This window comes from Osmerus mordax, chromosome 3 (genome assembly GCF_038355195.1).
Source record: "Osmerus mordax isolate fOsmMor3 chromosome 3, fOsmMor3.pri, whole genome shotgun sequence".
Taxonomy (NCBI): domain Eukaryota; kingdom Metazoa; phylum Chordata; class Actinopteri; order Osmeriformes; family Osmeridae; genus Osmerus; species Osmerus mordax.
Genome location: NC_090052.1, coordinates 6,005,694 through 6,077,782, shown reverse-complemented (window position 1 = coordinate 6,077,782; position 72,089 = coordinate 6,005,694). Strand labels below are relative to the sequence as shown.

Below are 72,089 nucleotides of genomic sequence, written 5' to 3'. Positions count from 1 at the left end.
TTCCCCTTGCTCTGACACTATCGTATCAGTTAGCTCAAGGGGTGGCGTAGTCAGCTGTACTGTAGGGGGCACCACACTTATATAGTGATAGTGTTTGGATTGGATTGTTTATATTTGTAAGGAGCCCCTAAAGGGACATGAAAAAAAAAAGAAATCTGGGGTCTCATTTATAAAGCTTGCTGAAAATGTGCGTATGCCACTTTCCACGCAAAGGTTGTGATTTATAAAAAACAAACTTGACGGGAGAATGTGCGGTCCTCCACGCAAACTCTGACCCTCCCGTAGGCCTACGCACATTTTGGAAACAGTTGGAATTGGCGACGCAGATGACCGCACTGTAGTCAGACTGCAGAAAGTAAATGTGGGAAGAACGATTACTCGTAATATTTATATATTTTGTTTTCCTCACACACGTTTTTTTCACTCGATTTGATCATTATCATGAAGATTTAATCCAGCAGTATTATTTTAGCTTGTACTGAGTGATAATTGTTCCATAAACACCTTGTACAATCAACTACAATTTTAAAATCAAAATTCAGCGCTGTCTCACTATCATATTGTCCACTACCGGAGTGCAGGAGGGGGAAATGCCCGACTGCATGGAATGCAGATAACATCACATATCCTACCTTTAAATAACTGCAGAATACAGTGTATAACTAAATATATTTATTTAATACTGTGCATATATCATCATATGTCAAAAACTGGAAATACAGTCGTTAAGCTCCCGCGCAATCGCTACACTCCACGTCATCGTTATCAGTCCAGACTTTAATATATTACTGTTCATAACAAAACGCTTTTGTCTTCAAATTGTATCTCAACTCGCGGTATCACTGGCACAGTTGACGCCACTCGCAGTTTTTTTTAATTGGTGATCTACTGGCCACCAAATTTTCGGAGTTTTCGGGCTCCACCAATAGGCTAACAGTGTCTGAGAAGTTGTCATGTGCTATGATTCACCTTAAAGAACAATCGCATCCCAGGGTCATGATGAGATACTAGATTAGCATTCATGAGGTGCTTTGCATTGACTATGGTTAAATTATGGTTAAAAATGGGCGTGTTCAGGGCGGGGTACAATGCTGATTCACGTACGCACACTTGTGGGTAATCTGTGATTTATGAAGGGAACATTGCGTACAGGTGTGCGTACGCACGGTTTTATAAATCCGAATTTTTGTGTGCGTACGCCATTTTAGGCTTTTGGGCGTACGTACACTTTTAGTAAGAATTCTACGCACAGTTTTATAAATGAGACCCCTGGTGAGCACGAGAAAGTTTCTTGTGCGCACGAAACTTGTCGTCGTCTTGTGTCGTGTGGTAAAGCAGACAAGGAGTCAGCGTCTTTGGGACGAAAGTGCACGAGGTCTTTACTTGGAATAAACAAGGTTTAACAAAAACAAAGGTCAGGAAACAAAGGTCCGACGCCACACGGCCATAACATGAAAGAATAAGACTCCACAACGAAGTGGGAAACATCTCGGCTTATATAGCCGTCCTAATTAGTCCCAACATAAAACAGGTGCGCACTAGAACTCCGGTGACGCAGACCGGCGCACCGTCGCCGTGCGCCGGTCATCCAATATCCAAGTTTTTAAAACAGCACGGAAAAGGCAGCAAAGTATGATGCAAAGTGTTTATTAGAATCCAACACAGAGGAACGATTCCAACAAACGTGAGTGTGGTCTCGAGATCAGACTGACTTTTTCTCCGGACATTTGTCTATATATCTGCTTTCCATTATTTTGAGATCTTTTGTCATTGGTACATTATCTCTGGTCACAGATGCATTTATGTATTTCACGCCTGGTTGGTCAAAGGTCACAAAATTTACATTGCCCGTACTTTCCCCCTACTTTCTCTTTCCAAGGCCCACGTGGGGCCATGCAGCCCAGCTGCACAGGGACACTGAGTCTAAGGACATAAATCTGTCCCCTGACATCAGGCAGTTGTAGTTCTCAATATCTGGGCTATGTAGTCCTTCATGGGAGAGGCCTACACACATTCTTTTCTCTCTGGCACTCAAACCCCATGTATCTGGACTTCCACATTTGGCCATGTTTTAGTGGCAATTCTAATCCATCCACAGCTTTGCATCTGGTTTTCAAGTATATAGCGTATACAAGTAAAAAAGGTGATTAAGTGGTTCTATATCAATCATATAAACCATGATCATTTCTCCATCGTCATAATTACAACAGTGTGCTGATAATTTCTTCATCAGAAGTTGTAGCTTTATATCCCTGGTGGAGAGCCATACTCTCTGTCCAGGATGATAGACGGGTGCCGCCCGGCGATGTCTGTCTGCCTGAGCCTTTTGCCTCTCCTTGGCCCGTTCCAAATGGCGACGAGTCTCAGTCCAGACGCGACCACTTCTCTCGAACCACTCGTGCGTGCGGGGACGTTCTCGAGTTCCTCGTTCCAGGGAAACAGGGGGGGTTGGTAACCGAGAACACACTGAAAAGGCGTGAGACCAGAGGACGAGTGCCTTAAGGAGTTTTGAGCGTACTCCGCCCATGGTAGAAACTGACAACAGTCCCCTTGGCGGTCTCGGCAGTAGCTGCGGAGATGACGCCCAACTCTTGGTTAAGCCTTTCGACCTGCCCGTTGGCTTGTGGATGGTAGCCTGAAGTCAGACTCACTGTGACCCCGAGCCTCTCCATGAATGCTCTCTATACCTGAGAGGTGAATTGTGGTCCTCGGTCTGTCACTATATCCTCTGGTAAGCCGTAATGTCGGAACACATGCTTGAACAGCGCCTCCGCTGTCTGGAAAGCAGTGGGGATGCCAGGTAGGGGCACAAGACAACAAGACTTGTAAAACCGATCCACTATAACCAAGATGGTAGTATTACCTTCAGATATGGGGAGGTCCGTGACAAAGTCCACAGAGAGGTGAGATCAGGGACGTTGCGGCACAGGCAGTGGTTCGAGAGTCCCTGTGGGTAGATGGCGTGGTACCTTGGCCTGCGCACACACAGGAAATGACGAAACAACCTCCTGGACCTCCCGATGGAGGGACAGCCACCAATAGCGGGAGGACAAGAGCTGTTGGGTCCGGGTGACACCCGGATGGCCCGTAGCGGGAGCGGAATGGGCCCAATTAACAATCTTGGTGCGCACTGACCTGGGGACATAGGTTCTTCCTGGTGGGCACCCCTCTGGTTCGGGGTCTTGCCCTGCTGCCTCTTCTATCTCCCGGTCTAGATCCCAACGAATGGGAGCGACCAAACAGGTCGGTGGAATGATGGTCACTGGTGAAACAGGAGCCTCTCCATCGTAGATCCTCGACAGCGCATCAGCCTTGATGTTCTTCGACCCTGGGCGATAGGTAATGATGAAGCGAAATCGAGTAAAAAACATCGCCCACCTGGCCTGACGTGGGTTGAGGCGTCGTGCTTTCTTGATGTACTCCAGGTTCAGATGATCCGTATAAACCACGAAGGGCTGTGCTGCTCCCTCTAGCCAGTGGCGCCACTCCTCCAGAGCCAACTTTATGGCCAGTAACTCCTTGTTTCCAACATCGTAATTGCATTCCGCCTGGTTGAGCTTACGAGAAAAAAAGCACATAGATGTAACTTCGTGGGTTACCTTGTCGTTGGGAAAGGATGGCACCCACCCCCACCCCGGACGCGTCCACCTCCACCACGAACGGCAACGTGGGATCAGGGTGCTTCAACAGGGGTGCGGAGGTGAACCGTTCCTTGAGGACACCAAAGGCCCTCCCTGCCCGAGCCGACCAAAGCAGATGTCGAGGCGCCCCCTTCAGTAAGCCGGTCAAGGGTGCTGCAACGGTGCTAAAGTTCCTGATGAACCGCCTGTAAAAATTAGCAAACCCCAGGAACCGCTGCAACTCCATGATCATCTTGGGAGTGGGCCACCCCAGTACAGCTTGTATCTTGCCCTCCTCCATCTGTGCACCGTCGGGGCTCAAGACATGCCCTAGGAAAGACACTGAATCCTGGTGGAAAACACATTTCTCGGCCTTAACAAAAAGACGGTGGGACAACAACCGAGATAACACCGCCCGAACGTGACCAACGTGTTCCTCAAAGCTGGCAGAGTAGACCAGGATTTCATCGATGTAAACCACAACGAACCGATGGAGCATGTCACGCAGAACCTCGTTCACGAATGCTTGGAAGACTGATGGGGCATTGGCCAACCCAAACGGCATGACCAGATACTCGTAGTGACCAGTAGTGGTGGAAAATGCAGTCTTCCATTCGTCGCCCTCCCGGATCCGTATCAGGTTGTAGGCACTGCGTAAATCCAATTTTGTGTAGCACCGGGCTCCTCGTAGCTGTTCCAGGGCCGCCGGCACCAACGGCAAAGGATAGCGATACTTTACGGTGACCTCGTTCAGTCCCCTGTAATCGATGCAGGGGCGTAATCCACCATCCTTCTCCACAAAGAAGAACCCTGCGGACGCGGGGGAGGTGGAAGGCCTAATGAACCCCTGTCGTGTAGCCTCCTCAATGTACTCCTCCATGGCTGCAGTCTCGGGTAAGGAGAGAGGGTACACACGGGAATAGGGAGGCATGGTTCCTGTCAGCAAGTCGAGTGCACAGTCACAAGACCTATGTCAGGTGGCAGGGAGTCAGGTGGCTGAGCGGTGAGGGAGTCGGGCTAGTAATCCAAAGGTCGCCAGTTCGATTCCCGGTCATGCCAACTGACGTTGTGTCCTTGGGCAAGGCACTTCACCCTACTTGCCTCGGGGGAATGTCCCTGTACTTACTGTAAGTCGCTCTGGATAAGAGCGTCTGCTAAATGACTAAATGTAAATGTAAATGTGGAGGAAGCTCAGCAGCTTTGTCCCTGCTAAAGACCTCTGCGAGATCCTGGTATTGGGGTGGCACAGATGACGGAAGCTGGGCCGGGGGTTTAGCAAGTGCTGTTACGCTACACTGCATCGGAACACATCTCTTGGTGCATGTACCCACATGCACCAAGACCACGACAACACCCTCTGGCTCGACCACGACAGAAGGGGGTCATGTTTGCGTAACCAGGGAAGCCCAAGAATGAGTTGATGACTTGGTGCGTTGATCACAAAGAGAGACAAGCGTTCTGTATGTGTTCCACCACACGTCATGGTGAGCATGTTGATTTCTCCGTTACCTGTCCGGAACCTAATGGTTGACCATCGAGAGTGCTCACCAACAGTGGCGGTACACAGGCTGTGGTGGGTATATTCAGGGCTTTAACTAACCTAACATCAATAAAACTCCCTGCGGCACCAGAATCTATCATGGCTACCACGGAACATGACGACTGTTCCCACCTCAGTTCGACAGTTAATGAGAAGGATTCAAAAGGTAAGTTCTGTAAAGAGGTACTCACAGAGGGCACGACAGGCTCCCCACCTCTATTCGGCCGGAGTTGACACTGGGATCTGTAGTGGCCCGCCTCGCCACAGTACAGGCACAGTCCCCTCCTCATCCTGTGTTGCCTCTCCTGGGGAGTGATGTGGGTCTCACTGACCTCCATGGGCTCAGGAGCCGATGTTGGAAAGGGAGACGGGAATTGCTGCCTGGGCGTTAAATGGGATGAGAGACGCTGCTTAGGCCCTCTCTCTCTGAGCAAGTTTTCCAGCCGTATGGCAAGCGCGATGAGCTGGTCCAGAGTGAGGTCATCGTCTCTGCAGGCCAGCTCAACTTTAAGGTCCTCCCTTAATCCCTGTCGGAAAACCACCAACAACTAGCCCTCGTTCCACCCGCTGCTGGCTGCGACAGTCCGAAAAGACAACGCGTACTCCGCAGCCGTCTTGTCTCCCTGCCGTAGTTTCAGCAAACGTTCGCCGGCCCCATGGCCCTCCTGAGGGTGATTAAACACTGCCCGAAACCGTTCCGTGAACAGGGCATAGTCATCTGTCTCCGGACCCTGTTGTTCCCATACTGCCGTTGCCCACTCAAGCGCTTTGCCAGTCAGTAAAGAAATGAGGAAAGCCACCCTTGCTGTCTCGGAACAAGACTGACCGGAGTCCTGTGAGAGGTATAACGCACATTGCAGGAGGAAACCTCTACATCCCTCCGGTGAGCCGCCATATCTCTCCGGTACAGCTATTCGGTGCTCCCTGTGTAAGGGTGGCGCCGGCCGTTCCTCCTCAAGAAATCCCGCGTCGGGCTGCGCTGGCGTATCGAGTTGCTGGAGCAGCGTCCCCATAGCTGTGTTCAGCTGGTTAATCTGTTCCTGCTGTTGACCTAACAGCTGTCCATGTGACCTGATAGCATGGCCCATGTCGAGATCCTCGGCTTCATCCATCCTTAGTGGTGGAGTCTTCTGTGGTAAAGCAGACAAGGAGTCAGCGTCTTTGGGACGAAAGTGCACAAGGTCTTTACTTGGAATAAACAAGGTTTAACAAAAACAAAGGTCAGGAAACAAAGGTCCGACGCCACACGGCCATAACATGAAAGAATAAGACTCCACAACGAAGTGGGAAACATCTCGGCTTATATAGCCGTCCTAATTAGTCCCAACATAAAACAGGTGCGCACTAGAACTCCGGTGACGCAGACCGGCGCAATGTCGCCGTGCGCTCCGTGACATGTCGTCTGTTTTGGCTCAAGGGATACACCCGTCTTGACCAGGGGTCTCATTTATAAACGTGGCATACGCACAAAACGGGGCTGAAAATGTGCGTACCACTTCCCACTCAAAGGTTGTGATTTATAAGAAACAAACTTGACGGGAGAATGTGCGGCCCCCCACACTTACGCACATTTTGGAGACAGTGAGAATTGGCAACACAGATGACCATACTGTAGTCAGTCTGCAGAAAGTAAATGTGGGAAGAACGATTACTCATAATATTTGTATGTTTTGTTTTCATCACACACGTTTTTTTTCACTCCATATCATCATTATCATGAAGATTAAATCCAGCAGTGTTATTTGCGCTTCTACTGAGTGATAATTGTTCCACAAACACCTTGTAAAATCCAACTCAAATCTTAACTCAAAATTCAGCGCTGTCTCAACATCACATTGTCCACTATGGGTGCAGGAGGAGATGCCTACTGCATGGAATACAGGATAACATCATATATCCTACTTATAGATAACTGCAGAACACAGTGTATAACCAAATATATTTCTTTAATAATGTGCATATATCATCATACGTCAAAAACTGGAAATACAGTTATAAACTCCGGCGCAATTGCTACTCTACGTCCTCGTTATCAGTCCAAACTTTAATACTATTCATAACAAAACGCTTTTTCTAATTGTATCTCGACTCCGGGGTATCACTGGCACAGTTGATGGCAGCAGCAATATGCTGCAACTCGCTGTTTTTATTGGTGATCCACCGCGGCCACCAAATAATGTGGTTTTCGAGCCTCCACCTCGCGTACAAGTAGGCCTAAGAGTGTCTGAGAGGATACTTTCTCGTGCGCACCAGATTTTTTCTTTTTTTCATGTCCCTTTAGGGGCTCCGTATATTTGCACTGGGTGAAATGTGCTGTACATTTTAATCTTGTAACTACATATTGTAAATATTAATATAGGTAAAACCAATAAATACCGATGGTGCAGTTTACACGAGATGCGCCGCAGCGCGTTTCAGAAGCGTCCCAGACGCGGGTCTGAGCATTTGTCTGCGCAGATTTACTGAAAGGTTCCAGACTAAAAATAGTGTAGGCCTACGTATTTGCGAATTAGATTGGCGATTACAGAGTAGGAAAATCTGACAAGCCACTGCAAATCGACAGAACCCTGGTGTAGGCATTACTTTACAAGAACGTACAGATCTTATTCGTTGACCTACATCCTATTTATCGATCTGAGGAGTCCTATTGGTCGAAAGACGTCTGTTGTGCCGACTTCCTAGGCTGTCTTTGATAAACAAACCTAAAATTAGTTAGCTAAGTAGGCTACTCCCGTAGCTAGCTCGTCCTTAAATCCATCTGCTGAGTAAAACGGCTAGAGTTAAACGTATTCTACGTCAAGTGTGAGAGAAAGAACCCGCGTGCGGACAACCAGGCATTGAAAAACTGCTGCTACAGCTGCGTGCAACCACGATTCTTTGGATCTTTGCTACGTAGGTGGATGGCCACGAACCTCAACATTATTGTTTTTTTTTGTGACAGCGAACTTATGCATCTTAGTTGACCTGCCAAATGGTTGCTTGCTGGTCATAGCTCCGATATTAAAAGGTCCTTGTATCGAAAATCTTTTCCCATAGGTAAGTGGATTTGACACCGAACGCTACAGTAATCTGCCAGCTAGCTAAACTAGCCAGCCTCGACACGTTAGCTAGTTGTTTAAGATTGATAGCTGCATATAAAGAGATAGCTAACGTTATCTAACGATATCATCAATCAGGTATGTAGTGCAGGCCTACTTGAAATGCGTTGTGAAAGGGACTATGCTGAGAAATGGTGTCACGAGCCAAATCCTTTTGCTGAATGTTGATGTGATGTACGCGCACACCATGTTTGTTTTTTTGTTGTTATTTTTACACACCATGTCTGTTGTCATCAAATAGTTGATGTTGACGACAAACATGGTCGTTGTTGATTGTTCATTTGAGTCCAATCCATTATTTAACATGTCCAGCTATGTTGCAAATGTACAAGGAGGCACACACTATACTACACAATACAATATCGTTTGCATACGATCTTTCTAGCTCATGTGGATGTTACGTAGTTTTATTTTGTGTAGACTATAAACTCCGCTTCGATCCCACTGTCTCTGAAAAGAGGCATGAAGTGCCCCAGGAATTTTCTAGTACCTGAGTTTAGACCCAATTGGGTCAGTGTACAGTCTTTTCGAACTTGCAACGTGTGCATGCTAATTTGGCCCCAGATCAAATCTCAAATGTTCGCTTCGACCTGTTTTTTAAATGTATTGTTTTGCCACTCCCAGTTAATAATAGTTTTTCTGCCAACGACTCATCTCGGCTTTACTCGCCTAAACTGTGTGCCAGATTGAAAACAAAATCGAACATCAGTTCAAAGCATTACATCTGCAATGCCTCGTTTTTTTTCATTCTCCCCACAGACATGGTGAAACTCACTAAGGCAAAGACGTTCCAGGCTTACCTAGACTCCTGTCATCGAAGGTACAGCTGCGTCCACTGTCGCGCACATCTGGCCAACCACGATGACCTCATCTCTAAAGTGAGCTGGAGTTTATTGGATAGTAGAGCCGAATCAAAAAGTGAAATCATTGACACAATTTCACTCAAGCCAACATGTTTGGATTGGGATGGCCTTTAATATCCAACTGAGATTGCCTGAGTTATCATTGCCTAGCTTTAAATGACCATGTCTGTTGTGCACCAACAGTCCCTCCATCTCTTACTTGTTTACATATATCCCTCTTCCATCAAGATATATTTTATTTTATTTTGTACACTTGGTTGTGAGGTGCACAAGCTTGTTGGTGGTCTAGTTGCTTAAATTGTCCTGTGCTAGTCTTTCCAGGGTAGCCAGGGGCGAGCTTACCTCTTCAACTCTGTGTGAGTATCTTATCTTGTATATTCCCTTTACGCTCCCTCTGCATCCATATGGCTAACATTCAAGATGGCTATCACAATACTCCTCATTGAAGCTTCAATGCAATATACACCTTATGTTCTGCCAGGGTATAAAAAAGGTAATCAAGTCCTTATCAGGGTTCTACAGTGCGAGTATTTTTAACTAAAAATAGATTTGTGCAAACAAATTATTTTACAAGCACAGTGTCCGACTAAAGATGAAAAACTACAGTAATCTATTTACCCCCCGTTTAAAAACTACAAGTCCCACATTTCACAAGCGGTATGCGCCAACACAGTAGAGTTTTATGTGATCATGCAGTTCAGTCAGAAAGAGAAAGGTGAACAACCTGTGAACAAAGCTGGAAAAAAGTATCGGTATAGGCCATTGGCGGAGCAGGGGGGTGGCTTCTAGGTCTTAAGTCCCGAATGTTTTCTCAAAAGCACCAAATCTGTTAGATTAAAATAACTTTGGGTTGTCATTTTCGGCGCGCGCAGTCTACACACCCTCATGGTCACTGTAATTTTAGTGTTATAGTTCACAACATTGCAATAATTTTTTGGGGAAATATAATTCACAATTTATGAAACAGAGCAGGCTATCTGGATATTATAATAGTTAATAGGGCTGTCCCCACTCAGTCGACTAGTTGATTTTCTGGTCGATATGCTCTTGGTCAACTAAGTTTTTGTTTTTTTGTCAAGCTGCCATATGGCAGTGTGAGATACGATTCCCGCTTGTGTCACCATTGCTGAATTAAAGAAATGTTCTACAGAAATTGTAGATTATATTATTCAAGACAATTAAAGCAACTCTACAAATATATAATTTCAAATAAAAGGTGTTACTGTTTTCCCTTTTGTTTAATCTGCGCTTTGTTTGGATTTTTTTTGCACACGGCACAAGCACAATTGGCTGCCGAACTACTAACTCTGCCATAGCCTACTTTGTCGGTTTTATTTGGCAAAATGGCAAAGAAATCTGTGGTATGGCAGCATTTCATTAAAGTACATTTACAAAGTACCGGGTGACTCGAAAAACGTTGAAAGCAAACTCTGCCAACAACGGTTTATTTTTCATAGTTCGACGTGAATATGGTGTAGCCTACCAACTGAAAAACGTAAGTTGGCCTACCTCGCTCATGCTAACGCGCTGGGTTGAAAAATGAATATGCCTATTATAAGAATCAGATCCAAATCGAATGACATTATCTTCTCCGGCCAAGACAACAAAATATTTCTCTGTTGCACCGTTCCCCACTCTGCTTCTACGTAAGTTCGCATGCTGCACATTTTCAGGCAGTGATCAGCGCGCTCGGATGATTTGCATGTTAAAGATCCTGTAAAGTGGAATTGAAAACACGTTTTAAGTTCACCACACCACAGAAGAATGTGTTATTAACTACCCATCCAAATTCGAATAAAAAAAACTGACAAGTATGTTAAATTAGGCATTGAAATCGTGAGAAAATCGGCACTCTTCTCTGCTTGAGACTGGGGGGGCGTGTCGCCTGAAGGAGCTGAAGCTCCGCTCCTCGCTGCCTACCTACGACCCAGATAATGGACGTTACGTCAAGCCGAACAAAACAGTATAGAATTATAATGTATTTGTTCAATGAGTGAAACATACAGATGCATATAAATGATCCCCTGAGCTGTAACACAGGAGTAAAATTGGACACCAGAGACAGCAGACAGTGAGCTCTCCAACTACTTGTAGCACATTAGCTACCATTTCACCAAAATACCATCATTCTACATCTAGGAGCCTAATATCAAGTTAGCGGTTTGCGCTAACTCATAGCAGATATACCTCTGGAAAAGTTATCTAGTATAATTATAACAAGCACACAGAACTGAGTTATGAACTGCTGGCGGCGGGGGATGGTCCAGGTGCGACCGGAGGAGGAACGGCCGGGAGGACGATGCTCGGTACGGCTCCGAGCTGCAAGAGAAGCTCATTTCACACGTATATAATGTACTGAGAAGCAAATCATGGAATTTGCTTTACAGGATCTTTAAACAAACAATATTTTTAATTTGTAGTACATTGGTTATAATTTATTATCTTTTACAATCAGGCATTTTGTATTATATCGGCATTCGGTAACAACAGGAATGGTGACAAAAGGCTTATTATTAGTAATAGCTTTTTTTATAGCGGCTGAATCTGGAATGTCCAGCAGCTACATTGAGTCAGATCGGGAAAATGTTTGTACCTTTATGTTTGTCTAGTTGTCAATCTCCCTTCTTACGTATGTATTTCTTTCATATTATCTCCTAAAACAGTGAGGTAAAACATTGCACAAAATGGTTTGATGAAAAACGTTTCAAATTTCGATTACTCGATTTTCAGAAGTGTTAAGTCGAGTCTTTGTCGACCAAAGAAAATCTTAGTTGGGGATAGCCATAATAGTTAATATTAAATGCCACACTGTAGGTAAGTGTAAACTGTAGCTGGTGTTTTAGTCAGAGCTAGCTTGCTAGCTAACCATTGCAAAGTTGGCTAGGTTTGAGCCATGACTCCCCCACTGAATTGCATAGTAAACAAACCAGACATTTAACAAACTTACAAATTCATGTCTGACTGCACAGAATAACAATATTAGTCCAATGTAATGTTTGTTAAATAAAGCAAACAAAACTAATGCCAAACTAAATTCTAAAGTTGGCATGGGTTAATGTGTGATTTTGGTGGTAGGTTATGTGCTGTTCCACAAAGCCATATGCCAAAACCTGTAATTTAGCAATTGCGGTAAGACGATTTAGGATGAGCGTAGAACCCTGCCTATCCTGACTAGGCCATTGTTTACATCAGTAAAACAAAAATCACATGTCTATAAAAAAATCATATTTATGGTTACATTAAAGAATGCTTGATTTATAGGGGTGGGAATTTTGGTACCTCACGATTCGATTGTTGGGGTCACAGTTCGATTAAAAATCGATTCATGATTTTTCATTTAATTTTTAATCAAATTTCGATTCAATATATACTTACATTTGACTCCAGTTTGCTGTTTAGTGTTACTTGTTTCTATTTGACTGTGATAGGCAGTTAAGCGTTCCCACTGCATCAAAACCTTGAAATGTATAATTTTTCTTGCAGTTTAGTAAACTCATTGTAAAAAAAACAATTGTGAATCAATATGAATCGCTAGAAGACTGAATCGCGATTCAAATTCGAATCGATTTTCCCCCCCACCCCTATTGATTTAGTATGTCAGTGATCTATGTGGGGTAAAGTTCACTTCTCTGACTAGATGAAACATGAGCCTATGCCTATGTTGTTTTTTCAGGGTGAACGTGGGCTGTGGCCCTGCCGAGGAGAGGCTGCTGCTCACAGGGCTCCATGCGGTGGCAGACATCTATTGCGAGAACTGCCACACCACCCTTGGCTGGAAATACGTATGCCTGACCACACATACTTTTGTACACTGTTATTGTCCATTAAGCAGCTTGCACACTGCCCCAACAAACTCCAACAAATCCCAACATTCTAAAGTTGGCAGTTGTTGGTGACTGTCTTTAGAATGTCCAGAAAACCAATGCCAGCTCCACACTGCTCAGACAGTAACACACTTTTTTCAGCGAGCTAATTACTTTTTCTGTGTGTTGTAGTATCATTTTAAGATCAACGTCATTCTGCGTTATTTATTGTGTGATAATAATATTTAACTCACAAAATACAATTATAACTATTGAAATTAACAGATTGTTTTAGACACAGAGCAATCATTCTGTCATACCCTATGACCCGATTTTCACGTTGCACGCGTAAACGTTGACGTTACCAGACGGTTGAAGGAGAAAGCGAGCTAGTGCATGATAGTTTCAAGTTAATATCAACAATGCATCGGTTTTTGCTACCTAAATGTCCACGTTTTGGAAGAACGATTAAGAAATGAGAGTGACGTAGAAGAAGAAGAAATGGCAGGGGTATCTGGTGTGGATTTTTGAGAGGAACGTTGTGGTCAAGGAGGTCAACCCTCCACTACTGAGGGTGCATGGTGCTATAGCAGCATCAATGACATTAGCATGGACGCTCAGGATGGTCCGAGAAGACCAAAGCTCCAGAAATATCCACCTTGCATGTTTGGAGTCCAACAAAGGAGTTTTTGTAAAAGCTAGTTGGAACAGTTTGCGTGGTAACAGTTAGCTGTGTAACATTAATGAATGCTGTCTGATTTGTTGCGTGCATTGATTGCAGTGTCGCTGAAGCCTAGTTTTGGTTGATTAGCAACGAAGAGTTCCTTTTTTGCTGAAGATGTTAACTTTTTTCCTTAAATTTGTTTTGGAGCCGCCAAAATTCTGAAACTCTTTAGCCTAGGACAAGCAGTCTGTCTGTGTGCTAGGTATACATAAGGTTCAATGTGATTATTGATGATTGTGAACTGAAATAATATACCTTTTTAACGCATTTCTGACTGTGTTAGTTAATGCTATCTGCTATTCATTTCACTCTGTCTGACATGGTAAGCTAGTGGTCACCTGCAGACTCTAATGCATGTATGCATTTTGTCAGTGACCGTCACAGACCGTGGAAGTAGCCTAGATAATGATGCTAATAATAATACAATCGTTTTGTTTAGCACTTTTCATGGACCCCCAAGATGCTTCAGAGAGCAAACATGTAAACAGATGATAGACATATGGTGGGGAGGTGTAGTAGAGAACCATGTGACACATAGGCTATCACCCTCATTTCATAGCACCCTCGCTAAAACGCCGAGCTCCCCAGAAAAAAATGTCTGGCACTGCCACTGCAATACACTGATACTTGTAGCCTACTAGATCAGGGAGCAGTGACCATAGTCTACTAATGAAACAACCGTGTTAACAACTAGTTAGGTTAGGTTATCTCTCCCTTGTACGTCATTTTGGATAAAAGCGTCTGCTAAATGACTAAATGTAAATAGGTTATCTTGTTAACAGATTAACATGGTAGAACTAGTTAGCTAGCTAGTCGCAATGTTTCTCATTGCGGCACTTTTGCTATCTCGGTTGGAGTATGCTGGGTTCTCTCTTCCCATCACTCCAGGAGTACATCTTCGTGTTCTTGGGTCCAGACACCAGCCTTTGTTGAGCCTAGTTGTCAAGGTAACGAGCTGTCAGAATGTTGGAGTTCATTGGAAATCGCTCTACATTGGTCAGACATTCAGCAACTTCACCCGATCCGACTGAACTCTTCCGACAGTACCCGACAATGACCAACAAACACAAACTTACATTTTACATTTACATTTATTCATTTAGCAGACACTTTTATCCAAAGCGACTTCCAAGAGAGCTTTACAAAGTGCATAGGTCACTGATCATAACAACAAGATAGCCAAAAAACATCGCGAGTAGCCAAAACATGAAGCACACATTGTGAACAACCAAAGTAAGTGCCAAAGGGAAGAACCATAAGAGCATGTAGTTAAACAAGTTACAATTAAACAACATGAACCGCTATAAGTGCAGGTGTAACTGGAAAAAGCAAGCAACAATAATAAAAACTATATATCACAGCGAGTACAAAAATTTAAATCAGTTACCACTAACCACAAGAGCAACAAGTCTCTAAGCAAGACTCCCAGAACAAGTGCGTCTTGAGCCTTTTCTTGAAGGTGGAGAGACAGTCAGTGTCTCTGATGGAGGTGGGGAGTTGATTCCACCACTTCTGGCCCACACTGACCCGACTGTTGGCGTTTGTTGTAGAATGTTGGCGTTTGTCGGGGCAGTGTGCAAGCTGCTTTAGACTGCAGATTTGACAATAATAAAGGTCACAAAAGCATTTGTAAATGTTTAACCTTATAGTATTGGCTTTTAAACACTACATGCCTTCACACACTCTCTTTCCATCCTTTTCTTTCTGTCCCTTTGCAGGAGCAGGCATTTGAGTTGAGTCAGAAATACAAGGAGGGAAAGTTCATCATTGAGCTGTCCCACATGATCAAGGACAATGGGTGGGATTGAGAGGGGAGGGGGGCGGATACTGTTTTTATGCACCCTCTGCTCTCCTCTCACCCCACAACTCCTCCCTTCTCAACCACCTCGCCTAAAGGGGTTTAACTGTAACCTTTTCACCTCACGTAAGCACCACCAGCGTGCTGCCCTGCCACTTCATACAGCTTTGCCAAGAATAGCATGTGGTGCGTGTATTTTAAATATAGCTTGTATACATACACACACATTTATAAAAACAAAAACAAATCCCCCCCACTATTATAAGAGCACCGTATAATATTCCTCTGTTAGGAATAGAGTGTACAAGAACTGTTTTTTTGTTGTGTGTGTGTGTATGACCAAGAGAGAAAGGATTAGCATGTATACACAGGCGAGGGTGAGAGACTGTGTTGTGTAGCTTTTTCCAGCAGTCTCACTAAATAGTACTCGCTTCAGCTATAGTTTGTGGGGGATTTTAGTCGATTTCTCTCAAAAGGATATGCATTAAGTGTTGTCCCCCAGGGTAAAGACAAAAACATTATTTTTTTAAACTTCTAATCAGGTACGCCTTTTTAGGTTTTAGGGGAAGATGGCAGCGTGTCTTAAGCGTTTCATCCATACAAGGAATGCAAGTTCATTTTAAATGGTGTATCAAGTGCAATATGTATGAATGTGTGTCACTTTACAATGTCAGAAATAATGTTGGTCATAATCCTCAAAATGGTTAATTAGTTAGTTGTAAACATAAAAGCCTCCAATTCAAGTCTGCAAGTATGTGAGTACCATGCATGTCTGGGTGTATTCTGTGAATGCTGCCTGAGGGTATATGTTTTACCATGTGTGAGAGTGCACATTTGTGAGCTTACTGAGTGTATGTGTATGAAAAGATTATTATACTATTATCATTAGCGTGATAGTTATAATCAATGTGTTATTGAGATTTTCTTTCTATTTTCTTTGCTTTGGAAATGAATTCTATAGCCTAACATTGAACAGAATGTACAGAAACATTTATTGGATCATGTTAGAGCATTGTGTAATATCAAGTTGATGGAAAATATCAATACTGTGTAGCAGATGATGATGACTTTATGTAAGCTTTTTTCATTAAAGTGTACTATTTTAACATGAACACGTACATTAAAGTGTGTGGTAAATGTATTCCAGATTCTACAAAAGTATTTATTTCTGGTAGAGTATGACATCAGTGTTTCCCACACATAGACTAATTTGGTGCGCCACAGACAGAATCAACACCGTCCGACACACAGTGTGTTTAGTTATTCTTTTTAAAATTTTGTTTACGCTATTTAAAACACGCAGCGTATTCGTTCAGCTGCATTTCCTTTCCCTGCTCTCCCTCCGTCTTTTGGTCACTCACACGTCTCTCACTTACAGACACACAGTCACATATGGAACGCCGATTGTGCCAAAACGTCTGAATTCTCGTTCGTGTACAGACGTCAATTTTTGACGTCTGTACACGGCCGTTTTTGACGTCTGTACACGTTTAAAATTGGGTGCTACCACTTCATTTGTTTCTGAGGGGAAACCAGATAACGATCATTGCAAGAGAGAAAACCTGTCCACACTCAACCAATCTTGATTGAATTAAGGTTAAGAAATAGGCTAATATAAATTGGCAGTGACATTATCAACAACTGTAGGCTATTTTGTAAGCTACTGAAAAAATAATTAAGTTTGTATACTATATAGGGATGCGTATTGATAAGATTTTAACGATTCTGACTCCTTATCAATTCCTGCTTATCAATTCGATTCCTTATCGATGTTCCCCTCTACAGCCAACTAGGTCTGTGCGTTCTGCACCCCCCCCCCACACACACACTCGTTCTAAACGAATTTCTCAAACTGGCTTTGACTGGCTCTGAAATGAGCGAATACCTACCACCTCTAGGCCTCTTCAGGCCTCTGTTTTCAAAACAAAATCTAGTCGGAGATAGAAACTTTCAGTTTCCTTGTGTTCAAGCTTCTATTACTCAACACCAGTAGGACTTACAGGGGTCCTAACAACAGGGGAAATAACTTCAGTGTCCCCTTTCAAAAGAGACCATTTACATGCATGTACTCCAAATGGTTCAACAACAGCTTTCAATGTACTTTGGGTATGTTGTTTAGGCGTTTTCAGGCACATTTAACAGGACTATTAAAAGGTTAAACAATTAAAATGCTAAGTTTAATAATGGATTAAAAATCGATATGCTCAGTTTAATAATGCAACACGCAACCGTTTGGTGATAACACACGCCGCCCGATAACGTGAAATGATCAATAAGATCAATACTAATGGGAGACGAATGCCGGAGCTAAAATGTATGCCAGAAGATAACTAGATCGACTACACACAATAAAGGCAAATTGCTTTACACAGTAACAAGTGGTTGTGATCACTTTTGAGCAGTTTAGTTCTACCTTAGATAGTTAGAGATGAAGCTAGCTGCGCTGTTGCATGCATCGAACACATGACGTTCCAGTAACTTCATTCCATGCTGTGTGTTCAAATGCTTCTTCATACGAAATAGACTTTTTACACGCGTTACAAGTGGCGTTGTTGTCATTTTGTCGTGTGAAATACAACCAAACTTTAGAACGCTTCTTCGTAGTTGCCATGTTTGCTGCAGTCTGTCTTCGCGCATGCATGCGCAAACTTTTATAGTTTATTCAGACAGACGTTCGCGTGTCCCATTATTAAACTGTGCATATCGATTTTTAATCCATTATTAAACTTTGCATTTCAGAATCAGAATGGGATTTATTCGCCATGAAAGTTTGCACAGACAAGGAATTTGCTTTGGCAGGAAGGTGCAAACAATAAACATATAGGGACCTAAAATTTAAATATGTGGACTATCTATACTAATTACACACACACATACTAATTTTAATTGTTTAACGGCACAGAGAATCGTTAACAGAATCATTAAGGAATTTTGCTAACGATTCCAAGGAATCGATTCACTTTTAGAACCGGTTCACGATACCCATCCCTAATACTATATCATATTCACATTTCGAAAAAGGTATACATTTAAGTTTGTTAAAATGCCCACTAGATGGCAGTGTGAGTGCACAAATAGTAAGGGCAGAGCCTCTGGTCAATGTGATGGGTATACCCAAGGATAAATTGTGGCGCAACAGCAAGCAAAATAACATTACTATAAAACAGGTTGGGAATACACAGGGTTGAAGACAGCTGGACAGTACACAGAGTAGCCGTATTCAAGAAATAAAACACGTAATACCCATGGCAATATACAAGTAATATCCAACACAGGGAATGTACAAAATACTGTTAATGTAACTGAGAGTAAATGAAAATGTACAGGGTCTGGTTTTTTCCCCCAGGATAGGGATGGGAACCTATCAGTAGTAGTGGTTCCCAACCCTGGTCCTCAGGGCATCCCTGTCCTGCATGTTTGAGATGTTTCCCTGCTCCAACACACCTGATTCAAATGAATGGTTATAAGCAGGCTTCTGCAGAGATGGATAACGACCCATTCATTTGAATCAGGTGTGTTGGAGCAGGGAAACATCTCAAACATGCAGGACAGGTCTATAGAGGATAGAGACCTGTGTTATGCTGGATACACACAAAAATATTTTTTTAATGTTTAAACCTGGAGTCCTAGTCCAAAAGTAAGAGAAAAATGCCTAGGCTTAATCCATGTCTGGGAAACTGGGCCATATCGGCTGTAAGAACAAATACATTATGTAACAAATGTGATCAGATTTAATCTCCATGCCGTTATGTTGCATTGCCTGAGCAGCACATCTCCTTGCATGCTCTGCGCTTAGAGTCATTATAGGCTTATGGTTGCATTCATCCCTGTTCCCCAGTCGAGGTGCATCATTTTCGTAAAATGAATGACACTGAATAGTTTGCCATGAAATGCTTGTCTTGTTGACTAGAAAAACTAATTGTAGGCTTATGTGTAGGCTACAGAGTCACATGTATTTATGCATAAAGTTCAACACGTTGTTTATGAAATGTCTAAAGTTGGCCAATTTAGATTATGTAGGCCTACCTTAATATTCTAACCCAAGGGGGTTAGTATATTATGCAGTGTACATAATGCACTGTATATTTAAACATCAGTTCTCTGCTTTTTTTTTTTTACTGTCGGAGGCCGAACACACCACAAAACAAGGCTACAGTAAAATATATTGACTTGACTAGGAATTAATTAGCCGACGCACTATAGAGGCTTAATTATTATTATCATTATAACATGTATATATTACATATTTCCGGTACAGCCAGAGCTCGCCTTTCTCTACCCAGAAGATGGACTGGCCAGGTTCCCAAAGGCAAACACGTGCGTGCTGGTGCTATACTTACCTGTGGGCCAGACTTATGACAACTTTAAAAGGTGTAGCTTGGAATAGGTTAGAATAGGTTCTGCAGATCAGTTTGGGGAGGGCTAAATGTAGTCATAAATTAATTTTATTTTACATAAACACTTGTTTTGTTCTGTTTAAATGTGTGGATTTCAAAGGCGTGATACTCATCTTAGAATTTGTTATGTATGTGATCTGCTGATCCGTTTGGAGGGCTGAATATTGTTTGTCCGTCCTACGTATCCTATTTTCAGTTACATAATGCAATAACATTAAACACACAATTTTATTTGGTCTGCTCATCTTTATTACATTGACGTGATTGAGACTGCTTACTCATTCCAAGGCCTATTCACAATGTGATTACAACAGTTAAATTATGTGTGTGCACTGTATTTAAGATAGGACATTGAGGACCTGATTGGTTCCCAAACTGTCTATCTCCACCCAAAGGATTTGTGTGTTTCCTGAGGTGTTCCAACTGCTCGTCACTTGGTTGAAATTGGTTTAGGGGAACCACAACTCTTTGTAGCCAGTCAAAGGCAAGTGCAGCCACCCCCTGGTCAGCCACCCCCTGGAACTGGCTGCTCCAAATATACCTTGGATACCAGTGTGATGTTGCAACTGTTGTGTCAGACAGCCTTGCACAAAAATGATATGGTGACATGTGTATCTGGCAGTCCTCAGGTCACGTTTTATACGAGGCAGGTAAACGAAGTGAAGAGCCCAAAGATGCCTTTCGTTGTTGGCAATAATGATTCCTTCATTTTCTATATAGATATGTAAACAAGGAGTGGTAGACATCCGTTTCAAGTCTTATTGTCAGGTACACAGAACACGTCAGACTGGGCACTGACATTTTTGGGACAAGACAATGCAAAGCAACCTGGCATAACATAAGTACTTAGATTACATCTATGATAAGCTAAAAGAAAAATTATAATAAATTTTAAACCTCCTAAATATACAAAATAGTATACAATATATTAGACCTCTAATACAGATAATGACCTATACTAACCTAAGACAAGTGGGGTACAGTTAGTGTAATATTGCTGATAGTGCAACCAGTAGCTGAAAATGACAGTGTGTAAAGTGACTAGTGAGAAATGCATCAATGTAAGGTGGCTAGTGAGAAATGTCCATGTAAATGTTCATTCAGAAGCCTGCTGGCCCTTGGATGGAAACTGTTGTTCAGAAAGCAGCGGGGTAGAGACTGAAAGATGGGTGGTAGCAGTCCTTTAGAATCCTGCCAGCTTTCCTGAGGCATCGTGTGTGGTAGGTGTCCTGTAGGGCTGGGAACTTCCTGTCGATGATAAACTCAACAGACCTGACCACACTACTTAAGACCTTGCGTTTCTTTTGTCACGCCTCTCCAGACATCGCCCCACAGTCTTTCAATGCATTGATTATGAGTGCTCCCTCGGGTTGATCCTCGGAAGACATCCATGAAGAGACAAATGGCGTTGTTTTCCCCTCCCTAGTCACATCTGACTCTGGATGGGACACCAAACTGGGCGACTGCTTCCGAAAGCAGGTCCATTACAATGTCACTTCTTTTGTTGTTAGAAGCCTTCAGGAAAACCACCAGTCGGCTGAACCCATCGATTCTTCCATGGATTACAATACTCCACCTAAGAGATGAAGGAAGGGAAAATAAAAGATTTCACTTGCACATCTTATTTTATAAATAACAAAAAAAATATGAACGGCTTGAATGCAGCTAAAATGATTTGTAAACATTTCTGTGCAACATGTTTGGCGTTTAACAGAAAGAAAAGTCCTAACCTCTATTGCATTCATGTGAAGCTTAAAATAATAAAAAAAGCTTATTTTAAATTCAAAACTCATAAAATCAGCTTGTCATTTGCTAGGGACACAGTTAGGGCAAATTAACGAATCACAGTAAAACAAGCCACTTACTTTATGAGCTTGTGGTTGCCATCAAGATGCCACAGCGAATTTGACCCTGCCACTCGATATGTTCTCCTCCAAAGCCTGTGGGACATACTCCGAATAGCAGCACCTTCAGATCAAGTGCATCATCTGGTCTGTGTAGCGACCTCTAAAAGAGAAATTGTATGTACTGTCTATGGAAGACAATGTATACATATTAGAACTTAGATACATTTTTTACATTCATCCCCAATAGTAACTCTGAACAAAACAATGTGTTTAAGGAACAGTGACAAGGCAGCTATGTGGTACATGCGCATGACAGTTTTTTTCTCCAAAGATATGGGATATGAAAGAGTTCTAGCTGTCACAGTATATCAATTTCTTTATGAAATGTATAGAAAGGGTAATTCTGCAGTGTTTCATGTGGTTTGTAAAGAAAAACAAAATTGTGTATGGCTCAGTGAGAAAGGGGTGACATTATTTAGATCTCTCCTGAACTAGTCCTTCAATTGACACATACCTTAACCGTTGGTTCACTGTTCTTGAGACACCCAAGATCTCCGCAATCTGTTTAGCAGAGAAATTAGGACAACAACATCTGCAACTGCTCTTGGGCGATTTGGTAAACCGGCCTTCCTCCAGTCTGTCCTCCCATTCGAGGTACGGTGAAACCAGGAGCAACTGCAGTTCAAGAGAAAAATGTTAGAGGCATCGTGTTTTGAATCTTGCTTCTTCAGATCATGTTTAAATATGACGAGTACATTACCACATTGTTGTTGCTGATCGTTGGCTTCCCGAATTAACTAGCTGAGCAAAAGCATTTCATCAACCACTTCAGATTGAAACAGTCGCCCTCTGCTCCAGCGAACGCTCGTCGCCATGATCTCCAACCTGTTAGCATGACAAAATATATTAGTGGTAGGCTAACTACAACAAAGCTTGTTAAACAACTGTTTAAGATTGCTGGCTTCAGTAACATAACCGCATTCAGTAAAGCAATATTCAAAGTCTTAAGGTCTAGTTTAGCGGCGTAAATTGCTCATTATAATACGGGTGGATGAAATCAAGCATTCTGATTGGTTGAGAGGGAGTTCCGGGGTGTGCATTATTGAGCGATAAAGTACTGTGCGCCTTTTTACATTTACCTTAAAAGGGAAGCGTTCCATATTAGTGCGCACTCAAAAAGTAACTGTACACCTGTTTACAATTAAGCTGAGGAGCGTTCCATATTGGTGCGTTATCAAAATAACGCGACCGTTATTAGTTGTCATTTCAAGCTTGACAGTAATCACATCAACAACATGTTTCATGTTAACTTCAATCTTTTGGGGGGGATGACTTTTGATCAATGGTTAGCCGAAGAGGATGATTCAGGTGGGCGTCATGCTCTTATAGACAAAAAAGAAATTGAGGTCTTTGAAATGTTGCGCAACGAAAGAAACACTGTTTGCCAAACGAAGTTAACTATCCAAATCAATATAACCAAATCTTAAGAACAGCCTTATTCTATCGAGTAACTCGTAACTATAGTATAGCCTATACCCAGTGCCTACATTTGAATGATTTAGAATATTTAGGCCTAATGTTTAAATTTAATATTATTTTATTGAAAGTGTCCCATTGTCATTGTTATTTTAAAGGCAACTTTTATAAAATGAGCATTGAGAATGAATGAGATGGTGCGAGATCTAGCTAGGCTAACAAATGTGAAGTTCACAATGCTGTTTGTCCGTTGCAAAGCAACAGCCACACGTACGGGACTATTTTCTCTCGGCTACTGAAATGGATACACAACGTTTGTTGGCTATAACCATTTTGTGCTGAAAGACAGCTTACTATTTATAATTTCGCTGGTAACCGTATTATAAAAGCAATAAGGTACGAGAGCGCGGAGGGCCGGCAAACCCTGGAACACTTACTTTATTGACGATAATGTACTGCCTCTCCTACCTTATTGCTTAATTATTAGTTATTAGAGTTAGTTAGCACTAGCTAGCTATGTGTTGATGAGAAGTCAGGAGCCCAGGAGGACAGGACTAGCCAAACAACTATACAAAACAAGTAACTTGGCTTAACGTTGCTAATTGATAGCTTACCTGGTTAGAACAGTCTGTATAGAATCCTGGTCATCTGAAGACAAATGTCGGGTACATGCTTCAAAAGTTCCGAAAGTTTGTGGTCTCATTTTCTGCTATTTGCCTCCACCAGAATTCGAAATCACACGAAGTGTTCGTTTTCTTCTTTGGTTCTTTTAATGGCGGTTAGCAAACAAGGTATAGGTGCATCATCGCCACATACTGGACTGAAGTGTGATACAGGATAAACCGCACAATTTTTCTTCCCCACACAAATGGACTGTCCCAAATACTAAATGATAGCTACGTAAGAGCCCACATGATCACAGTAGAACTACGTACAGCCTAGCGCAGACACTAGGTCAAAATGGGGGGTGGCTATGTTGGTCCCAACCAATAGCATGGAAGCATAGATGGTCCAAACGTGTACAGACGTCAAAAACGGCCGTGTACAGACGTCAAAACGTGTACAGACGTCTGTACACGGCCGTTTTTGATAAAATGTCACGTCTGTACACGAACGGGAATTCAGACGTTTTGGCACAGTTGGCGTTCCATAGTTACGTAGCCTACCTGCTGCTTTTAGGTGCGTTCGACTTTATGCAGCGCCGGCAGTTGCCTGCAGCCCGGCTGACTTGAAGCAGCCAATGGCATTCTCAGCTTCAAGGAAGCCGGCTGCAGGCGGCTGTCGGCGCCGCCGCATGAAGTCAAATGCACCTTTTGACATCGGATTTCTCCCGCTGCCGATTTCATTGGTTTGCAGCGCTAAAACTATTTTTTATTTATATGTTATTGGTCTTAGCCTCCATACAGTGCTTATGTCAAGTTTTCCAAATGTTATGTTTCAGACTTATCTTAAAAATGACTCAATTCATTTGTGAATATTTCAACAATTACACACAATACACAGAATATGACTGAAACAGTATGAGGTAAAATAAGAAGTCAATTATTGTCAATTAATCCTGTGGCAGGAGAGAAGGAACTGGAAGTCCAGGTTCTGTGGCTCTTTTTGGCTGGCGTCATGGTTGCCTTGGTTGCTCCTAGAACACAGAATCATTGCCGATTTATATAGCTATACTACAGTTACACAATGCATGTGAATACACTGGTGTACTTTCCATCACACAGAAATCTGAATGGTCAGTGTATGGGATATTCAGTTAAAGCATTAGTTGTTCAGTCACCTGCAGTAGGGGAACTAACTGCATGGTCGCTAGTCTCAGTGCTTCCAACAAGTATAGTACCCTTTGAATGGTCTCCAATATCTCCAAAAAAAAGCACAACAGAGGATGTACTTCCTTTGGCAGCTGAAGAAGTTCAACCTGCCAAAGACAATGATGGTGCACTTCTACTCAGCCATCATCGAGTCCATCCTCACCTCCTCCATCACCGTCTGGTACGCTGCTGCCACTGCCAAGGACAAGAGCAGGCTGCAGCGTATCATCCGCACTGCTGAGAAGGTGATTGGCTGCAATCTGCCTACCCTCGAGGACCTGCACACCTCGAGGACCCTGAGGCGAGCGAGGAAGATTGTGGTCGACTCCTCCCACCCTGGACACTCCCTGTTTCAGTCACTCCCCTCCGAAAGAAGGCTGCGGTCCATCAGGACCAATACCTCACGCCACAAAAACAGTCCCTATATGTTTATTGTATGCACCTTCTTGCCAAAGCAAATTCCTTGTCTGTGCAAACTTTCATGGCGAATAAATCCCATTCTGATTCTGAATATTTCGTCCATGTCACGAAGCACACCATTTACAGTACATCTTGCGAGAATAAATAACAATTCTTGAGTGCGCCAGTAAACGAAATCCAAATCCACTTGAGCATGACGTGTTTCAAATTGTTGGCACATTCTTTCAAATTGATTGACAATGTACCCCAGCAGCTCTTGGGTTCGATCAGCCATATTTCCCTAAAATCAATAATCATTTAAGTTAATGATCATACACCCACTCCTAACACACAAGACTAATATAAACTCAGATAAACATTCTGCAGTGTAATCTCATGACACCTAGATAAATTAATCGTAATCAAGACTTTTATTTTCAGCCATGTTCTCTGCTAGCTTTCATATAATAATAGCCAACTCACCAGTCTATTACAGTGTCAAACAATACATTAGTGGTTGTGCATCAAAGCATTTAACAAACAAAATATTCCGTACAGGGTAACATCTAAATATATAATGCATTCAAAATTAATACAGGCAATTTATACGGCTCTGCGTCACCAAAACTAGCAAGCATGCTGCCGTCGAGCCAGCGGCAACGCTTTCATATTTAGGATAACTTCATGAAATGAAATGATGCAGCTCTTTTACCATCAGCCTGTCATACAACATAGAAAACATATATACACATTTACATCTTCCAACCATTGTTCTTACCTGTAAATGGACGAAATGAATTTAAATGATGATATCGCTAGGTCGAAAGTGTAAACAACGAGCCGCGAGCATCAGCGTACGCTCCCCCCACATGAAGACCTCGGATGGGGACAGGAACCGGAAACTGATATGCCGATTTCTGGCTACAGCGGAAGTTCGTTACTACGCTTGTGCACAGCCAAAGCAAAAAAATAAAGGCACATCTAACATTTAGTCATTTAGCAGACGCTCTTATCAAGAGCGACTTACAGTAAGTACAGGGACATTCCCCCTGAGGCAAGTAGGTTGAAGTGCCTTGCCCAAGGACACAACGTCATTTGGCACTGCCAGGTATCGAACTGGCAACCTTCAGATTACTAGCCCGATTCCATAACCGCTCAGCCACCTGACTCCCTGCATCTACATCTTAACCGAAGCAATACATTTCAGATTTCATTTATTTATTAATAACAAGGCCGTAATCATAATGAAGCGAGGTATTGACTGTAGAGAAAACATTGTTTGACCTCTTTGCCGCCTCCACTAGTTGCATTGTTTACAACAGCACATGACATCTGCAGCCATGCCAAAACGTAAATGTGTCTTTATTTTCTTATTTTAATATGTGGCCATATAAATAATTTATTATTTGTTACATTTATTGCTTTAATATATGGACAAGACACATTAAACAACCACTGAAAGCCACAGAAGCACTGGACTAAATGGCACAAAAAAGATTTGTTTACATTTGTAATTTGCAATTTTGTTAAAGTTCCTGTAAAGTGGACCTGGAAACGAGTTTTAAGTTCGCCACACCACAGAATAATGTGTTATTAACTACCCATCCAAATTCGAATGAAAAAATAACACAGACAAGTATGTTAAATTAGGCTTTGAAATCGTGAAAAAATCAGCAGTCTTCTCTGCTTGAGACTGGGGGGGGCGTGTCGCCTGAAGGAGCCGAAGCTCCGCCCCTCGCTGCCTAGTGCCTACCTCCGACCCAGATAATGGACGCTATGTCAAGACGAACAAAACCTTATAGAATTTGAATTTATTTGTTCAATGAGTGAAACATACAGATGCATATAAATTACATGTTCCCCTGAGCTGAAACAGTAAAAATGGACACCAGAGACAGCAGACAGTGAGCTCTCCAACTAGGCTACTTCTAACACATTAGCTACCATTTCACCAAAATACCATCATTCTACACAGCGTAGTGAAGGATTCAAAATCTTTGTGTCTATTCCAATATGTAATGATGGTATTCAATGACACAAATCTGTGTTCTAGAAAGAGTGGTCTGGAGTCGCAGAGGTCCGATAATATCAGCTTTAATGCAGCAGTTGGAAATCAACAAGTACAGAGCTCTGGGGCTGTCTACGTTTCCCTACCCGCAACAGAGTTTGGGCTGGTTCACGAAGTCCAACTGGCTATCTTTCCCTTCCCCAGCATATCATATACAATGCAATTGAAAACACAAGTATCAAAAAAGGGTTGAGCTTGTTCTCTCGTGCGTCAGGGAGTTGTTCTTGCCTACGCGTCCCACCTGCTCGGGTGCCATCTCCTCCCAGATTCAAGGTTGTTTCTGAAAATGAAGAGATAGAGACACAAAGAACAGCCTGCTTCCCACACTCAGTGTGAGACCCAATGTTTAAGCCTGAGCACACTTCTAAGTTCATAACTTTAATAAGCACAATGCATAACTTTAATAAGCACAATATATTCTTTAATAGCCTAATATCAATTTAGCGGTTTGCACTAACTCATAGCAGAGATACCTCTGGAAAAGTTATCTAGTATAATTATAACAAGCACACAGAACTGAGTGATGAACTGCTGGCGGCGGTGGATTGTCCAGGTGCGACCGGAGGATGAACGGCCGGAGGGGTGATGCTCGGTACGGCTCCGCGCTGCAAGAGAAGCCGTGTGTTGGTGAACCCCGTCTGTCTCTGGTCCATGTTAAAACTGTCCGCCGTGAAATGGTCAGTGCAGAGGCGGCTGTTGGAGTTTATCCGAAGCTTTCCATGAGTGTGGCTCTTCACAAAATCTATCCACCTATTTTTCCTTTCATTATCAATAGGGAACTTAAATGGCGTTGCAGCGCAGCTGGAGTTCTTGCATCCAGGGAAGATGCAGTTGCGGGTGGTGGGAGACATCCTGAAGCTAGCTAGCTAGCTGATGTAGGCTACAATAACAGTACAGCAGGAGGACCCATTGAATGATCTGACGTAGATAGGGCGAAATGACGTAGAAAGGGCATTTTTTGGCTCCTCCCATTAAAACCTGATCTGAAAACCGAAGAGAAACTGTTCTTCGGTTTAACTCCACATTTCAGTGTGACAAAGTTTTAGCGCTTTGCACATGCTTTCAGGAACTCATTTCACATGTATATAATGTACTTAGAAGCAAAACATGGAATTTATTTTACAGGATCTTTAAGGTATAAATAAATGATCATAAACAAAAGCCTATGTCATTTGTGTAATTTCATTTGTATGCATTCACATGGTCAAGGTGCGGAATGCAATACCCCCCCCCCCCTCCCCCAAAAGGAAGTGTCCTCTTTTTCACAAACTCAAATCTGGTCACCCTAATGGCTACGGCCTTGATTAAAAACAACAAAACATTTCAAAGAGCTTTTAATATCTTTCAACATTCAGTGCACATTGTTTTTTCCATATGTACAACAGCAGCATTTGTCAGGTGTCCTGTTTTAAACTAGTACATTCAGTTGTTTCTTTTTTTGCTGTGTTTCTTAAATTGCCTTGTCTGTGTGTAAGTCTAATCGTTGGTGCCAACGTTTATTGCCTACATTTCAAATTACAGCGAGTTTACAGATAAATTAGCCTACACATAATATACGCTACAATATGAACTTAAATGCAAATTGTATGCCTTTCATGACTTTCATGTACACTATATTTCCAAAAGTATTCACTCAGCTATCCAAATCATGGAATTCTGCACATATAAGCAGACAGTAGATAGTCAACAACCACATAAAATATCATGCTTCAGTTCATTTGACATATGATAAGTGTAGTGTTAAACCTAGAGAATACTGTAAAGTCTAGAAAATACTGTAAAGAAAATACATTGCGAACTGGTAGCATGGTAAGATACTGTATAGTAGTGTGATGATAACTTGTTGAGTAGTTTAAGTTCATATCTAGCTTCCCAGTTTTTGTGGATATGCATAACCAATGTCTATATGATCTATGACAATAAGGGAATGCAAAGACAGAGGTTTCTGAGGAAGTGTCACACAAAACTACCAGGCACTTTGCACTATGGTATAGTATTAGTTTACAAACCTGTGTTATGTGTTATGAGAGTGTTATGATCTGACATAGTGTCACATGGTGGTAGTGAGTGGGCAGAGGTTCCTGCCATCAACCCCTACACCTTGTAATTGTATTATCTTTTTTGAGTATACAGTGAATATCAATCAAGTTTTTTTTAACTGTTTAAGTTGCTAAGTCACACACACCACACTTCTGCAACTGGTAAGAGTTTCAGTGCTGTGTCAGGTGTTTGTTGTGGAAAGTGTGTGCAACCCTAGAGTGGTAGAGTTCCTGCAGCATGTTCTTATGCAGGATAACCCAGTTGTGACAGTGATACTGTTGACAGACCGTATAGCCTATATGCAAAGGTTATATATGCATTGGTAAGGCCTATATTCATAGACTAATAGGAAAACTGCTGTGCTGTGACACACATCAGGACAGATACTGTAAACCTAAAGAGACATCCTTGGACATCTAGCAGAGAAGATTACAACAGTCTACAAAAACGTTAATGTGGCTCTGGTGGATCAGTCTATTTCTAGACAGAGCCCTGGCACAATTAGGTCATGGGAGTAGGACCATGGCAATGGTAAGCATTTGTCCAATGCTTCAAAAACGTCCAACTGTATATGAAATACTGACCCCATACATACAATGACATTTTAAGTACAATGGTGGGTGTGTAATAAAAAGTATGCATTTTCTTAAACAATAATGTCTACATAATGTTGCCATCATGGTTATTATTAGTCACGTGTAACTGTTGTGGTGGAAATTTACAATACAGTGTTTTAAGAGAAGTTTAAAGTTGGTTAAGAAGCTTGATACAATGAATGTTGAATCAACTCCATTTGGTAGAGATGCCATTTGCAGTTTATGACACCTGGGGAGGATGAGACAGCTGGTCTGGAGACAATGTGGATTCAATTGTATTGTTATTGTGATCTGAGGGAGTAGTTTAAGATAGATGAAATGATCAAGCTGCTCTGACCCTTCCTGTTGCATGGGTGGTGTTAATTAAATACTTGTTTGAAGATGTCCACACAGTTGACCATTTGACTGGTGAACTCCTGTGGCTTTAGTATCTACTGGTTTGGGGAGAGATGCCACATCAAAGAACTGTGGGACACTTGGTATGGAGTCAAACTGTCACTGAGCAGTGCTGACCAATCACAGAGACCGCCATATTGATGGATTGACCATCAGAAGAACCATTTGTTCTAAGTTTATATAAGGCAGGGTTTTAGGGTTGTTCTTCATCACTCTTGCAATCTGTGGCTAGCACCTCCTTCGTTATGACTGATCACAAAGTATTTTGTTAATTCTTAATTTGTACAAGCTAAATAAATGTATTGAAACCATCTCTTGACTATTCAAATCTACACAGTGCCACTAGAATTTTTCCACAGCACTGTTTAGGAATTTTAGTTGGATTTCTTGCTGTCCATTTCAACAAGCCTTCTGAGACTGTTCTTACTAGACATTTTTAGGTTTCCAAACCACACACTAAACGTATAGTTACTGCTTTATTCAGTACTCATTCAACATGAATATTCTAAAATGAGGGAACTCGTCACATATTAGCGGGAACCTTCATCAGCCACAAAGTGTCAATCAAAACGTTGAGCTGCGCGTCAGCAGTACTGTTCCCAGCCCGGAGGAGAATTTTGTGCTGGAGCATTCTGGTCTGAAAATTGTGAATTTTCCTGACAATCATGGTGGGCATGCCCACCTTGAAGAACATCTTGTTCTGGCATACCCACCACTTGGTGGTGCAGGGGGCTTGACATTGGCCAGAAGTGGCCGCAGCAGACAACTCTATAAGATTCCAATTCCAGCATCAGGATACACTATTGAATACTTGAGGCATGGCAGTCAGCTCAAGAAGGCTCCAGTCTACATCATTCCACTGCAGCAACATCTGCAGCTTGTGGGGCCTGCTGTGGAGGAGGTTAGTGTTCTGGCCTCAATAGGACATGGTGCATTCCACCCAGCTGCTAGTCCAAGCACTTGTCCTCTCAAAGTTGGACTACTGCAACTCGCTGCTCGCCGGTCTCCCAGCATGCGCAACCCGCCCTCTCCAGAGGGTTCAGAACGCGGCAGCCTGTCTGGTCTTCAATCTACCCAGACGCTCCCATGTTACCCCGCTCCTCAACTCTCTCCACTGGCTTCCCATCACGGCCCATATCTGGTACTGACCTTCCGAGCGGTGAACGGGACTGCACCCGACTACATCAAGTCTCTCCTCCAGCCTTACACCCCCCCCCCCCCTCCAGCCTTACACCCCCCCCCCCCTCCTCCTCCAGCCTTAAACCCCCCCCCCCCCCCCCCCCTCCAGGATCACAATGACTCGTATTGAGACTTGTTGCTCTTGTTGGTTAGTTGTAACGGTTTCAAATTCTTGTACTCGCTGTGAAATATTTTACTGTTGATGATTTTTTCTACAGGTTCACTCTTGCACTCTTGTGGGGAGTTTCATGTTGTTCAATTGTAACTTGTTTAACTGCATGCTCTTATGGTTCTTCCCTGTTGCACTTATTTGGTTTTCCACAATGTATGCTTCATGGTTTGGCTGCTCGCAATGTTTGGGGCTATCTCGTTGTTATGATCAGTGACCTATGCTCTTTTGTAAAGCTCCCTCTTGGAAGTTGCTTTGGATAAAAGCGTCTGCTAAATGCATAAATGTAAATGTATTAGTTTGTTTAGTATTATCTTAAGTGTGAATATGGTAATTGAATAACTCTTTTATCTTTGTCAGGCTCCGATGGTCATGCAGAATTGCCTGACAACAAGCCCTTCATTATCTCCCACCTGGCAAAACACCTGGACACTTGTAGAAGGTAAGGCCTGATATTATCCTGTGAGTAGACTAACTGCTTCATTGCAAGGCTGATTGTCTTATTGTTATGTTTTTATGTTAAGCCCATTGTCATAGAAGCATGGAATTAGTGGTACTAACTAGTTAGAACATTAGAAACGGTGGTTAATTTACTAATAGTGAAATGTGCATTTACAGCATACACATGTATCCATTTTCAATTTAATATCATGAATTTAGCCAAGCAACCTCAAGTGATGAAGAAGAACTGGCACAGGCGATTGAACTGTCCCTCCAGGTATGCCTACTTCAGTGACAGACTGAACAGACTTATTCTATATACCGTATTCATTTTCTCAAAGGGAACACAATAGAAGGAAGAAAAAACAAGTCTTTGTGAACAGAGTTGCCTAAAATGTATTTTTCTACAGCTTTGAAAGTAATTATAGTTCTGTATCTGAATAGGAAACATCCTCACCTCCACCAACAACTACAACAACAACAGGTCTATATTCGTTCATTGACCTGAGTAATGATGAGGACCAAACTTAATTGACAGCAGGAGTAGAGCACAGACAGCTGCAGACAGGGGTCGAGTAAGTTTGAGTCAGTAAGCTTGGGAGACCCATTATTGCTTGTCTCTCTTGAGGTGCTTTTTAAAAATGTTGTTGGGTGAGGCAGAAAAGCAGTTTGAATTAGTTGTCAATACAAACTGTGTCTCTAAAAAGGTACCCATTCTCTTTTCTCCATTAAGAAGCCACACTACAGAACTGTTCAGTAGAGAAGACATAGCACTTGTTGCAACTGCAGGGTTAACCCAGGTACGTGGGACTTTTTGTTCACTTGATGTTACCCATTTAAGGCTTCCCTTATGCCATATTCATGTTCATTTAGATAATGTCCAATGGGTGTCACCAGCATCAAATTATAGTTGGCAAGAAGTTGGGGGGAGTTTAAGGTATTTTATTGATAACCATTGATCTGTCTTTGGAAAGGACAGAACTGGATGCACCCCCTTTACAAGCTGGAACTTCCTCCACAAGCACCACAGCAGCCAGTGGTTCATCACCGACTCTTACCGCCTCGGAGTAAGTGTAAACAGTATAGACATTTGTTGTTACTTTTAACCTCATGTTTGAGTTGCCAAATATTTCTTTTCACTAATAGAAATGTTTTTGTAGCTGTGCAGGCAGGGGAATACCGACTGGTCGGGCAGATGATGGCAGTGGCAGTTGTGCATGGCGTCCTCCCCTGCTTTCTTTCTGAACGGTTATACTGCCTCATATCTGGGCGTCGTAGTAGCTCACCCAACATCGATTGGCTATAAAAGGTGGACTGTACACATCCTCAAAAGTTTGATAGAAACGCACACTCTTTTCTTGTTGGATGAACAAGGCCATCATAGCTGTGTGAGTGGGAATCAAACACTGCATAACCATTGACATTGAATACATCCTTCTTGACACATGGTTTTTTAAACCTAACAGGCCTCAAGATTACATTACTTCAGATGATTACATTAGTTGTACGAAGTTTCACCTTGATATGTGAAGAGATGACTGAAGTAAAGCTGTTTCAACTTTGTCCAAATCTGACCCATGCTAATACACCGGTGGTCCAACCCTTTTTAATGAGCAACATCAATGACTGCCTCAGCAGTTGATGTGTTGCTGAAAGGATAGATTGTAGCTAGCCACCATATGTTGTGGGTTCAATCCCCGGTTCAGTCTGTGTTTCATGGGTTGTTTGCCAATTGTCATTTCTTTTTTCTCTCTTGTTGTCTAAGTCGATTGTACACAAATCTGAGAAATAGTTAAATGTAAGATAAGTAGATTTACTGTGAATATTTTAAATGGGAGTCAGGTGGCTGAGCGGTGAGGGAATCGGGCTAGTAATCCGAAGGTTGCCAGTTCGATTCCCGGTCATGCCAACTGACGTTGTGTCCTTGGGCAAGGCACTTCACCCTACTTGCCTCGGGGGAATGTCCCTGTACTTACTGTAAGTCGCTCTGGATAAGAGCGTCTGCTAAATGACTAAATGTAATGTAAATGTAAATGTGCATGCTTGGCTAATTGCTACAGACTCCTCCAAACACTGTCTCCCCTGCTCCACCGTCCGTGCGTGATCCATCACAGACACATCCTGGCCCCTGACACACACGTGAGCCAAGGGAGACGCACACACATCCAAGGCTTTCTGAAAAGGGTGGGCTGACCAAGCCCCCACCCTCACTCCTTGGCCTAGTAGCCATTCTGGCCTAGTAGTCATTCTGTGGCTAGTTTGGCCACAGCCAATGCTACTGTTAAAAGAAACAGAAGGTCTTCTTCTTCAGAACTATAAACACAGCTTGGTCTTTTCATCTTTTTTTTGGCACAATGAAACTAAGGATTAGACTTACACTTTTAAGAAAGCATGTAATTCGTAAGTAATTTGGTGAGGGATGCCCCCTCCAGAGACAGTTGGTGACAGAGGTGAATACAATAAGCTAAAATATTGCTTTACACATCCTCTAGTCATAAACCAATACTCCAATTAAATCACAAGTTTATATGAAGACTCTTGACAATGTTTAGTACACAAATCTGATAAATAGTTGAATGTAAGATGAAAAGTAGATTTATTGTGAATATTAGAAATATGTATTCTTGACTAATTGCTAGGGCCCCTTCATATGACTGACAAATTCTCACTGATATTCTCACTGATACATGCAGGCCCCTGACACACAAGCGAGATGGGGTGACGCACACACATCTCAAGCCTTCTGGAAAGTCTGCCATGACTAGGAATGGGTATCAAGAACCGGTTCTTGTTTAGAACCGGTTCCCAGTGAATCGATAGCAAAATTCCTTAACGATTCTGTTAATGATTCTCTGTGCCGTTGCGCATGCGTGAACTTTTATAGTTTATTCAGACAGACTGCAGCAAACATGGAAACTAGGAAGAAGCGTTTTAAAGTTTGGTTGTATTTCACACGACAAAATGACAACAACGCCACTTGTAACGTGTGTAAAAAGTCTATTTCATCGAAGGGAGGAAATACTACAAATATGAAGAAGCATTTGAACACACAGCATGGAATGAAGTTACTGGAACGTCATGTGTTCGATGCATGCAGCAGCGCAGCTAACGTTCGCGCTTCATCTCTAACTATCTAAGGTAGAGCTAAACTGCTCAAAAGTGATCACAACCACTTGTTACTGTGTGAAGCAATTTTCCTTTATTGTGTGTAGTCGATCTAGTTCTCTTCTGTCCCGTCGTTTGAAGCATACATTTTAGCTCCGGCATTCGTCTCCCATTAGTATTGATCTTATTGATCATTTCACGTTATCGGGGGGGCGTGTGTTATCAGCAAACGTTCGCGTGTCCCATTATTAAACTGAGCATATCGATTTTTTATCCATTATTAAACTTAGCATTTTAATTGTTTAACCTTTTAATAGTCCTGTTAAATGTGCCTGCAAACGCCTAAACAACATACCCAAAGTACATTGAAAGCTGTTGTTGAACCATTTGGAGTACATGCATGTAAATGGTCTCTTTTGAAAGGTGACACTGAAGTTATTTCCCCTGTTGTTAGGACCCCTGTAAGTCCTACTGGTGTTGAGTAATAGAAGCTTGAACACAAGGAAACTGAAAGTTTCTATCCCCGACTAGATTTTGTTTTGAAAACGGAGGCCTGAAGAGGCGGTAGGTATTAGCTCATTTCAGAGCCAGTCAAAGCCAGTTTGAGAAATTCATTTAGAACGAGTGTGTGTGTGTGTGGGGGGGGAGGGGTGCAGGACGCACAGACCTAGTTGGCTGTAGAGGGGAGAATCGATAACAGAATCGAATCGATAAGCAGGAATTGATAAGGAGTCGGAATCGTTAAAATCTTATCAATACGCATCCCTAGCCATGACCAAGCCCCCACCTTTCACTCCAGAGACAGTTGGTGACAGAGAGGTGCAGACCACAATTTAAACATAGTCATGCATTAAAAATGACAACTTTTAACCCTTGTGCTGCCTTCGGGTCACATGACCCAAAGGTTCATAACGAACCATCGTTGTGTTTACCCAATTTTACCCAATACAAAAACAAATAAAAATAATTTTCTTTTAACCATTCCAATGTGGGGGGTCTGAGACAGCCCGACAGTTCAAAGAAAATGCTTCACTTTGTTTTTGTATGAGGTAAATTTGTCGCAATACGACAGTGGGTCACAATGACTGATGGGTCAGAATGACCCGAAGATAACACAAGGGTTAATATGTCTATTGATAGGAAAATATCTGTAATAACTGCAGTGAAGTTGTCACTGTCATGGTATCAGACGAGCAGTCATACTGTATACTACATACAATTCCTATGAACCATAGTAGAAGACTTTATAAGATTATATTCAACCAATTAAAACAGCTAGACATTCCATGTTGAGTATTATAATTTTTTATTGATAGTTATTTCAAGGTCATGTGCTTTGCCTTCGGCAAGGGCACAACCTTTGTTCTCTCACATATATATTTAGTGTGTTTGCTGCAAGCAAAAACACTATTGTTCTTTGAATCTTTATTGTTGGAATGCTGCTTCAGCATTTCTCTTTATTATGTCAACTTATTAGTTCTTCCGCCGTTTTTTGGCCTTTTAGAATCCAATTTGAAGTATTGCAAAATCAGCATTTTGCAACTACAACTTGAATTTTTTTTTTTACTCTGGATTAAAGTATGACTAATTTTCTTAAAAACGTTCCAGGTTTGAAGAAACAAAAAACACTCCCATTTCACAAACTACATACATTTTTGAATTGGTCCCAAGACAACAACAACAAATAAGGCAAAACATTTTGAACAATACCAACAAAGTTTTGTCTCACACTGAGAAGGGTGTGCAAAATTGGTTTGTGTACAATCTAAGAAAAATAACATTTTCCATTTCTCTGCAGCTAATTTAACTTTGGCCATGGTTAAATAACACAATTTGATTATCGTTAATTGATTATCATTCTTCAGTGTGAATCAATCAGAAATCAGTAGAATGTCAGTTACAATTACCGGTCAAATTCAGTGTGGGGTGATAAGACAGTCAGGCACTGGTGAAGGCCTACGTAGTAGTCAAAGATGTCATGCTTCACTTTACATTACTGTATGAAAGACAATTCAGTCCACATCTCCCTCATAATGAACAGAAGTATCTGTGAACTGGAAATGCTGTCACGGCTGACAAGGCGATGCCCATACTGTCCCCAACGCTAGCAGCTGCCATTGCAAATTCCCTCTGTCTGTCTCCAGTCTGCTGGGAGAGAAGGGGGCAAGAGTTAAAGAGAATTTCAAGTTGCACACATCCACAGCTCTATCTTAATAATGTTACCACAGTTCTCACAGAACAACATTCTTTTGCTGGAACAATTTACCAGGAAGTAGAATAATTGAATAATTTGGGATGGTTGAATAACCAATTACCATTTCATATACAGTACTGTGCATAAGTCTTAGGCACCCAGGATTTCTTACAGGAATATTGTCATATATAAAACATTTTGTCTTCTGTATTTGTGCAACATAAGTGCAATTTTGCAGTTTAGTCTTTCAATTTCATTTTCTTAAAGCATTTTTTCTTCACTTTCTTACATTTTGTAATGTGCGTATGACTTTTGCACAGCACTGTATACATCTAAATATCCTAATGTTTTGTCATGTTTAGGGTTAGTTTTATTAGTAAATTACATTGGGATAAAAAATGACACTACACATATTACACATTGACATGGAATTCTAGCAAAGTCTAACAGTGTGTTTACACTGCAGCGACGCGAATCGCTTGCCATCGCTCGCCTTCCCACAGTTCACCACGTGCGGGCACGTATCAAACAGATTAATGTAGAATTGTAGTTCTCTAAAGTCACTGTTGTAGTTGTCATGGCCAAGTGTGCAGACTTGGGTTTACGTACTCGCGACATCGATCAAAATACAACTTGTATACAAAATACAAAACTGTTTAATAGACATACACGTTGACATGTGTAAAAACGTTTTATTATATTACTCAAAGTCTTTGCTAATCTGTCAATACGACCAGGGAGTTCCAGCCGGGCTACTACTGAAACTAGCTAGTTACCAGAACAAAGTTACATAACTAATGTGACTAGAGACTGAATTTGAAAGTACAAAAAACCCACCAGGAGCACCAACAACATCGGCAAACCTGGCCTTCTTTTTATAAATGTCTTTGTACAAATACAGAGACGTATCGTACAGGACTGGATATGCAGCCACACAGGCGATTAGTTTCTCCTCCATCTTAAAAACTGAAAGCTGGAAATGTTTACCATGGTTGCTACGGTACGAGAAACAAGAAAACACTGCGATTGGCCATCGCTAGCTAAAATCGCTCCTCATTTGCATAAAGTTTAGAAAATCTCAACTCGATCGCGTCGCTACCCACAATGCACCACGCAAGCGATTCGCCTGGCTCCATTGAAAATGAATGGAAAACATGTTGTCGCTCGCATTGCGTCGCTGCAGTGTAAACGCACTGTAACGCTACGGCTACACCAAGGGACCACTGGACGCGTTGAAGATGAATCCGTTTTGCCGTCTTTGTTTATTTATTTTAGAAACCGTGTCAACTATCTTACTCACTATTTAACACTTGAATCTATCTACTTACCTTCACTGTCGTATCTTCAAATAGAAAAGCAACGTTAAAATTGTTAAATCTCCATGGAAACAGCTCTCAAAGGTTTGGGAAATAGTCGGATTTATTGCTTCCTTATATACAGCAAAATATATAATAATTTTCATTACATTTTATAGATTTATTACGAGACTATGTAAAAAGGGCCACGCAAACCTCGCGGAAAATAATAAAAATACAAACCAGTCTTTCTCAATTTTCAGCGCGGAAATTGTCGGAGCGTACTTTCTGGTGTAGCCACTCTCATCGCTTACAACGGATTAGAACTCTGCTGAGTCCACACCGCGTCGGCAAGGCATAATTTCCACGCTTGGTGTAGCCATGGCGTAAGACCCACAACAGTCTAACAAACAGGACACCGGACGGACCTCCTTGCTGATGAAGTAGAAGGTATTGACATACGCCGCTCCTCCCAGCAGCCCCTCATAAAGGACAATCCCAAATACCAACCAACCGCTGGGCAGGAACTCGTAGTATACCGCCAGGCCCAGCAGCACAGCATTCACACACTGAGAGAGAGACAGAGAGGGCAACATGGAATGCCGAAGAGGACATCGGCAGAATTGGAGAAAAAGGGGAAAAATAGGGATGCAATAGAGTTAACATTGTTTGTTTTGTAAACATTTTGCATCATTGTCCATATCCCCTTTCTCACCTGCAGCAGAGATAAGGCCCCAATTGTCCTGATCTTCAAACAGCAGAGAGAGGAACGTGAGATTAGCACCCCCACCTGGTAAAGGGTCTGGTACCTGAACACACACCAACATTTCTTTTTTAAATCCACATATAATGGGAATGAAATACACTGTAGATTTTAAATAGATTTTGAGACAGATGTACAAACACAGACTTAAAAAAAGTTATTTCAGAGAAGCAAGACATGGACAAAATCATTTTACTGACCATCGGTATTGCTCTGCATGTGAAAACACAAAATTAGGAAAATACAGGAGCTCCATCTGAAGCAAAATAAAACATATTTCAGACCATACTGAATACGACATACCAATTGCAATGTCATAACCAACTGTATTGATATATAATTATATAGACTAGTGTAAAGTGCCCGTGAGACGATGTCTATGACACCCACACACACACACAAATTATAGATAGAGCACATTCCGGCACCTCACATACCTCTCTGAAAGGTTGCTAAAAGATGATGATGTGATATAAATTCAAACCAAATTGTGCCCTTCATCCACACCCAGCGACATAGATTCCATGCATTATAGTACAGATGGTAGTATGAATATGATAACCGGGTGAAAGTTCTGAGGCTGCCAGGGGGAGCCAGAGGGCCACTCACCAAGCCTTGGTTGATGAAATACTCAGCAAAGTAAACCAGGCCCAGAGGGAGAACAAACCCCAGGAGACCCTGAGAAAAACAGCAAGCATAATGGGATACTCACCATGACAAAGAAGTGTCTGCTATTGCTTGGCTACAGTTGAAAGTGTATTGACAGTTATCTATATAAAATATATCCAAATATCATTTCAGGGCTCGACAATAACGATGGCCCGGGGCCAGTAAAAAGTAACGTCGGGACAGTTAAACTAGCAACTCACTGGCCCGATCAGGCCACTGCAAATTATTGATTGAAAAAAAAATTCTCATTGTAAAAGTTAACATCCTTCATATGTTTTGCTATCTGCTAAATGCATAAATAACTTTGCAGTTTGTGGTGCGCACAGTTGGCAAATCAAGAGTTGAGTAGTGAGTGACGAGTGGTTGTCAAATTGTAATTCTCTAATCTCGATACATTTTTTAACAACTGGCGCGAGACAATAAAGTGAAGATGGCAGCAAAGTAGAGCTACGAGCTCAAACGGAAGCACATTTTTTTATGGAACGAAGATGCACTGTGTCGTCTGTCGTATGTTCCCGTCTAAAGTAGACAAAAGTGGATCTTTTTACACAGGCACCGACAATTTTAGAAAACAATCCCTGACCAGCCATGCTAGCAGACAGCACCTGGTTTGCATGACAGGTAAGCGAATGGTTGACAATCCATCTTCCAGGCCGTTGACCATGCTGGTCAGGAATTTAAATGCAGATGCCCATCGTGTTATTGTACGACTTATAACAACGGCATATCACGTAATTAAAACGGGCCAGCCGTTCGCCTCGTTCCCCCGGGCTATTGAACTGCAGAAGAAGAATGGTGTCGACTTGGTTACTTACTATCATACTGATGAAATGCTATGGAAGCTTTTATATATTAGCATTGAGGGACCAGAGGTTTCAGTTTCAGACAGACAGTTGTGCAGAGATGGCTGTCAGCAGAGAAGAGAGCATATCATGTTTGAGGTTAAAAGAGGTTAATTAGAAGAGAACTAATGTAATAACAATATTACATTAGTTATTAAACTAGGCTATTACATTAACCTGGGGGGGGACAGACAGACTTAGGTCGTTGTTGTAAGATTCATTCATTCATTCTTCCACAAATGAAAACACTGATCAACCATAAAACCAATCGTAATGAAAAATATGAAATATGATATATAAAACTGTACAAAACAGAATAAGGAATAACAGATTAAGGACATTCAGTCCTCACTGTCAGTGTCAGGACAGTTATCTTCCAGTTCCTCAGTTTCTTTTGTGTTGGCACAATTACAACAACGACATAAGTCTGTGCAACACAGTCCTGCAGAAAAACATGAACATCTGCCTGTCTCACACGCACTTTTGCAGCCACAGTGTATCAAATGCAAAACACTGTCAGGGGCCGAATTTCTGTTACGTGCAAGGTCCCATCCTCTATTTGCCAAACATATCCATCCATGTTGACAAAAAGCAGCTATCTTATTGGTGTAGAACGATCACGTGTCGAACCGTGCCACCAAAATCCTATTACGCTCTGAAGAAACTAGTTCTGCATAAAACATAGACGCAACGATAATCGACTGGAATTTCAGCGACAAACTTTTTTTTGGTAGCTTAGCACGACTCGTTCTTTTTTATGAGCTAAAGATTGTGTAGATGCCAGACTGTGGAGCTGGAATAATTTTCTAAAAGACCTTTCGTGGTTCACCTTGCGGCCTACAACCAGGAGTCCGCAAATTTACATTTCCCCATTTCGGAGTATGTTTCGCCGCGACATGTAGAGGGCGACACATCACCTAACCGTGCATTTCGCAAAATATGTGACTCGCTGACCGAGCATGTCGTTGTTTATAATATCGGGAGGAAAATACATATATTCAGGCACTTTTTGGAGTCAAACTCTTTGGACAAAGCTTGAACAAAATTTTATACCTCATAAAATCTGGATTAAGACTTACTACCTTTTAAGGGCCTTAATTTTCCCAAAATGGATTTATCAACTTTTAATACTTTTTAAGACCCCCCAGATACCCTGTAATAGGTCGATTTAACAAATATATGTATTCTCTTCGGGTTTACTAATCTATGCCTTACACACTTACTTTGATACATTGACATTTCTCTGTAAAGGTCAGTGGTCCAGTGGGCATGTATTCTATAACATTGAGGGAGGAGAAAACAAAACAATAGTATTATTTGTTTAGAAGTTATCTGATTGGAATTGTATTGGATCCATCTTTTTCTTTCAAATACTGGTAATTCATGTGAGTCTGTTCTTTTCAATACACTTTATAACTATAAAGTAAACTGTCAAAAACACGATCCAAAATACACACAAACACACCTTCAGGAGCACTCTGGGGTTGCTCTTCCTCAGCGGAGTCCTCCATCAGAGGCTGTCTCTCCTGTGAACATCTTCCCCTGACTGACAGAGCAGGCCCCGCCTCTCTGCACTGCCACTGTGGGAAGGATGGGGGAAATACCAACAGGAAGAAGTAACTGAAATAGAGACCAGAGAAGGGGATGGAGAAGGGGTAGGAGAGCAGGCGCAGCGGGTGAGAGACCTGACAACCCCAAGGCACAGGAAAAATATTTTTGGGGGCAAGAGCGTCACGTCAACCAACATCAAAGTAGCTCTCACCTGACCACCATGGCAACGGGGACCACCAGCATTACCTGCAGTGTAACCCTGGGTGACAAGCCAACCTGTGTGAGAGCCGAGTACAGCAGAGCTCCAGCCACACCTGCCCCTCCAGTCCCTGAACCCCAGCCCCCTAAAACATCTCTATGAAAAGGACAGAGATCAGAACTCAATCAGATCTCAGAGATCAGACAGTCATCAGATCTCCCATAATAGAGCCAACATACTATAGATGAGCAAGGGAGATATGCTCAATTTAGTCTGTAGAAGTTTAGCACATGATAATCAATAATTACTTCTTCAACATGTTTGTAGGTAATTGTCTATAGTGCACAACTCTTCCAGATACCTTTAGGTGCAGGAGTCACATGCAAAGACATTAGACTTAATATTTAGAGTATATACAATGCATGTATCCTACAAATATGAGTAAGTAGAAACAATTCACAGAATCCAAGAATATCTCAAAGTATACGTGAGCATATGTGGATCCTAGTGCAGAGAGAAAGGATCAGAGAGATGGATTACCTGCTAAAGAACACAGTTAAAGACAGAAAAGAGAGTTCTCCTAGTCCAGAGCTCACACTGGCAAAGACAACACCTAAAGAGCAACAGAGAAAAATATACGTTTGCATTAAACAGGTTAAATTAGGCTATTCAAATTCCCAATAGCAGGATAAGAAGAGGTTATAATATAGAGGTTCATTAGAGAATAACCTATAACACAGGTTTGTTGAATGTGCAATCTGGATAAAAGTAATTTTGTTTAAATTGATAGTGCATTGTCTAATTACATTTGTTTATTCAGTTTAATCGTACACTCTAAAAATGTATATCTATTTTTGAATGGCATAAAGACAACGTATGCATTTATACGTTACTGCATGGCTGGTACACTGTTTTCACTAATTATTATTAGCAGATGAGATGTATGGGTTGGAATGAAAACCTGCTAGTTCATCAAATGCCCTACCAGAGAAGGAAACACCTTGGATCACTGCTACTCTACAATCAGCAAAGCATACCATGCGGTCCCCCGAGCAGCACTGGGTCACTCTGACCACGCCATGGTCCACCTGATTCCTGCATACAGGCAGAAGCTAAAGCGCTGTAAGCCTGCTGTGAGGACATCAAAACAGTGGACCAGTGAAGCTATGGAGGATCTGCGGGCGTGCTTGGACTGCACTGACTGGGATATGTTCACGACTGCTTCCAATAGTCTGGATGAGCTCACAGAGGCTGTGACATCATACATCAGCTTCTGTGAGGACTGCTGTATACCAACACGCACCAGGGTAAGCTACAACAACGACAAACCCTGGTTTACAGCTAAACTCAGAAGGTTGAGGTCAGAGAAAGAGGCCGCGTTTAGGAGTGGGGACAAAGACAGTTTCAAGGAGTCGAAGAACAGGTTTAGCAAGGCGGTGAGGGAGGCTAAACGACTGTACTCAGAGAGACTAAAACACCAATTCTCTGCAGACGACTCTGCTTCTGTCTGGAGAGGGCTCAGGCAGATTACCAACTACAAGCCCAGAGCCCCCCACTCCACTAACGACTCCCGCCAGGCCAACGACCTGAATGAGTTCTACTGCAGATTTGAAAGACAATTGGACAGTCCTGAACTACCCCTTCCCACCCAGGAGGCCTCCCACCTCCCCCCCTCTACAGTGACAACTCTCTCCATTCAGGAGGGTGAAGTTAACAGACTTTTCAAGAGGCAGAATCCCCGCAAAGCAGCTGGGCCGGACTCTGTCTCTCTAGCCACCCTCAAGCACTGCGCTGACCAGCTGTCTCCGGTGTTTACCTACATCTTTAACACCTCCCTTGAGACATGCCATGTGCCAGCCTGTCTCAAGTCCTCCACCATCATCCCTGTGCCCAAAAAGCCAAGGCCAACAGGACATAATGACTACAGACCCGTCGCCCTGACCTCTGTGGTAATGAAGTATTTTGAGCGCCTGGTGCTGGCACACCTTAAATCCATCACTGACCCTCTACTGGACCCCCTGCAGTTTGCCTACAGAGCCAACAGGTCTGTGGACGACGCAGTTAACATGGCCCTCCACTTCACCCTACAGCACCTGGACTCCCCAGCATCCTATGCCAGGATCCTGTTTGTGGACTTCAGCTCTGCCTTCAATACCATCATCCCCGCCCTGCTTCAGGACAAGCTCTCCCAGCTGAACGTGCCTGATTCCACCTGCAGGTGGATCACAGACTTCCTGTCTGACAGGAAGAAGTGCGTTAAGCTGGGAACACAAGTCTCTGACTCCCGGTCCATCAGCACCGGATCACCTCAGGGCTGCGTCCTTTCTCCTCTGCTCTTCTCCCTGTACACCAACAGTTGCACCTCCAGTCATCCGTCCGTCAAACTCCTGAAGTTTGCGGACGACACCACCCTTATTGGGCTCATCTCTGGTGGAGACGAGTCTGATTATAGGTGGGAAGCGGCCAACCTGGTGACCTGGTGCAGCCAGAACAACTTAGAGCTCAATGCTCTTAAGACAGTGGAGATGGTTGTGGACTTCAGGAGGAACACAGCCCCACTCACCCCATCACCCTGTGTGACTCCCCAGTCAACACTGTGGAGTCCTTCCGCTTCCTGGGCACTATCCTCTCCCAGGACCTCAAGTGGGAAATGAACATCAGCTCCCTCATCAAGAAAGCACAACAGAGGATGTACTTCCTTCGGCAGCTGAAGAAGTTCAACCTGCCAAAGACAATGATGGTGCACTTCTACTCAGCCATCATTGAGTCCATCCTCACCTCCTCCATCACCGTCTGGTACGCTGCTGTCACTGCCAAGGAAAAGAGCAGACTGCAGCGTATCATCCGCACTGCTGAGAAGGTGATTGGCTGCAATCTGCCTACCCTCGAGGACCTGCACACCTCAAGGACCCTGAGGCGAGCGAGGAAGATTGTGGCCGACTCCTCCCACCCTGGACACTCCCTGTTTCAGTCACTCCCCTCCGGCAGAAGGCTGCGGTCCATCAGGACCAATACCTCACGCTACAAAAACAGTTTCTTCCCTTCCGCTGTTGGCCTCTTCAACAAGGCCAAGGGACCACACTGACTCTAATGACTTCTTGCTTAAAACACACTGCTTTTTGCACTGCATTACAATAATGGTATCTTGTACATTTGTATTTTTTGTAATATTTGTATTTTTATATTGTAATTTACGGCAACTTATATTTTATTTTATTGTATATTTAATTCTATTCTAATCCCACTTAGTACTGCTAGTTTATGTACCCTTAGTATAGATAGTCCACATATTAAAATTTTAGGTATATGTTTATTGTATGCACCTTCCTGCCAAAGCAAATTCCTTGTCTGTGCAAACTTTCATGGCGAATAAATCCCATTCTGATTCTGATTCTATGCTCAACATACAAAACCCAGTATAATTTTTTTTCCCAGCTGACCTGGTTTATTTGATCATGTTTTGTGGAAACATTCATAAATAAATAAAATATCTACATCCCCTTTTATCAAAACACTGTGGCTAAAAATGTTTGCAAGCCTAGATTATTTGGTTTTACATTATCATGTGTGGTCACAACATACACAAATAGATTCAAAACTTTCATACTATTTTATCAAAACACTGTGACTAGAAAGATTAGCAAGCCTTGTAACTAGGGAGGGAGTCAGGTTGCTGAGCGGTTAGAGAATCGGGCTAGTAATCAGAAGGTCGCTGGTTCTATTCCCGGCCGTGTCAAATGACGTTGTGTCCTTGGGCAAGGCACTTCACCTTACTTGCCTCGGGGGGAATGTCCCTGTATTTACTGTAAGTCGCTCTGGATAAGAGCGTCTGCTAAATGACAATGTAAATGTAACCACAGCAGAGATAGCATCTGTTCCAGTGGAGTACTTAATGAAATCTCCATAAACAGCATATATCAAGATAAAACCTAAATTCTTGTATGACAGCAAAAAACATTGTTTAAGAAGACATTAGCTAGACGTTAAGTTATAAACTAAATTTATAGGCCATAATAATTTATAATTTGATAACAGATCATGTGATGGAGGCATGCACAGTATTGCAATTTAACTGAATACTTATTAGATGCTAAGTATGTATTCCTTACCCAGAATGCTCATCCACACTGTTGAAGAGAAGGACACCAGAAGGAAGCTCACAATTGCTGTGGCAACACACACCAACACTCGAAAACTGTGGACAAAAGCATAGAAAAATGCCAGAGGCTCCATAAAGTTCTTAAACTATTGCAAATTCAAATGTTAAATTTTTTTCCACCAAAGAAAGGTTCCTTGCAAACACAAACTGCATTGTTCACTGAGTGTGTGAGAAATTTGTGCAAGTCCTTCCATACTTGCGACTTGCTCTCAGCAAGTGTGTAAAGAACGGACCCAAACAACTGCTGCATGTATTTAAGTGTAAACTTTCTGCCTTCCAAAGAACATAAGATGAGTGTTGACTGGTGGAACATCTGACTGCAGAACAAAAGGTGAAATCCCTGATTGTAGGTTGATTTGAATACAAATGTATATTCTAAATGAGTACATTGTAACAGAGTACAGTATTTTTGCAAGTGTTGCGGTTTAATGGCCCTTCCACAACATCTGTACCATGGCTGTTTTGAACACACCCTTGAATTGTGAATAAGCAAAGTAAGCAAACACTAAGTGATGTACAGTTGGATCAGCCCTCACCCATAAGGGAATTTGTGGATAAGGAATGGAGCAAATAATTTGATGATAAGAGTAGGGAGAATATCAGCCAACAGTACAGCCTGGAAAGGAGACAGATCACATAGTTATGCACCAATATACACACACAACTGTGTAAGAATGCTTGATGTTGGAAACGGTTACTCATAAAAACCAAGAAGATATATACGAGTTCAATATGAGTACAACATGAGGAGTACAACGGTACCTAGGAACGATTTGCTGGACCTGATGTTAGTTTCCTCCAGGATCACAATGACTTATTGAGAGACTTGTTGCTATTGTTGGTTAGTTGTAACTGATTTAACTTTTTGTACTCGCTGTGAATTATATTATTGTTGCTTGCTTTTTCTACAGGTACACTCTTGCACTTTTGAGGTTCATGTTGTTTAATTTGTAACTTGTTTAACTACATGCTCTTATGGTTCTTCCCATTGGCACTTATTTGCTTTTCACAATGTATGCTTCATGTTTGGCTACTTGCAATGTTTTGAGGCTATCTTGTTGTTATGATCAGTGACCTATGCACTTTTGTAAAGCTCTCTCTTAGAAGTCGCTTTGGATAAAAGCGTCTGCTAAATGAATAAATGTAAACGTAAATATAGTAACCGCAGTAGAAACAGGGTTGCAGTCATATCGACTGCTGTTGCTGGCATTCCCTCCTTCAACGTGCCAGTGAGATGAGGCTGGGATCTGGAAGGGAAGTATGCTGAAATAAAGTCGAAATTGCAGTACATTCAACAAAACAAAATGTTGTGAAATTAAACAAAATGATTTTATTATTGTTAATATATATGTATTTTTAAATGATTACCAGCACTGTGGAGTTGTCAGACCCTTGTTGTTTTAGAATGTCATGGGCCGCACTCAGCATCACCACATAGGCAAAGTTGTTGCACAATCCCAGTAACCTGGAGAGAGATAAGGAAGTGTTGAGGTTGGATGATTAAAATCCTGGGAGCTATTATGCACCATGTAGCTATAGCAGGGAGGCCAAGCTTAATATAGGACAACCTTGCTTCAGTTTCCTACAAGTTGATGTATAATACATTCTGATGAACAAATAATTTACACTGATAATTGATAGCTACATGCTTAGTTTCACTGCACTCAGCTTCACTGCACTCAGCATTGATCTAATATTTTGGTTCATTGTAGCAGTATCCTTTTATCCTGCTTCGTCAACCCCATTGCTCATTTTATCAATATATTAAAACAGGTTGGATTAGACATGAAGTTTGCTACTCACCAAAATCCCACCCAATTACGCCAGTTCTTGCATCGGCCTGGGTTGGGGATCAGCATATGGTTAGCTAGATACCTAACTGAACTGTTGTAAAATTTGCAGTTACCTAGCTAGCTGGAATGCCAATGCCCAGGAGTCAGGAACTAAATTGTTATACTTTTAATGTAGTCCATCTAGAAATGCTGTGATCATTTATGACAAAACTTACCCTGCCTGTTAACAGTAAGAACTGGGTCTGCATTCACACTATCAGTTTGGTCCATGATAGTCAAATTCATCTATCAAGTCAAGTTATCAAGTCGAAAAAAAGGAAGGGAAACTGGCTGTATCCGTTCAAATCAGCGTGCTTTGCATGAAGGCAACGCAGCATAAAATCACATAGTTAGCGAACATCTAAATTACAAGCTACACTTCATATAAGTAAAACAAAAACGTCAGGCAGTGATTATTGGCCGCCTAGTTATTTGCAAAGCGGTGTCTTGTTTCTGTAAAATGTTTTACAAGTTACCAGCCTTCCTGGTAAACATTATGAGTGTTGCAGAAAAATATCCCCCAATGTAGTAGGCCTACAAGAGAGGTTCCGCATCCGTTTGGTCCTACGCAACCCGTTATATATTTTGTGTATTTTTCTTTACCTATTTGACATATTTTGCATCAACCATCCCGCATCAATGTTTTTGAAGGCCAAGCAGCGAAGCTGCCAAGCCACCCATTGTGTTGCTACCTTTTCTTATTGGGTGCCAAGCAGGGCCGGTGTTGGACCGAATTCTCACTCCCCAGCAGAATCCCACTCCCCTACGCGTGAACGTGCACTGCCTTCCTAGCGTATTGCTAGTTGCAGTTTGACGAACCGAGGCGATTTTTACAAGCCTAGGTTGGCGATTTTTACAAGCCTAGGTTCCCTCGTGGTCCGTGTACCTTGTGGGTCCGTGTACCTTGTGGCCATTGGTTTTTCTAATTTGCAACCCGTGTTGACAAACGCAAAATAGGGCCGTAATATTGTTTTGTCACTTAAGTAAATCGAACACTGAAGGATTCATTTATCTATGTGTCTATTCCAATATGTAATGATAGTATTCAATGACACAAATCTGTGTTCTAGAAAGAGTGGTCTGGAGTCGCAGAGGTCCGATAATATCAGCTTTAATGCAGCAGTTGGAAATCAACAAGTACAGAGCTCTGGAGTTGTCTACGTTTCCCTACCCGCAACAGAGTTTGGGTTGGTTCACGAAGTCCAACTGGCTATCTGTCCCTCCCCAGCATATATTTATACAGTGCAATTGAAACACAAGTATCAAAAAAAGGGTTCAGCTTGTTCTCTCGTGCGTCAGGGAGTTGTTCTTGCCTATGCGCGTCCCACCTGCTCGGGTGCCGTCTCCACCCGGTTTCAAGGTTGTTTCTGAAAATGAAGAGATAGAGACACAAAGAACAGCCTGCTTCCCACACCCAGTGTGAGACCCAATGTTTAAGCCTGAGCACACTTCAAGTTTCATAACTTTAATAAGCACAATGCATAACTTTAATACATGCCTCCTTCATAAATCCTGTTGTTATATTCACTCGTGCACAGTGCCCGTGATGCATTCAGTGATTAAAATGCCACACATATTAATAACTGGGATCATAGTTAGTGCCGTGCCTGATATGCAGCTGATGATTACAGTTCTAGAATATGTGTTGTAATGTATTATACATTCTTTAATCCCTCTTTTGATCTCTGAAAACACCAGAGATCAATCAACATAGCCCGGACCAACCACCGCCTCCTCGTCCTGGTCAGCCAGCCCCAGCAATGGCATTTGGAACCCCTTCGTCGGGTTCTCCACAGCCGAGACAATGATCCTGTTACACAGGGACCTGATACATGGGATACAGCAACAGTCATGTTGATATTGATATAGCACACTCTTAAGTAAAATAGCGGAAACCTTCTTAGTCCAGTACAATTCTAGTGTGGTCAAGCAGTATCACTCTTGGCCTAGTCGTAACCCTCTTAGTCTTCAAGGGGAAGGGGTATATCATCCAGTGAGAAAGGGGGGGACATGGTCTCCAGGGGAATGGGGCCTTAGAACAGGGGTTAGGTAGTCAGACCCGCCGGTCTGACTCGTACTGAAGCAGAAAAGAGTTACAGTCCCAGCATCACCTTATCTCCCATGATCAAGCAGTAACTGAGTCAAATGAGATGCGAACAGTCGAACACCAATGATTAAACACAGATATTGAAATCAAGAACCCATTTAAGGATTTAAAGTGGATATTTTTAAAGTTCAAATAAATCCCTCCTTTCACACCCTTTTAGGGTGTGACAACAAACACAAATTTAAAAATATCCCATTACTGATTACACAATGTTGGCATACAAATCAACAATAATGATGAGACTATGCAGCGTTATGGCCAAGTGGTGAGGACACACTGGACACAGTGGGAAAACCCTAATGATGTTATAGGGGAAAACCCACCGTCACTCCACAGAGTGGACATTCGACATCCATGTATCCACGGCAGACCTGGACATGCTCACAGGCCCCCTTCACCACATACATACAACTTCAGCCAAGCTTTTAGAATTGTAATAAAATAAACTACATTCGAAACAAATAGAAAAACCAGAAATTAGACAGGATATTTTAAAGATTTCATAAGATCCCTCCTTTCATTGATAACTTTAATCAATACCCAATCTCCTCGTTTGACTCCTCCACTCTTTGGTTTACTGCTTCACCTGGAACAGAATTTAGCAGAAGACATCTCTTTTCTAGTTAGCATTTTTTATAAAATTGGTTAACCATTTGATTCGCCTCTTCATCATGCTATGTGAAAGGTTTAAGTTGCGGTATTACATATGATCTCCAATAAATCAATTCAAATGGTGTTATGCATCTGGTATAGGACTGGGAAAGACTTCAATTCACATAGTAAACATACTGTATCTATAATTACCAGGCAGTATTGACCCTTCAGTTTTCTTATTGTTGAGCAAACACATGTAACAGCATCTAATAAGACCATACATCATCATTTGATAGTCAACTCCTATTAGTCATGCCTAGAAATGACAATCTGTTTCTTTGTTCCCTTCTTTAGAAAATCAACTGTTAGTCTAATTTCTTTCACTCCAAAAAACCTTTTCTGTCTTTTAAAACAGCTAAGTTTAAGACCAATATTGTTTTAGATTCTCTGTTTTACCAAATCACAGCTCTTTTTATCAAAGATATGATCAAAGCAATTTTCATTATGCCAAACCAGAATCCGTATGCTTCTTAAATGAAATATAAACCAAATCATGTTCTTAATGTAGCTATTAACCAAACATTTTTCCCAACTATATTTTCTATAAAGGTCAGATAGGTAGAACTTCATAACTCGCTTTGCTGCAGTTCAAAACGAGCCAATTAGCTCAAACCATCATAACCACAATTTATCAGACTTGATGAGTTTTCCCAAATTATTTCAGAACTGAATGTTATAATAACCCTCTTCATAATACAACATTATCACAGCCTAACTGTTTATCCCAAACAGTATGCCAGGCTCCGATAAAACTCTCAAATAAAACTTAAAACCAAATTACAATTAAACTCCAAATAAAAGTACATTTAGTTATTTTCTCTTTCTCATTTTTAACCAAATTATATCTAATACCTTTATCAAAACTCTTAAAAACCCTAGATTTTACTATTTTGACTTAAAATGTTATCCATATACCTTTCCAATTGCTTCCTCATAATTTTTCACATACATTTCCTCAAACCATTCTTTGACCAACACAGCTGGTTTGCTCTAGTATAACTCTTCCAATTGTATTAGGACCAATTTATAAACCAGGGGTTCAATTTCTGCATTTTTACTGAATACCATCACACATCACAGATTTTCCGCCTATAAATCCAAGTTCTGGTCGGAAAGGCTTCAAAAAACCTCCCTGTTTGGCTAGGAATTATAACAAATGTTGATCACGCATTTGTTAACCACCAAACTTGGGATTCATCTAAACGAACACATCTATCAGCATTAATACTCACATAATTATGCAGAACCATACCCTCTGGGATCACCTTTGTAAGATCTAAAGTGACAGGGCTCTTTTAGCCCCCACCTTTCTCCAACTCTCCTCTGGATTTCTGTAACTTCTTGGTCAAAGAAAAAAAGCACGAGATTGATAAAAGTGAGTGATCTCACAATTTGACAACTTGTTAGATTTTGCACTGAAGGCAATTATGGTCCTTGGAGGACACCTAGTGGATCTTTTTTTTTTTTTTTTTTTTTTTTAAAGAACGACAGATCTGTTTAAAATACCGTTCAACTCAACCCGACTCCACACAAATATTACTTTTTCACATCAATTCAATTCTGTAACCCTCTTGTACCGGAGAGGACAAAAAAAAGACACACCACACTCCTCTCTATTTTTATTACACTCAATCTGACTCCACACAAATAGACAGTATTCAGAGATTCTAACCCTTGGAGAGGACTCTAACCTCCCTCTGGACAAAGACAACGAATTTAGGGACTCTAACCCCTGGAGAGGACTCTAACCTCCCCTTGGACAAGACAACGAGTTTAGGGACTCTAACCCCTGGAGAGGACTCTAACCTCCCCTTGGACAAGACAACGAGTTTAGGGACTCTAACCCCTGGAGAGGACTCTAACCTCCCCTTGGACAAGACAACGAATTTAGGGACTCTAACCCCTGGAGAGGACTCTAACCTCCCCTTGGACAAGACAACGAATTTAGGGACTCTAACCCCTGGAGAGGACTCTAACCTCCCCTTGGACAAGACAACGAATTTAGGGACTCTAACCCCTGGAGAGGACTCTAACCTCCCCTTGGACAAGGACAACGAGTTTAGGGACTCTAACCCCTGGAGAGGACTCTAACCTCCCCTTGGACAAGGACAACGAGTTTAGGGACTCTAACCCCTGGAGAGGACTCTAACCTCCCCTTGGACAAGACAACGAATTTAGGGACTCTAACCCCTGGAGAGGACTCTAACCTCCCCTTGGACAAGGACAACGAATTTAGGGACTCTAACCCCTGGAGAGGACTCTAACCTCCCCTTGGACAAGACAACGAATTTAGGGACTCTAACCCCTGGAGAGGACTCTAACCTCCCCTTGGACAAGGACAACGAGTTTAGGGACTCTAACCCCTGGAGAGGACTCTAACCTCCCCTTGGACAAGGACAACGAGTTTAGGGACTCTAACCCCTGGAGAGGACTCTAACCTCCCCTTGGACAAGGACAACGAATTTAGGGACTCTAACCCCTGGAGAGGACTCTAACCTCCCCTTGGACAAGACAACGAATTTAGGGACTCTAACCCCTGGAGAGGACTCTAACCTCCCCTTGGACAAGGACAACGAATTTAGGGACTCTAACCCCTGGAGAGGACTCTAACCTCCCCTTGGACAAGACAACGAGTTTAGGGACTCTAACCCCTGGAGAGGACTCTAACCTCCCCTTGGACAAGGACAAAACACAAAAACGGTTGATTTCCCACCACTGTTGGTTTGACTAGGAACGATGAAACATAGTAATCGTCTAAATTTGGTTCTCAGTTCCGAATAGCAGTACTTTGAATTAACAGGTGTCTGCTTACCTTTTTTTTTTATGTTGAGGCGCCTCTGACGATTACGTCTGCCTCCTCGTACCGGTGTATGGATCTTTCTCCCGATCTGTCGGTCGGGCCGGAACCCTCTGGACTCCCTCTTTTCAGCGTCGGGGTCACCATTTGAAGGATTCATTTATCTATGTGTCTATTCCAATATGTAATGATAGTATTCAATGACACAAATCTGTGTTCTAGAAAGAGTGGTCTGGAGTCGCAGAGGTCCGATAATATCAGCTTTAATGCAGCAGTTGGAAATCAACAAGTACAGAGCTCTGGAGTTGTCTACGTTTCCCTACCCGCAACAGAGTTTGGGTTGGTTCACGAAGTCCAACTGGCTATCTGTCCCTCCCCAGCATATTTAAGTATAACGGCTTGTTTTTGGTTGTTTCGTTTTTTTGGGAATAATGAAATAACCATATAACACAAATGGTATAACGAGCCATTAATCGTTGTTTTGATTATTCCATATCCTTTATGCTGATATCTGCAAAAGATGAAAAATAGGCTCGTAATATCGATTTGTCCATTTCGGAAGACAGAACCAGATGATGGGGAAATGCGTGGTATCCGTTGTTTTGTTTTATTTTGTAATAACGGAATAACCATATAACACAAATGGTATTACGAGCCATTTACTCTTTTGTTTGATTACTCCATATCCTTTATGCTGGTATCTGCAAAAAATGAAAAATAGCCTCGTAATATCGTTTTGTCCATTTTGGATGTCAGAACCAGATTATGGGGAAAGGCTTGGTTTCCGTTGTTTTGTTTCATTTTGGAATTACGGAATATCCATAAAACACAAACGGTATAACGAGCCATTTACTCATTTGTCTGATCGGCCGTATTATGCATACTGGCACAAGTGAAAAAGAGAGAGAGGGGGAAAAATGTGAAACTATTGGGGGTGTTATTACTTGCGAACACCAGAGGGCAGCAACGACTAGCTTTAAAAAAAATGTTCCTGTGATCTGCAGGCCTACAATCTTGACGACATGGCAGCAGGTTCTTTAGTAGAAGACACACACACCAAACTGAAGGCACATGTTGACCGCGTTTGCTAGTTGCTACTTAGTTAATTAAATGTTAATTAAATGAAGACAAAACCGAAGTCCTACTATGTGGCCCCAAATCCAAAAGAGAGATGCTTATTAAGAATCTTGGAGGCTTAACCCCCTGTCTTAAACCAGAGGTGACGAGTCTCGGCGTAATCCTGGACTCAGATTTGAATTTCAACTCTCACATTAATAAAGTGACCAAAACAGCTTTCTTTCACCTGAGGAATATAGCAAAGGTACGACCATTCATAAACCAAAGTGATGCAGAGAAGTTAATTCATGCTTTTATATCCAGCCGGCTGGACTACTGTAACGCACTTTTCACTGGTCTTCCCAAGAAAACCACTGAAAGACTACAGCTCATTCAAAATTCTGCAGCTAGATTATTAACCAAAACTAAAAGGAGAGAACACATTAGTCCTGTCCTAGCTACTTTACACTGGCTCCCTGTTACCTTCAGAATTGACTTTAAGGTCCTTTTCCTAACATACAAAGCTCTACACGGACAAGGACCTAGCTACATTGCTAACTCCTTTATAAACTACACACCAGCTAGAACACTGCGATCATCAAATGCAGGCCTATTAGAGGTCACCAGAAGCAGTCATAAGAAGATTGGTGATTCGGCCTTTGTCAATTACGCCCCAAAACTATGGAACAAATTACCCATAAATATTAGGGAAGCTAATACTCTAGACATTTTTAAAAGACAGCTTAAAACCTACCTTTTTACCGAAGCATTTAAGTAATTTTATCTCAAAAGGGTTTTCCTACTTTTTAAAGTTGTTTTCTCTCTTGAACAGAGATCTTATTGGGATTTTTATTATTGTTTGAATTATTAATCACTTGTATTATTGTTTTTATTGATTTTATGTAAAGCACCTTGAGCTACAATTCTTGTATGAAATGTGCTATATAAATAAAGTCTTACTTACTTACTTACTTAATAAATCTTTGAGGAACCCAAGTTTCTTTAATATATATATTAATTTTCTTTAATATATATTAGAAACATTACAAGACGGGGCTCCAGTGTGTGTTCAAACAAGGCCAAAAGTGCCAGACGGTATCAATCACACCCGTGCAAGTAACACTCCACGCCCCAACCCTCCCTCCCCCCACCTAAATGACGCTTTCAGTTCTGTTGTACGTCTTAATGAAGTGCATTGAGGCAATCATAGTAAGAAAGTTGAGGTCATGTGGGCTACCTTTGCAGTTTACATAGACACACAACTGACAGAGGCACTGTTGTGGATACTTTTTTCAAAGTTCTGATCATATTCCAAATTCAACTTCTTCAAAGTCTAAAAACAGCACGGAGCAGCAACGAGAGGGTTCCCAGGAAAATCTGATTTCCCTTTTGTCTGTGCTTCACCTTTTATATCCAACAAATTACACCCCTGAACTTTTAAAACAGATCTATTGGCCTACTACAATTGTAAATATCCTATGACTTCTGCTCCAATTGGGCCTTGATGCAATGCCATCGAATAGTTTCTGCTGTTTCTGCCACGTTTTTGGGGACTAACCAGGGACCAAACCAGTACCTTGTGCCCAGTTCCTCTATTCTGCCCTACTAAATGTGTTTTCCAACACCAGTTGCAATCAGTTGTGTATAGCCCTATAGTTGTGTATAGGGCTATACAACACCAGTTGTATAGCCCTTCACCATTGCATGGTGCCATTCATTCTTCACAGGTCACACCCATCAAGTCAAAGTGAAAAGTAACTGGTCCAACTCCATGTCCAAGCCCATGGTATCTGTGGAGGAATACAGTCATCACATTTGTCAAACCCTCCCCACACAAGTCCAATGACTTAATAACTTTCGTGTAGGCCCATACTATAGCAGTTTGCAGACATACAACACAGATGAGACTCAGGAGAGTGAATTAGAGATAATGGTAATGGGAGGGTGTTGCACTTTTCTGTTTCTCTTTTCTCCACTCACTTCTTTACCTTCTCACGCTTTCCAATTGTTTAAACAAGTCTCTGTACTCTATTTTCTCTGTATCCTGCACAAAAGATGACTGTGTACTGTATATAAAACATTCCGGCATATAAATCCACGTATCTCCACACTCAGATCCTGTCACCGTTCCCCAGTCCGCTGCTGTTTTCAACTAACCTAAATACTACAACAGCATAATACAATTGCTGAAATTCAGTTATGACTTGTGATTTTGGAAAGCCACCCCAGGATTTCAGTGGCCCCATCTGGCCACTCCTATAAAACATTTCTGGGGGTGCCACTGCATTTGCCTGTTTGCCAGTGAAGAAAACTATATGACAACAATAATGTTTAATGTAACTGGCCCCTCTAACAGAACCTCTGGCCCCAATGTAACTGCTGCCCCCCCCCCCCCCCCCTAAAGCTAGTATACTAACTTTAAGCACAGAAGTGTAGGCTGATATACAAATCATCACAAGCAGAACAGAAATTTTCTTTCAAAGGACATTTTTGAATTGTGTGTCACAGGGTATGAATGCATTGATGTAGGCTAAAACGTGTTGTACATTGATGGATGTAAGGACAATTGTATTGTCCCTACAATGGCCTTTTGCAAAACTGAATAGATTTAAATGTAATGTTTTGGGTCAAGTTAACTCTACATTTAATCCAAACTGAATAAAAGTTACATGAGAAAATAATGTTTTTTTATAAATAAAAAGGGAAGTTTGCTCAATGATTGCCTCGATGCACTTCATTAAAGTTCTTCATTAAGCTGTTTTTGGATTTTTAAGAAGTTGAATTTGGACATAGAATATGATCAGAACAGAAAAGTATCCACAACAGTGTCAGTTGTGTGTCTATGTAAACTGCAAAGGTAGCCCACATGACCTCAACTTTCTTACTATGATTGCCTCAATGCACTTCATTAAGACGTACAACAGAACTGAAAGCGTCATTTAGGTGGGGGGGAGGGAGGGTTGGGGCGTGGAGTGTTACTTGCACGTGTGTGATTGATACCGTCTGGCACTTTTGGCCTTGTTTGAACACACACTGGAGCCCCGTCTTGTAATGTTTCTAATATATATTAAAGAAAATTAATATATATTAAAAAAACTTGGGTTCCTCAAAGATTTATTAACTAAGTAGGAACTAGCAAACGCGGTCAACATGTGCCTTCAGTTTGGTGTGTGTGTCTTCTACTAAAGAACCTGCTGCCATGTCGTCAAGATTGTAGGCCTGCAGATCACAGGAACATTTTTTTTAAAGCTAGTCGTTGCTGCCCTCTGGTGTTCACAAGTAATAACACCCCCAATAGTTTCACATTTTTCTCCCTCTCTCTCATTTTCACTTGTGCCAGTATGCATAATACGGCCGATCAAACAAATGAGTAAATGGCTCGTTATACCGTTTGTGTTTTATGGATATTCCGTAATTCCAAAATGAAACAAAACAACGGAAACCAAGCCTTTCCCCATAATCTGGTTCTGACATCCAAAATGGACAAAACGATATTACAAGGCTATTTTTCATTTTTTGCAGATACCAGCATAAAGGATATGGAATAATCAAACAAACGAGTAAATGGCTCGTAATACCATTTGTGTTATATGGTTATTCCGTTATTCCAAAATAAAACAAAACGACGGATACCACGCATTTCCCCATCATCAGGTTCTGACTTCCGAAATGGACAAATTGATATTACGAGCCTATTTTTCATCTTTTGCAGATATCAGCATAAAGGATATGGAATAATCAAAACAACGATTAATGGCTCGTTATACCATTTGTGTTATATGGTTATTTCATTATTCCAAAAAAAACGAAACAACCCAAAACAAGCCGTTATACTTAAATGTGTGTTCGATTTACTAAAGTGACAAAACAATATTACGGCCCTATTTTGCGTTTGTCAAAACGGGTTGCAAATTAGAAAAACCAATGGCCACAAGGTACACGGACCTTACTAAATGCACTATATGCCAATTCATTGGCATATAATCGTCTGGTAAATGAGTATAGCTACATTATTTTACAAATGTAGGCTATATAAAAAGGCCCCTGCTCACAGGTCCCTCCTACCAGAATTCAACTTCTATTTCCCTCTCAGTAAACTACTTGCCACACAACTGTTTTGTGTTTACAATCATATCCATTTTATAGATCCTGCTTCCCACAGCCTAGTTTGTGTCTTCTAACTTGCAATGTACAGTGCTTGGTTTTAGTACCTGATAAGCCAAGCCTGGACCTTCCCTTTGTGAATGGCTAGTGAAAAACATCTAATAAATGATGACATTTTGATTGGATCCATCACATTTATTTTAAACAAAAAACTATAATGATATATTTAACAAAAGGTAGAAAAAAAGAAAGAAAGTGATCATTTAAATAAGAGTTTTAACAAGTTTGAGGCTTGATCATGAAAACAGGTCAGGGATGTTTACGACAGGTAGCATTTTGGGTAAACATTAAGATTAATTTGTGGAATGATAATGAATGATCAAACATTAGGAATGGCAAAAACTGTCACTGTCACCTATAATAACATTACCACTTATACAACGAAATACCAATGCTTCATTATAAATGTGTCTAGTAGTGAAAAAAGTATTGTATTCAATACCAGTTGACAAGCTATTACCCAGTTAGTGTCGCCATCCAGTTTATCCACATCCCCACATAGTTGGGGTGTGTCAGATCTTATAGCCCCAAGATATGGGTGGGGGGGGGGGATTTCGGCCGGTATGAAAAACAGTGTTGCCAAAATCCTACTCCCCTTCTAACTTTTACATTTATGCAACTAGTATCAAAAGCTTTTTATGGCACACTCTACAGGTCATGAGGAGTCACCAAAATAATTTGGGGGGGTGTCAGATCTTATAGTCCCAAGATATGAGGGGGGGGAGGATTTCGGCAGGTATGAAAAACAGTGTTGCCAAAATCCTACTCCCCTTCTAACTTTTACATTTATGCAACTAGTATCAAAAGCTTTTTATGGCACACATTACAGGGCATGAGGAGCCACCAAAATAATGTTGGGGGGTGTCAAATTTTATAGTCCCAAGATATGGGGGGGGGATTTCGGCAGGTAGGATGTTATCCACCATCATCCCTGTGCCCAAAAAGCCAAGACCAACAGGACATAATGACTACAGACCTGTCGCCCTGACCTATGTGGTAATGAAGTATTTTGAGCGCCTGGTGCTGGCACACCTCAAATCCATCACAGACCCCTCCTGGACCCCCTGCAGTTTGCCTACAGAGCCAACAGGTCTGTGGACGACGCAGTTAACATGGCCCTCCACTTCACCCTACAGCACCTGGACTCCCCAGCATCCTACGCCAGGATCCTGTTTGTGGACTTCAGCTCTGCCTTCAACACCATCATCCCCACCCTGCTTCAGGGCAAGCTCTCCCAGCTGAACGTGCCTGATTCCACCTGCAGGTGGATCACAGACTTCCTGTCTGACAGGAAGTAGTGTGTTAAGCTGGGAACACACGTCTCTGACTCCCGGTCCATCAGCACCAGATCTCCTCAGGGCTGCGTCCTTTCCCCTCTGCTCTTCTCCCTGTACTCTCCCTAGGGAGTCAGGTGGCTGAGCGGTGAGGGAGTCAGGCTAGTAATCTGAAGGTTGCCAGTTCGATTCCCAGCCGTGCAAAATGACGTTGTGTCCTTGGGCAAGGCACTTCACCCTACTTGCTTCGGGGAGAATGTCCCTGTACTTACTGTAAGTCGCTCTGGATAAGAGCGTCTGCTAAATGACTAAATGTAAATGTACACCAACAGCTGCACTTCCAGTCATCCATCCGTCAAACTCGAAGTTGGCGGACGACACCACCCTCATTGGGCTCATCTCTGATGGGGACGAGTCTGATTACAGCTGGGAAGCTGACAACCTGGTGACCTGGTGCAGCCAGAACAACTTAGAGCTCAATGCTCTTCAGTGGAGATTGTTGTGGACTTCAGGAAGAATACAGCCCCATTCACCCCCATCACCCTGTGCGACTCCCCAGTCAACACTGTGGAGTCCTTCCGCTTCCTGGGCACTATTGTCAGGGTTTGAGGGGTGACCTAGTGGTCACTGGGTTTCTGGCAGCGCTCTTTCTGTCAGCAGCTTTTTCCTTCTCACCACCTGTTCCCTGTTTTGCGCTGATTACACCCCTTATATATACCCTCTGTTTTCCCTCCTTCTTTGCCGAAGCGTTTTGTTATGTTTGAGACCAGTTCTAGACCCTGCGATACGCTCTTCGTTCCAGCCACGTTGAACCGCTGCCTTACCCTTCCCTGGACGTACTGGCTTGCCTTCCCGATCTCGGACCCTGCCTTTCCTGACTACGTTTTTCGGACCATCCCTTTTTTTGTTACCTTCTACGGCTTGTTTTCTGTTTTTGTTCCAGAGCTTTGCTTGTGAGATTTCAGTTGTCCTTTAATAAACTTTCCGTTCCGCACTCCGCTTTTGGGTCCTCCTTGCAGCCGACAACTATCCTCTCCCAGGACCTCAAGTGTGAACTGAACATCAGCTCCCTCACCAAGAAAGCACAACAGAGGATATACTTCCTACAGCAGCGAAAGAAATTCAACCTGCCAAAGACAATGATGGTGCACTTCTACACAGCCATCATTGAGTCCATCCTCACCTCCTCCATCACAATCTGGTACGCTGCTGCCAAGGACAAGAGCAGACTGCAGTGTATCATCCGCACTGCTGAGAAGGTGATCGGCTGCAATCTGCCTACCCTCAAAGACCTGCACACCTAGAGGACCCTGAGGCGGGCAAGGAAGATTGTGAACACTCTGTTTCAGCCACTCCCCTCCGGCAGAAGGCCGCGGTCCATCAGGACCAATACCACACGCCACAAAAACAGTTTCTTCGCATCCGCTGTTGGCCTCTTCAACAAGGGGCTCACACTGACTTAAATGACTTCAATCACAATCTGCACAATGACACCTTGCCACATTGCAATTTGCACTATATTACACTATTTGTATCTTTTGTACTATTTGTATTTTCATATTGGAAATTATGGCTACTTTATATTTTATTCTAAATTCCCTTAGTATTAGGTAGACTTTGTACCTTTTGTATAGTTAGACCACATATTGAAGTTTTAAGGTTCCTATATGTTTAATGTATGCACCTTCCTGCCAAAGTAAATTCCTTGTCTGTGCAAACTTTCATGGCAATTAAAACCCTTTCTGATTCTGATGAAAAACAGTGTTGCCAAAATTCTACTCCCCCAGTAAGTTGAAAATAAATACTGAATTGCTGCATCATTAAATAGTTGATTAGAGTAGCAGTTGGTTTTTAGGATCGTTAAATTGGTGAGGTAGCGTGTGAGATAAAGAGAACTCATACACAGTAGCCTACTGCAATGCATACAAGGTGAAAATAATGGGGCATTAAGTTGTATTAAACATACATGAACACAGCTCTATTTGAACATTTCAGGTATATAGGGGGTGGAAGAAAATACATTTCCTATGTGCTTATGCTGATCACAATAGCCATTTTCTTATCACCTGTTCATACAGCTAACTCCAGAATTACTGGCAACACATTGGCAAATATAAGTAAACAGTGTTAAAAAAAAATACAAATACACAGTAATATTTAGGAATTCACGAGCAGTAAAATATTGTAGCCTATATAGATACGGTGACACAAAGGCAATATTTATTTAACCCTATTGCAAACCTGTGGGCTGAGCTGAAGATGAGTGCACAAGAGAGTAGGGCCCTGGCGTATCTGGAGAGATTCTGTAAAGAGGATTGCTCTCTGATTCCTGACAAACCCTATTTGGCTGTAAATCATGTAATATTTGTTTTCTCTATTCACTATCAACACCGTCCTATCCTCAGACACTTCATTTTAAGTCGTTGTGTTATGTAAACATTCTCTCTGATCTGCAGATTGATAATAGGCTTCTTATAAAACCCAAAACTCAGATTAATTTTGTAACTCTGTTAGTGAAATGACAAACACTTTCTCCATTAAGGAGTTAACAGTCTGCCCTGTAGCAGAACAGCAATCAGATGTTTTTCAATCCGCAGACATTATCCTACGTAATCAGTTGTGAAACGTCGCATTTGCACTACAATGCATTTCACAATGCATTTTAGAAACAGTATAATAAAACTGAATTCCCTGAAATTTTCAAATAGAGCTGTGTTTATCCATGTTTAATACAACTAAATGCCCCATTATTATCACCTTGTATGCATTGCAGTAGGCTAATGTGTATGAGTTCTCTTTATCTCGCACGCTACCTCACCAATTTAACAATCCTAAAAACCAACTGTTATTTGAATCAACTATTTAATGAGGCAGCAATTCAGTATTTCTTTTTAACTTACTGGGGGAGTAGGATTTTGACAACACTGTTCATCATACCTGCCGAAATCCCCCCCCCATATCTTGGGACTATAAAATTTGACACCCCCCAACATTATTTTGGTGGCTCCTCATGCCCTGTAATGTGTGCCATAAAAAGCTTTTGATACTAGTTGCATAAATGTAAAAGTTAGAAGGGGGAGTAGGATTTTGGCAACACTATTTTTCATACCTGCCGAAATCCTCCCCCCCTCATATCTTGGGACTATAAGATCTGACACCCCCCCAAATTATTTTGGTGACTCCTCATGACCTGTAGAGTGTGCCATAAAAAGCTTTTGATACTAGTTGCATAAATGTAAAAGTTAGAAGGGGAGTAGGATTTTGGCAACACTGTTTTTCATACCTGCCGAAATCCTCCCCCCCCTCATATCTTGGGACTATAAGATCTGACACCCCCCCCAAATTATTTTGGTGGCTCCTCATGCCCTGTAGAGTGTGCCATAAAAAAGCTTTTGATACTAGTTGCATAAATGTAAAAGTTAGAAGGGGAGTAGGATTTTGGCAACACTGTTTTTCATACCGGCCGAAATCCCCCCCCCCCCCCCCACCCATATCTTGGGGCTATAAGATCTGACACACCCCAACTATGTGGGGATGTGGATAAACTGGATGGCGACACTAACTGGGTAATAGCTTGTCAACTGGTATTGAATACAATACTTTTTTCACTACTAGACACATTTATAATGAAGCATTGGTATTTCTTTGTATAAGTGGTAATGTTATTATAGGTGACAGTGACAGTTTTTGCCATTCCTAATGTTTGATCATTCATTATCATTCCACAAATTAATCTTAATGTTTACCCAAAATGCTACCTGTCGTAAACATCCCTGACCTGTTTTCATGATCAAGCCTCAAACTTGTTAAAACTCTTATTTAAATGATCACTTTCTTTCTTTTTTTCTACCTTTTGTTAAATATATCATTATAGTTTTTTGTTTAAAATAATAGTGATTGAACCAATCAAAATGTCATCATTTATTAAATGTTTTTCAATAGCCATTCACAAAGGGAAGGCTACTAAAACCAAGCACTGTACATTGCAAGTTAGAAGACACAAACTAGGTAGTGGGAAGCAGGATCTATAAAATGGATATGATTGTAAACACAAAACAGTAAGCTTAAACCTGCTCGGGAGCAGGTTTATTTTATGTAAACACGATTAGATTGAGGCTTTACAAGCAGAGGTGATACAGGAAGTCTGTCACAGACATGTCTTGTTCGTTTTTACTACAGGAACCTGTTGCAGAAGGTGCAAGAATAATTAGCAGAATTTAACATGAAACCGAATTAATTGCTCATTGCGTGATAGATAGGCTCCTTAAGCACAGCGCGTATTCTGGCCTATACTTTTTGAGAGGATGTTAATACATTTGTTGAAACCACATCATATGACATTAAAGATGATAAATGAAAATATGAAAGTATGAAGAAAAAAACAACAACATAGGCCTAGCTTACTGTAACTCTTTCTTGGATTTTGCAGACTTTGAGGTGTTCCCTGGCATTCTGATAAAATCTTCAAATTCGGAGTAACCTTCGAGCAAGCTGTTGCTCTGTTGGCTCTGTTGCAGAAAAAACAGGGCGCTCATTTTGGCCACAGTGAGCAGCCATAGACTTATGTGAGCAGCCAATAGCAGCGTTGCTGATCAAGGTTTCTACTATCGCTACATACCCCCTTTTAGACCAACGTATAACTCAATCCAGCTATACTAATCATAAACAACAAGTGTGTTCGAAGAACCGAATAAGCCAGATCATGATAAGCAAGATGATGTCATCTTGGATGTGTCATTTGATCTCGGATGTAATAAGCGACGTACGGAGAACGGGCCCCAGGGTTGGGAACCACTACCACTACTGTTAAGTTCCCATCCCTATCCAGGGGGAAAAAAACAAACCCCAAAATTGTATTTACTCTCAATTACATTAAAAGCATTTTGTACATTCCCTGTGCTGTGTTGGATATTACTTGTATATTGCCATGGGTATTCAGACCTGCAAACTCCTCAGAGTAAAAAAGGTGACAGTGTCGCGGGGGGTGGGGGGGGCGTGCCCCCGGCTCGATTTTTTTGTGATTTTAATATGCAAAAGAAACATTTCTGAGCGTGACTTAAAGGCCATATTGCAGGTTAAGCATCACTAATGATAAATGGGTACATGAAGCACTCAAGATATGTATATTATTTAAAAAATCTCCAAATGGTGTCTCTAAATGGTGTTAAAGACCAGTTTTTGTGCATTGTGTATGTTAGCATTGGCATATTAGCGCAATTTGGTGATGACGTCAAGTTGGGGAGACGAGGAGGAGACTAGGCATAGATATCCATAGACATAATATAGATATCTATGGAGACTAGCCTCAGATTAGTACTAGAACTATGGCGAATGACTGCAACTCACCAGGGCGCTTCACCAACTCCACTCATTCTCCTCGGACCATCTAACTACATAAAACATTTACACAATTTCTCCAGAATGAAACACTTTGTTATGTACGCTATTGCAGCTTCGTCCCAAGATATCTACAGACCATGCAGCTAATTTAATGCTCAACACTTGAACACATGGGCTTATTACTTGAAAGAGGAACTAGAGATGGGGGAAATTGTAGGGCGTGCGTCGGTTGCAGATGGGTCCGTTCAGAGCCATAGAAAAAGAGAGTTGCGACACGCTTTGATCTCGCCGACACGTGATCATGTGGTTCATGTAGCTCGCTGTAGTTCCAAAAAAAACACTGCTGTCAACCGGTTTGAATGGTTTTCAATGAAGCTGGCCAACGGAAGTCGCTTTCTCAGGCAAATGATGAATGAAACAGGCTCGGTTAAAGAAATCCGATATTCTGGCTATCTTCAGCAGACTCGTATCTACAAAAGGCAGTCCTCCCTGACGTGTTTGGTGTAGAATGGAGTGAAATACAACATTGTGAACACTCACTGCCAGTGAAACACAGGAAAAAAGCTAGAGCTTTTTTTGTCACGTGGTTCCGGTAGCTCCCTGTAGTTAAACAAAACCCCCACTGCTGTCAACCTGTTTGAATGGTTTTCGGCGGGACAGACAGCAGCACCATCTCGATTCACGGACATTTTCGGTATATTAACACATAATGTCAATTGGTTACTGGTGTGTTGTATCATGTATGTCTGATACTTTATTAACATGTATGTATTACATGAACTTATACATTACGCAATATTGTGAAGCAGAGCTAGAAATGGCTATGCTAGCTACCATACTGTACAAACTGTACTGTACCATACTGTACATACCAAACAGTAGCCTCCCACGTAGGAGGGGACGTTATTGTGACTTTGCATAACGTTCCCTAAAAGTTATCTAAATGTGATGAACGTCCCAAACCTTTACAGAACATTGGGGACGTTTTTAAAACGTTCTCATTTGGTTCTGTACGTACTTTTTTAAAGTTTCCTGTATGACTTTATGGAGACGTTCCATGTTCGTTATTTTGTGGTCACACCGCAAACATTACAAATACGACATTTGGGACTTTTAAAGAACGTCCCCATATAGTTCCCTGATAGTCACATGGGGACGTTCTGTGTATGACATTGGGGGAACGTTATTTTGGTTATTTTATGGTCACATACAACTTTGGCTATATTCACGTGCGTCAAACAATTTTAAACCAAAACGAGGCTATTACGAGATGGACGGAAGATCTTGGTTGCTTTTTTATGGTAAGATGTGAAAGCTTACAGTAAATAGGTATATACTAATAACATGTGTCATCGGAACACATACTAAAATCAAAATAAGCATCGGCAAATGATTTCTTCTAATCTCTGTGCTCTATTTCAAACGTCGCAGATACGTCGGCTCATCACTGACTGTTTGAGCAAGAACGTTCCATAACGAGCAGCCAGAGACTCGCGAGTCAGAGGCGCTCAGTTTTTAAACCGTCATTTATCTTCACATTAGAAGGAGCAGTATTATTCGTTGTTAGGTAAGTAAATGGAAGTAGAAAAATATCAAAATGTTTTGCGATAACTATTGCTTGTAGCCTATGCCTACAACAATGTGTAAATTTACTGTAATGAGCTAGGTTTGAGTGAACTCTAGGCTATAGCTAGAGCTAGCGCAAGGGACCCCAACCGGCTACAGTACAGTACATTACAGTAGGCTAGCTCTCGACACACTGGTCAGAAATGTTAAAGGGATGTAGCTAGCTAATAGAGAAAAATAAACATATACATGTTATGTCAAAGCGTTGTATTGTAATAATTAACTAGGCATACATACACATAGGCTAACACATTCTGGTTTAACAGTGATGTCGGATGTTTTTTCTTCTAATTTCGGCAGTCGGGGGGCGGCGGAGACCAATGGAAGACGCGGAACTGTAGGCAAAACTTATGTTTCTCTGTTCCGTTGTTCTCTCTTTTCTGTGTTGGAGTTCTTTTAAGAGCTTGATGGCATCAACATCCAGTCTGATAATAAAAGATCATTAACTTGAATTGTATCTCTTCATTTTAATACCCACACACGAAAATCCAGGTTGAATCAAGTAGCTACAGTACTGCTAATAGCCCATGTTGGTCTCCTTATATTTCTATCAAAGTTGATGTAGCCTATACGTGTTCATTTTCTATAAAGATGAAGCAATATTGTTCCAATAGTAGTTCAGGTAACGGGATAAGGACCGAAAACACATTATAGGTTGGTCCCCTGAAGGTTTGATATGTCACTAAAAGGTTCTGCAAAGGTTAGCATTGATACAGAGGAAAGGTCCTATAATGGTTCCCTAAACGTTCCCAGAACGTCCTGAAAGGCCCCGAAATAACGTCCTCCTACCCTTTAAAGAACTCCACATTGAGACCAATATGGGACGTTCTGGGAAGGTTATAAGGCGACGTCCTTTACACCAACGGGAAAGTTCTTGGAACGTACAATTTCTAGCTGGGCTAATGAGGACTATATTGTTCCACTTAACGTTTAACCTTAGACGGTTGAAGTAAATTGGTCTTGTTAAACGTTTTTTTATTCATCAGCCCACTTACAATTTAGCCTACCACATTAACACTTATATTTGTAGTACTTGATGCAAGTTGAATCTAACCATTATCACCAGCAACTGATCAATTTAAGACAAGAAAGGAGTTTGGTAAATAGAACAGAATAAACAAGGCAACCAACTGCATTCAATAAAACATTTTATTGTACAATATGTCCTGTGTTCTTCCACTCCTTGTGTTTGTAGTGATCCGGTGATCTTCTGGTAGGGAGGACAAACGTTCTGCTCTCAATGTAATCACAACGGAGAGTTCCAAGCGTCAACAAATGCTAAACTGAACTTATTGCTCATTTAAAATTGTCATAAAAAACACACTTGTGAGATTTAATGTACAATACGATGTACGATGATATTATTAGTACATTTACTTTCGAAAACAGTAGTCAATTTTTGCTTGTTGACTGAGACGTTAGCATAATTAGCCTCTGTTGGACGACATATACGATAGCGGTCTGTGATACATCCGTTTTCCATCGTTAAAATAATAAACATGGCTCACATATCAATGAACGTTTTATGATTTATTATGAGATAATATTACTAGTAAACAGTTAATGGGTACAATTATCATTATATACCTGTAGTTTTAAGCCAGTGTAGCTCACTGTTATGCTGTACGCGACGCGGTTTAGAGAAACTTGTAATTCTATTGCTGTTTAGGAAGCCAAACGGCGACAGTAAAATCTCGGCCCTCCCCTTACAAAAATCAAAATTCCCAGATGAGTTTTTCAATTGGTGAATCAACCTGTCACTCAAATTAGAGCCAATCCCTGTGCCAATACCATCCCGTATGTGGCACAGAGGTTTTCCCATTTTAAGACGTCTGTAATGGGCTGAGAGTACTTTGAGCCATTGGCTACTAACCTGAACTTCAATGCCACAGCCTCAATTTGATGTCATTCTGTTCATGAAGGTCTCCTCTACAGGACTGTGAAAACCTCTAACATTTCCCAGCTGGGGGTTTTTTTATAATCGAGCTTAAGTCCGAGGAGTGCCTGTGATTTACTGAATTCTGACAGTAGCTAGCTACCTAGCTTGGAATGCCCACGACAGACTGATGGTATACTGGCTTTGTTTTAGTTTTACAGTGCCTAAGTGGCATGACATGGTTGCGTTTTGACGTTTTTGGTACATTGGGCTTCATATAACATTTGTATTTTGAGTATACTTGTATCTTGCAAGGTTTACTATTTAAAAAAAAGTATGTTCATACTCGTAAAAAGGCGCGTTTTTATATTCCCCTCAACTCCGCCATCTAGTGACTTTTTTTGTGAACTGATCTGCATTATCTTCAATCACCAGCACATAATGAGACAATTATATATCACATAGATTAAACAACAAATTTAGCCAATCCCAAATTTAAGTAGGCTATTGTGTGAAAGGTGGTGGAGGACATTTGGATTTGAATGAGTGACAGTGATCAGCTCAATGTGACTTTCACTGAGTGCATTAGTGAAAGTTTATTTTGGGGTTATTTAGGTGGCTCTTAAAAGAGCCTTTGTTGCTTTTAGGCGGGAGTCTTCACAATATCTTGCTCAGACCTGAGTGGACATTCAAAAGAAACATTTCGTTTCCCCTGAAATTTAGGTGAACGCCGTCCCTAAAATAACAATCATCCTTATGATGGATGTTGCTGTTTCGGATGCCAGACATGCCCCTATCAGCCAGAAAGGCGGCTATGCCGGCATTCACATGCCTTCGGGCCCGTTCAATCCCATATACACTGGTACCAGGTACATGGTTCCGATAGACCCGTCGCTGGATAATATCTGAAAATATGATCTTGGTACTGGGGTACTTTTGCAGTAACCATCCAAGATCGTTCCTCATTTGGATCATCAGAGAACACGACGTTTGAGAGGCCAGGTTGTTTCCGCCTAGATGTACGATCATTACGTCGGGACCTGGACCCGGTGTTCTCTGGAGAAGAGGCAGGAGCTGCTCCCATCTCATACCCCTCTTCCCCATCCACTCAATCTGGCACATCAAGCCGAGGGTGGCTGTGTCCCGTGGCCGTGTGGCGGTCAGGTGGCGTTCAAGCCAGTAAATCAGCGAGCTGCCGATTATCCACACGCGTGGCTTTCGAAGGAGTTGGAGTTTGTTTTCCATAATTGTTGGTAAGTAAAGTCTAAAGACAAATGCACTTATATTTAAACCCCCTTCTATTTTTTTTTTAACTGCTTACTAGATAGAGACAGGAAGGCACAGGTGTTGTCTGTAGCTAGAGCATCAGTGCAAGAACAGAGAGCCGTTTTCTGTGAGCGTGCTCAAGCCATTAGGGATGAGAGACTTAGAATTTTGCAGGCGTCTAGGGTCAAAGAGAGAGAGAGGGAAGTTAGGGATGTTGCCACAAAGCAAAAGCTGACATTGGAGATCGGTAAGTATGGGGGCTTGTGGACAACTTTAGATGAAATAGATGAGCAACTAGAGAGTTTAGGTGAGAGATCCAAACTGTTAGCTGTATCAGCACAGTTGAGGTTTAGACGGGTGGTACTAGGGATGAAAAATGAGAATGGTGTCTTCAATCTAAGTAAGGACAGGAGAAGATTGCCTTTAGAGACTCTCACTAGGAATCTTAGGAGTGTAGTTCAGGCACCTCTAGAGTTGGAGGACACTGAGGATAGGCAGTATGGGTGTGCATCAGCACATGTTTTTGCAGAGGCAAAGGCTGAATTTATACGCCTTGCTGAGAAGCAGCAGGCACTTGTTTGGGATTCAGGTAGGAAGAGGGGGGGCTCTCAAAGGTCATAGTACCTGATGTGCAGTCGGCAGACCAGCTCCTTGGTAAAATCATCAGACATGGGTTTGATGAAGATGGGACTAAAGTCTGGTACAGAGCCACAGTTATAGGGGAAAAGGAGGTAAATGGTAAGACCATTTCCCATGTAAGATATGATGGGGAAAAGAGACTGTGGTGGTTTGATTTATGGTCCGATTTTCAGGAGGGGTATGTGGAGTTGTTGTCTGTCAGTGCTGCAGACATGATAGGCAGGAAAATAAAGCACATGTACATAGATAGTGATGATGGGTTGGAGTGCTGGTATCCAGGTAGAGTAGTGGGCTGTAGCACAGGTAGTTTACTTGTTGTAGAGTACGAGGGTGAGGACGAAGAGGAGGGGGTTTACGAATGTCCTCTTTTAGATGATTATTTAAATCATGAAGTCAGATTTACATAGGTTGTAAAG

The 72,089-nt window shown here is 41.9% G+C and overlaps 2 protein-coding genes across 6 annotated transcripts; one reads left to right on the top strand and one right to left on the bottom strand.

The window, feature by feature from the left end:
• Nucleotides 1–7,558: 7,558 nt before the first annotated feature.
• ypel3 (yippee-like 3) lies at nt 7,559–16,572 on the top strand. Of its 3 annotated transcripts, none has more exons than XM_067230681.1 (5): nt 7,559–8,052; nt 9,018–9,136; nt 9,434–9,477; nt 12,795–12,903; nt 15,367–16,572. In XM_067230681.1, the coding sequence occupies exons 2-5, from the start codon at nt 9,020–9,022 to the stop codon at nt 15,454–15,456; spliced, it is 360 nt and encodes a 119-aa protein (XP_067086782.1). In that variant the 5' UTR covers nt 7,559–8,052; nt 9,018–9,019; the 3' UTR covers nt 15,457–16,572. The 3 variants fall into 3 exon arrangements, with proteins under 3 accessions (XP_067086782.1, XP_067086791.1, XP_067086773.1); XM_067230690.1 differs by having other exon boundaries at nt 7,559–8,196; nt 9,443–9,477; XM_067230672.1 differs by having other exon boundaries at nt 7,562–8,196.
• A 20,087-nt stretch (nt 16,573–36,659) lies between these two features.
• Nucleotides 36,660–49,355, bottom strand: cln3 (CLN3 lysosomal/endosomal transmembrane protein, battenin). Of its 3 annotated transcripts, none has more exons than XM_067230574.1 (15): nt 49,051–49,355; nt 48,846–48,882; nt 48,411–48,507; nt 48,206–48,289; nt 47,579–47,658; nt 46,993–47,078; nt 43,424–43,496; nt 42,896–43,039; nt 42,599–42,753; nt 42,357–42,409; nt 40,232–40,300; nt 39,823–39,878; nt 39,575–39,668; nt 39,288–39,428; nt 36,660–37,518 (listed from the first exon to the last, which is right to left on the bottom strand). In XM_067230574.1, the coding sequence occupies exons 1-15, from the start codon at nt 49,118–49,120 to the stop codon at nt 37,399–37,401; spliced, it is 1,359 nt and encodes a 452-aa protein (XP_067086675.1). In that variant the 5' UTR covers nt 49,121–49,355; the 3' UTR covers nt 36,660–37,398. The 3 variants fall into 3 exon arrangements, with proteins under 3 accessions (XP_067086675.1, XP_067086682.1, XP_067086690.1); XM_067230581.1 differs by having other exon boundaries at nt 36,660–37,515; XM_067230589.1 differs by lacking the exon at nt 48,846–48,882.
• Nucleotides 49,356–72,089: the final 22,734 nt, after the last annotated feature.

Bases quoted from the DNA above. Each gene is read 5' to 3' on its own strand.
- ypel3 (XM_067230681.1), top strand. From the start codon at position 9,020: ATGGTGAAACTCACTAAGGCAAAGACGTTCCAGGCTTACCTAGACTCC. The intron at 9,478-12,794 runs GTGAGTATCTTA...TTGTTTTTTCAG, and splicing joins GCTTACCTCTTCAACTCTGT to GGTGAACGTGGGCTGTGGCC. The intron at 12,904-15,366 runs GTATGCCTGACC...GTCCCTTTGCAG, and splicing joins CCACCCTTGGCTGGAAATAC to GAGCAGGCATTTGAGTTGAG.
- cln3 (XM_067230574.1), bottom strand. From the start codon at position 49,120: ATGAATTTGACTATCATGGACCAAACTGATAGTGTGAATGCAGACCCA. The intron at 47,079-47,578 runs GTGAGGGCTGAT...TTTTGTCCACAG, and splicing joins ATCCACAAATTCCCTTATGG to TTTTCGAGTGTTGGTGTGTG. The intron at 37,519-39,287 runs GTCCGTCCGGTG...CTTCTCTCCCAG, and splicing joins TCTACTTCATCAGCAAGGAG to CAGACTGGAGACAGACAGAG.